Source organism: Amphibalanus amphitrite, unplaced genomic scaffold, assembly GCF_019059575.1.
Source record: "Amphibalanus amphitrite isolate SeventyFive unplaced genomic scaffold, NRLGWU_Aamphi_draft 001814F_arrow, whole genome shotgun sequence".
Classification (NCBI taxonomy): Eukaryota; Metazoa; Arthropoda; class Thecostraca; order Balanomorpha; family Balanidae; genus Amphibalanus; species Amphibalanus amphitrite.
Window position 1 is genome coordinate 8,567 of NW_024883307.1, and position 68,934 is coordinate 77,500.

Below are 68,934 nucleotides of genomic sequence, written 5' to 3' on the forward strand. Positions count from 1 at the left end.
GCACGCCTGTAGTGACACCCTAAATGTCTTGCCTGACACTTTGTCCGGTGAATTCGTTATCAAGAAATTCAACATCAGGATGGCGCAGCACTTTTAGTGGCTCTTTAAGACTCTAGGGACGAAATATTCGTTTAGCAGATCGTGACATGTTTCTCTATGTTCGGCGCACACTGCATGTAGTTTCTCAAATTTAGTGTTTCTGCGACCTGTGTTTACCTTCTCTCCTTTCTCTCTGCTTCCATCTATCTCTGTCACTGCCACTGTCACTGTCTCTGCCTCTGTCTCAGTCCCTGTCTCTTCCTATCTCTCTGTCTCTGTCTATCCCTCTGCCTCTCTTCCTTCCCTCCATCCCTCTCTCCCTCTCCCTCTCCCTCTCCCTCTCCCTCTCCCTCCCCCCGCACTCTCTGACCGTCACACTGCCCGACCACTACCATCACGATCCGTCACGGACACTGTCACGATAACGTCACGAACACAGGTCAGCGTCACGAACCGCATAACTGCCGCCCGGCCAGTCACGAACCGTGACACAGTCACAGTGGGCACTGGTGACACCAGTGACCAGTGAATAGTGAATAGTGACACTAGTGACCAGTGAATAGTGAATAGTGACACGAGTGACCAGTGAATAGCGAATAGTGACGCTAGTGACCAGTGAATAGTGAATAATGAATAGTGACACTAGTGACCAGTGACCAGTGAATAGTGAATAGTGACACTAGTGACCAGTGTATAGTGAATAGTTATTAGTAACACTAGTGACGCAGTCATAGTTAACACTAATGACGCTGGTTTTGAGCTACAGGCAAGAGGTTCAGTCACCTCTCTCTCTCTCTCTCTCTCTCTCTCTCTCTCTCTCTCTCTCTCTCTCTCTCTCTCTCTTTCACTCTCTCTTTCTTTCGTTCTTTCTCCTCTCTTTCTCTAGGTCTTCATCTCTACCTCATTCATTTTATTTTATTTTTTTCTTTCTCTTTTTTCTCTCTTACCTTATCACTCCCTCCTCCTTCCTTCTCTCCCTCTCCCTCTCTCTCTCTCTCTCTCTCTCTCTCTCTCTCTCTCTCTCTCTCTCTCTCTCTTCCTAGCTCTGATCTGATTCATTACAGAGTTCAAGAAGGAAACCGTAACTAAGCGATGACACATCAGTTCTTCCTTACCACGTGACAACAACCTCATCCCGAGACATAACGCATCACGCGAAATGCCACGGCCTTCATCCGTGACGTCACGTTATCGCACATTACGTCACGTGACCGTACGAAACGCACTCATCGTGAGAAACGGAAGTTTCTCTGCAATTGATAGAAGTAATGGCCTAGACAGGATACAATCGCTGCCGGTTATGTTACTTGTCTTTTATTACGTTTTTCATCTGGCTCCGGATTTGGCTCTGCTGTATGTATGAAATAGAACACATAAGCGAAATGTAAATATTTGTAACCTGCTGACCGAAAATTATCAACTCTCTTAATATTATCCTCGGAATTTGACGTTGCCGTCAATTGGAAACCCTAGTATTACTCCTGCGTCCTGCGTTAGTTATACACCAGTTCTTATATTGTTGCATTGGCAATATCTGCGTTTGTTTTACGTTTACTCATTTTCTTTTTCGCCACTTCTTCATCTCTTTCCTCTTCCCCTCTTTCCATCGCCGGTTACCATTCGTCCCTTGTGATTCTAACCGCAACCTCTCCCGTCGGGCAAAGGCCGGCCCCGATTCCGGCCACTCTAATGGCTCCAGTTGCGTCACAAATTAGGCCCGCGACCGATCACGGCCACCCGCAATCAGCTGGCATCCGCTTATGAAACAAGGGCTGCCAAACCCGACCATAGCTCGGGGAATGCCCGCTGGATGAATACGAATGCTGCGCGGCCGCGACAAACGATTGATTGCGAGTGCAGTTATGTAAGTGTTCAGTCAGCTGTGTTTAGTTACAGATGCCAGCGGTGGAATGAGACGAGTAGTTTTATGAGTAGAATGTCGAGTTTTTGTTGTGCTTGATGATAAATGCTGTAGTTGCTTGCGGCGCGATGAAGTTGACTTTCAATGGATGTCTGCAACTGGCTACTTCTTTGACCTGCACTGCATCTCATACGAAGTGTTGGGTGGTTCATCTTGCTGCGTGGATTAACAGCGCATGGGATGCAAAAAAGCCTTGGTGTTTGTACTTACTTATATGCTTATGAGCTCTTTGAGATTGAGCCCTTCTGCTGGATTTTTGCTTCTCTTATTCTCCTGGAAGTTGGTCTAGTCGACCTAGTTGTTAACTAAGTTAGAGTTTACTTGGCATCCCAGTCATAGCGGACATTAATTCAATCATAGCAACACTTCATTCATGCATAATAATCTTTATGTTTTTCGAAGATCGCATAAGTAAAACTTCCGTCCATCGCCACAAGAGATTCACATTTCACCCAAACCTTCGGTCATGTGGACGTGAGTTCTGCATCTCTAGCTAACCTCCCCTCCCCTCCCCAAAAGTCGCTCCACTCCAGTTCCCCCGAGGCGTCTCCAATCAGTGAGGCCACGATTGTAATCAGACTCACCGCAGCAGCGGGACGCTTTCTAACCTTTCCGCGTGATGCCTCCCGAGCCACCGATTGACAGCGAGATTCTTTGGAAAGGAGGCCAAAGGGCAGGCGGTGTTGCGGTTAGGGTGTTATTTTTTTTAGTGTATCACCTTTTAATTAACCCGCGCCCGGCTGGGGGTCCTGGATTTCCACGCCCTGCTGGGGGGGGGTGTTTGAACACCCCCCCTTCTAACTCGGCTCCTGGGCCACGTAGCGATACGCGGAAGGCGGCGTTCGAAAGAGCGTCAAAAATAATGAGGAAATCACTTCGGTCAATTTTTTGGTCAGGTCAAAGGTCAGGTCACCAGAGGTCATTGAAGGCAAATTTTCGCCGATTTCCAGGTCGAATGTCGAAAATTTTCAAGAAGCCAACGCAAAACTCGGGAACCAATAGAGCTACAGCGCCGCGGAAAAGCGCATTCGATAGCCCTATTAACGCCCTTTCTGAGTAATTTTCTCAGATTTGACCTAACGTCAACGGTTTTGCCTGCAGGGGGCAAAAACTGCAAAAATAGCCGATTTTTTCGGAACCAGTTTTTCTGCAATAACTTTTGACCCAAGCATTGTACGAGCTTACTTTTACCGGCATCGTGTTCCTCTCGTCAAGACGCATCGAACGAACTATAATTTGACCTTGAAAGGTCAACTTGAAAATTTGACCTCAGGTCAAGGTCATGACCTGACCGGAAAGGGTCATGTTGCATATCAGTCGATCCGTATCGTCGAGCTGAACACATCTAAGGCGTTTTCATCGCTCTAGCATGCCTCTATCAAAAGTTATTTGCGAAAAACTGTTAGATACCATTCGTGACCTAAGATGACCTCAGGGCATAAACAGGGGTCACAGACACCATTTTCATGTTCAGTGTGTCTAAACCACTTGTAATTCAGTGTTTGGGAGTGTTTATAATGTCTTTCGTCCAAAACAGGCGCATTTCAATTTTCTCCCATTGACTTATAATGGTGAGGTCGCAAAATTGACCTGACCTTAGGTCATCGATATCAAAATTCTGAGATATACATTTTGTACATGCTAATGCTCTTAGCAATCGCTGAAAGTTTCAAAGCGATCGGTCACTCGGTGTAGCTATGACAGACATTGAAACTTTTTATGAGGTGAGGTCACTTCGAGTGACCTGGTGACCTGACCTTGAATGACCTTGGTCTGAAATTTTCACAACATGTGTAGAATTGATGTATGATAAGGTGTACCAAAAACGGCGGCGCTCCGCGCCGCCGTTTTTGAGATATTCGCGAAAAACCACAGGGGGGGGTGTTCAAACACCCCCCCCCAGCAGGGCGCGGGTTAAGATCGAAGGGAAGGCACTGAGCTGCAACTATCAACACATATACCCTGTATATGTACACTACCCACGGAACAATTGAAGGTAAGAGGTAAGACACATTCGTTTGGCTCCTGTGGGTGAAGGTACATAGGTTAAATTTCGCGTATAACGTGCCTCCTCATGGAAAACGTGCCGCGAAAGAAAGGCAATGTTGTCCACCTCTAGCGCTAAAGCTCTTGAGACTTTATAATGAGACTGCGTGACGGAGTATGTCGAAATCAATACCATTTCTGCGCACCTGTTTTGCTGTCATTCGCGTCACACAGTTAACACAATGTGAACTGAAAGCAGTCTTTTCTGTGAGAGTTCTCATCATAGGACGATTGTCACCGATCGCAATCATTTATAACTCACGAGGTTATTTTATAAGTGCAGCTCGTTTAGTTCCCATAGTAAATGCTGATTGTTTTTGTCGCAACCATTTTCATTGCATCACTACAGAGACGACTATGTCTCCAATGGTTCCCATACATCGCAGGCCATTATTTACGAGTTAACAGCCAAAACCAACAGAATTGCTTGCACGTTTGTCATGGGAAAGTGCGGTCCAGGAGGCTCCTGTGTTTGGTATGGGTCCGTTTTTCTATGACAATAGATAAATATAAATATGCAAAAATGATCAATAACATGGCAGAAATATAAAAATTTTATTGTTAAATAGGCCACATATGAGAATGAGCTTTCGCTTTACTTTCGATGATGCTGTAAAGCGAAAGCTCATTCTCATATTTGGCCTATTTTACAATAAAAGTTTTATATTTCTGCCATGTTATTGATCATTTTTGCATATTTATATCTATTCATCATGGCAAAAAGCACCATCTCACATATTCACAATAGATAAATGTGTGTATCGCTTTTGTGTCTGCTTGGTTTTTGTTTCTTATATATTTCGAGAAGGGACATTCCAATCTCACCGGTTGGTATCTGCTGTGCACCGGTCAGCTTTTCTCTCGAGATTCCAATCGTATTGCTGATTAGCCTCCAAATATAGAAACTATACCGAAATGGGCAGAAGACACGCATCAACCAAACTGAATGTCTCAGGATACTAAACACTAGCTCGACACCACCAGCTTAATCAGAATCCTAGGTTTGAAGGCCAAAAATGTTCGCCCGAGGGTACCTGCGTAGACCAGACTCCCAGGTTTGAGCACCACAAATGACCGCCTAAGGGCACGATCCTTCCCCTAGGTTTGGGAGCCACCGAACTAATCGCCCGAGGGCACCTATGTCGTCCGGGATACCTCGCGTGGTCCCATGATGGTCGCCCTAGTCCACAATAGCAGCTGGTGTTCCAACCACAGCTGGTGGTCGGTACACCATGACGGCTGGCCCATTTAGGTAACCACCTCGCCGCGATACACCGGCTGACGGCCCTCGTTTGACTAACCATACGGTGGGCACAGTGAAATTACACGCCACAGGGAAATGGATTGTTTTGCCGTGTGCTGGACGTGAATACGGTGTTGGAATTGTGAGGGAAAACCCGCGGATGTTGTGTTTTTGGCGCTGCTGTGTTGTTGGTAGTTGGTGATGATGGAAAAATGTATAAAATCGTGTGTTTATTGCAAGGCAAAATAAATACCTGTAAATCAGTATGATCACGGCTTATTGTTTGGTACCACAAAAAATAGCGTTTGTTTATATTTAACGCATTAAACTTTTCGTGAAAACTGTTGATGATGCAATACATTGCGCAGCATTGCTCATGCAATTTGAAAATGTATCTTGATTCATGAAACAAACTCGCGCTATGATGAAGTTTCATCACCAGTACTTGATACACGTGTGACGTGATAAACGTGCATAGCTTGCACATTCATAGTGTGATAAGATAAGAGGTTGAATACTTTAAAACCTGTTTAGTAAAAAGGTAAATACATAAAGAATCATTGGAGAGGATATTTAAAACTGGACTGTAATCAAACCCATGTGTTGATGTGCATCGATGTCATATTGCAAGCCGCGTCAATTATCAGTAAGTGTTGCACGGTCTCAGCGGTTGTGTAATGCAGTGTTCGCCACGGGCCGCAAAATTCCAGTCCAGCCCAGCCCAGGGCCATGGGTTCACGGTCCGGCCCAGCCCGAGCCCATTCATGGTAAAAGCGTCAAAGCCCAGCCCGGCCCAGCCCGTCAAAAAATGGATTAACCCACGAGCCGCTGGGGGGGGGGCATAAAGTTGCCCCCCCCCCCTTTACGTTTTGTGAAATATCTCCGAAACCTGATGAGCTACGAACGTGAAACTTGGCATAGCTTCAAATGAATACATAGGCAATGTTTGAGGAAAGTTTGGTGGTTGCAGCTCCTAAGATGACGTCACAGTGACGTCATAAAGTTTTGTCGTTTTCCGATATGGATCGTTTCTGATGACGCTGAGCATAAAACTCAACTGTACAGGGTGTCCCAGAATTACCCGGACATTTGTTTTCTGGCTAAAAGTGCGACTGCGCTCGCTTCTAATGATATACAAGCATCATACTTTTATAAGATATCCCCTAGCTATCGATATTGAGACTGTGTGCTTTTGGTGTCCGGTAACGACTCGAATCAATTATTATCCAGAGTCAAGTAAGAGTAGTCCTTTTCCGTTTTCAGCTTAAGCCACTAATAGGCAACCATGGTGAATCAACTGCCGTTCTCAACTTTGTAAACGGAGTTTCGGCATGGTTTTTGCTGGAGAGCTTCAGCAGCTCATCTGCAAGCAGTTAGGATTGAGCAAAGCGCAATTATATCAGCTAACGAAGCCAGAGAGAGCAAGAGATAAACCTGATTGACAAGCTTGGGCTCGGCCAAAAAGGGCCATGCACCAGTTGTCAAACAAGTGGTTGCTTGTCATAGACAACAAACGTCACCGATCTAGCTTAACCCGCGCCCGGCTGGGGGTCCTGGATTTCCACGCCCTGCTGGGGGGGGGGGTGTTTGAACACCCCCCCTTGTAACTCGGCTCCTGGGCCACGTAGCGATACGCGGAAGGCGGCGTTCGAAAGAGCGTCAAAAATAATGACGAAATCACTTCGGTCAATTTTTTGGTCAGGTCAAAGGTCAGCTCACCAGAGGTCATTGAAGGCAAAATTTCGCCGATTTCCAGGTCGAATGTCGAAAATTTCCAAGAAGCCAACGCATAACTCGGGAACCAATAGAGCTACAGCGCCGCGGAAAAGCGCATTCGATAGCCCTATTAACGATCTTTCTGAGTAATTCCCTCAGATTTGACTTACCGTCAACGGTTTTGCCTGCAGGGGGCAAAAACTGCAAAAATAGCCGATTTTTTCGGAAACAGTTTTTCTGCAATAACTTTTGACCCAAGCCTTGTACGAGCTTACTTTTACCAGCATCGTGTTCCTCTCGTCAAGACGCATCGAATGAACTATAACTTGACCTTGAAAGGTCAACTTGAAAATTTGACCTCAGGTCAAGGTCATGACCTGACCGGAAAGGGTCTTGTTGCATATCAGTCGATCCGTATCGTCGAGCTGAACACATCTAAGGCGTTTTCATCGCTCTAGCATGCCTCTATCAAAAGTTATTTGCGAAAAACTGTTAGATACCATTCGTGACCTAAGATGACCTCAGGGCATAAATAAGGGTCACGGACACCATTTTCATGTTCAGTGTGTCTAAACCACTTGTAATTCGGTGTTTGGGAGTGTTTATAATGTCTTTCGTCCAAAAGAGGCGCATTTCAATTTTCTCCCATTGACGTATAATGGGGAGGTCGCAAAATTGACCTGACCTTAGGTCATCGATATCAAAATTCTGAGATATCCATTTTGTACATGCTATTGCTCTTAGCAATCGCTGAAAGTTTCAAAGCGATCGGTCACTCAATGTAGCTATGACAGACATTGAAACTTTTTAGGAGGTGAGGTCACTTCAAGTGACCTGGTGACCTGACCTTGAATGACCTTGGTCTGAAATTTTCACAACATGTGTAGAATTGATGTATGATAAGGTGTACCAAAAACGGCGGCGCTCCGCTCCGCCGTTTTTGAGATATTCGTGAAAAACCACAAGGGGGGTGTTCAAACACCCCCCAGCAGGGCGCGGGTTAAAACTAGCTAAACAATAGATCAGGATTATCTACAAAACATGAGTCTACTTTGCACCACTATCTTCGACAAAATTTTGGAATTTGGGGTCCTTCGCCAGAAAAATATGCGAAAACTACGGGAAAAGCAGCGCAAATCACTATAATTCATCCCAAAAACATAACATATACAACAAAACAGTATATTGAGGCACACTTTGTGGTCTAACGAAGGTATTATGTCATTTGAACCGCTCGAAAAAGGCTTGTGTGAACGTCAGATGGCTACAACGCCCCAACAGCAGAGACGGCCAGGCACCCGTCGAAAATCAAATTGTGAGACATTTTGAGCCACCGTGCACTCATTGGGCTTGATATGATGGCTCAAAGACAACCGTTAGCACAGGGTACTACTGCGGTAATATTCTACCAGTGCAAAAACTGGATGCCGTGAACCAAATGGTCATGAACGGGTTTGTTTTGGAAACCAAATCTGTTGGAAGCCAAAAGTTGCGCAATGTTCAGACATGGAGCTTCTCAACTCCAGATGTAAAAAACGCAGCAAAAGTGGCGTAGGCAGAAATTTTTGTTTTGGGGGATACCTTATGGCCTGGGAACACTTTGATGTCAAGTTTATCTTATATGATCGCATTATCCTCCGGCAAGAGGTCAAAGAAAACAGGCTTACACCCAGTTTCGGGAGACTCGTAAAACAACTGAGACCAGCAATGGCTGGCATTCTCCATCATTGTCGGCTGATCTTGTAGCAAGCGTATCTATTGCATGTGCTATGTCACAGCCACCCTAGTTTTCTATATAGGACGGTATAAAGAAAAAAGCGCAATCATGTTTGCCTTATTTTATACGCTAATTAACAATGTCTGGGTAATTATGGGACACCCTGTAAATGAACTAGACAGCACCTGCTGTCATCCTAAAACATCTAACTACACTTCCATCTAGTTTCTGACCAATTATCGGCCCTTTATATTCGGTCCCATATATCTGATGTATCGTGAAGAATATGAGAGTCGCAAATCTATAATTTCACTTATGACGTCACTGTGACGTCATTTCAAATGGGATCAACACCAAATTTGAACACAACCTCGGCTAGGTATTCAGGAAGATGTGTGCGAAGTTTCGCTTCTCTATCTCTTCGCGTTGCGACGATATCGTCGCAGAAGTAAAGGGGGGGCAACTATATGCCCCCCCCCCAGCGGCCGGCGGGTGGCGCGGAGGCCCAGCGGCCGCCGGGTTAAAAATGATTGACACCACACAGGCATCCAAGGGTAGCAAAGAAACAATATTTTGCGAGCAGCATGCACAATGCACATTGCATGCGTGATTTATTATCTCGTTTTTTAGTCTTGCACAGTAATAAGCTATGTAGGAATAGCTTTTGTCTCAGTTGCAAACCCCTGACTCCACTTTACAGTTCTTGGCCCAGCCCATCCACAGCCCATCGATCCTTCATATTTGAGGGCCCAGCCCAGCCCGTAGCCCAGCCCAGCCCATGACCCATCGGGCTGGCCCGGCCCATGGCGAACAAAGGTGTGAAGCTTCGCCCTTACTCATGTATGCAGCACTTTTGTGGCCTTTTTGTCACGAAGCGATGTAATATATCTTTAACCCGCGCGGGGCTGGGGTCTCCAGCCGAACGCGCGGGGCTGGGGGGGGGGGTAAATTTTACCCCCCTATTATCTCCCGAACTAATGGTCCGATTTGGAAAATCCAAACGCCAATCGAAAGATCTCATCACGAACAACTAAAAACATGTACTTAATTTTAAGTTTGAGGTCAAGGTCAAGGTCAGGTCAAGGGTACAAATTGCAAGTTCCTACAGTATCGGCCTTGCACCGTAGTTGCCGAAGAATGGAGTCATGGACTGAGACTGATCGCCCAAAACGTGTTCTTAGGCTACCAAGACAATATTCGTTGCATACAATATCATTCAGAGGTCAAGGTCAAGGTCAGGTCAGGTCAGGTCAGGTCAGGTCACCAAAAACAAAATATAGAAAAGGGCATGTGCGACACATGTTTTATGGGTCATTTTACTCATAGAATTCAATAGGCACACTCAATAAGTGATATGGACCACCTCTGGATGAATTTCAGGTCGAGGTCAGGTCAAGGTCAGGTCAAGTGAGGTCAAATTTTGAAGTTGGTTGTTAAGGCCTAAAAAGGTGTCTATCTGATGCAGTTTTTCACGGCGAATCGAATGGTGCTACTTTTGTTTCCGTACGAGGTCTAGAACTTCCAAAAAAGTCATTTTTCAAAATTTTTGTTTGTCGTGACGTCATACAATTTTGAATAACTCCCACATTTTTGAACCGATTCTTCTAAAACTTGGTATGTAGGTGCACATAGACCACTTCTCTGACATATATTCCGATTTTTTTGATACACTCAAAATTTTGGATTCTATATCTATTTTCCCAAAAAAGTCAGTTTTTAAAAAAAAAAAATTGTGCCAAAATCCAAAATTTTCAAAAAACCGAGATAGCCATTTGATAGACAAAGTAAAATTACGTATATCCTTTTTTTACGTCTTGATTCCTTTAAAAATGAAGATGTTAGCGGCGTTTGAACTTTTGCCGTTTTTTAGGCGAAAATGGCGAACATGACGTCACTAAAACGTCAATTTCTCAAAAATGTTCCGACGGATTTCGCTTAAATTTACAGGGAACGTGTCAAATTGATGTAAGAAAAGGTACTGAAAGTTTGGCGGCGCTGCGCGCCGCCGTTTTTGAGATATTGCAAAAATTCGCGAGGGGGGGGGGGTAAAACTTACCCCCTCAGCCCCGCGCGGGTTAACCCTCGCATGTGTGCGGCGTTTGCCAGCTTCTAATGTGTAGGGGGGGGGGGTCGGTTGGACCCCCCTTGCCGTTTATCCCCTGATCGAGATAGAGCTTCGCGGAAAGAACGAGCGTGTTCCCCGTGACGAGAGGAAGCCGATGATACCCAATTTTAAGGTCCTAGGTCATTGGTTGACCTTCCAGGTCAGGTCAATGACCCAAAGTCGGGAAAATCGGGACCTGTTAGAAAGTCGTAAAGTGTGGCTGCTAAGGGGTTTTTCGGGGTGCTGATCACGAATATCGTATTAGTTTTGATCACAGATGATTTCTTTAAGCATTTAGACCTGGTCGGGTCAGGTCAGGTCAGGTCAACCAGTAGGCGTCGTGACGGGTATTCGTAGTACCTGTCATCCGCCTCTGACAGCTTCGTAACATGTTACGAAGGCACCAAAATTACTTCGTAAATGTTCAAATGGTTGCTAAATTCGAATTCAGCTTCAAAAACTAGCCTAGAGACATGAAAAACTTGAAAAAGTGAACCGAGGTCACCAAAGGTCAGTGACCTGACCTGACCTTCAGGTGACCTTGACACCCACCCTAATGCATGGGAGCAGCATCAAATCACATGTTTGAACGTTTGAAACCACGAAAAGCTTGCAAACGCGCGGCTAATGCGAGCCGACATACGCGGAATCGCGATTCCGGCCAAACATGGTCTCGGAAAAGAGGTCACAGGTCAAAGGTCATTTGGGTCAGGGTCATGAAATTTTCAGGGTAAGTGTAACATTGATGAATGCGAGGGTACTGAAAGTTTCGTTGCGATTGGCCGCTTTTTACTTGAGTTATTCGCGAAAAAACCATGGGGAGGTCCATCCGACCGGACCCCCCTACACATGCGAGGGTTAAATAAACTGCCGCTGTTCCCAGGCTTTGGTGTACCGTACCTTTTATTCTCGAAACATCACACATCTTAGCCAGTTTAAGGATTTTCTGGTTTATTTGCAATTTTCCAGCTGACAACTTGGTGTCGAGAAAGTGTCCCACGATTTTATCGATCGCTGTTTGGTGTTTCAGATATCACAGTGTGAAGTTATCTCACCAGACGGGTTTTCGCAACTTCGCCCGCTTATAAGGAACTGAGACCCACGATGGGAGCACTTGTGTAACAAAGCGAAACAAAGTCACGCGAGCACGCGTTTTATGTTGTGGGATTTTTTTATTCGTTTCTGTTGCTTAAGACAACATGGTTTATAACTATCTTAGCCTCAATCTAGTGACATGTATACCAATGGCAACGTGTTACTGTTGCCAGCGATTTCAAGGAATGCGATAAAATTTTGCTGCAGTTGTGTTTGCATGGCTCACTCATTTAGGTATTGAACCACGAAATGTAATGAGAAGAAGTGGTCCAGATGTACCCCCTTTGTCTCCAAGTTCCTCGTTTGGGTGTTGCTGCTTTCATCACATCCTATTTTTATTCATAACAAACGTCCCTTGTAGGAGGCCCTGTGATGTATTCATGGCTACTCCTAACGTAACTTCCAACCATTTTTTAACACTGGGATGAGCCTTGTCCCTGCGCCCCTCTAAAAAAAAAAAAAACAGAATAGCTCCGGCGTCAAGCTGTGTGTTATCCAAATACCCAACTGCGTGCCGCAGGTAACTAGGATGTAACCGTCCCATCCATTATGTCATAAATAACTTGATAGACTTGACCCCGTGCCAGCTCGCTGGTTGGATTAATTGGTTTTGAGCTAATTGCAAACATAGCTGATCAATGTCAACGTGGGAACAAATATCTATTTCTAAGTGAGATGATAATGGATGTGCTGACAGCATGACCATGGTGGCAATGAATTAATTGTCACAAAGACCTTCAGGAGAAGGTCTTTGTGAAGGTCAGAGGCCTCAGGAGAAGGTCTCTGAATTGGTTGTTGCTTGTATAATTTGTCTTAGTGATAGCCAGAAAATATAAGCATGCATGCTGAGTCCTAGAATCAATTATTTTGTCCGATGAATCCATTGCGGCCGTTGAAACATGTGTGGAATTTGAAACAATTGTCAGAAGCTGAGGTTAATTAATTACTGGCATATGCAATTACATATGCTAGATATTTGTGGCGATGAATGAAAGTTTTTTCTCTTAGCGATGAACCTTTGTCGTTGTAAATGCACCATGACAACACATTTTCTCTTTGGGTTGTTGACATTTCCTATATCACCACCTTTCCACCAATCCTCACCACCATTCCATCATTTCTCACCTGCGCTCTCTCGAAGACCCGGCGACCTCGGGTGACAGCCGACACATGCCGCCATCAGCAGAAGCAGCCCCGTCAACAGTACCGGGGACAATCTCCGGCTCCCTGACATTATACCATCTCCCAGTGACGTAATGGTGAGTCCGTGACGTCACTGGTCTACATCAGCCGGGCCATTGGTAGAGGAAGATCTTGACTCCGCTAAGCACTGTGCATTATCTGAAACGAAAAGGCTTCGTTAGTTATTTGCTCAGTGGCAGCGGTAATTAGGGTCGAATAGAGGCATCACACAATTTTCTTTTTATATTTTTCATCCCACTTCTCTCATGCACTCAGAAAATATTAGAACGATGCATTGTTTTTTTTTTCTTCCAAATAATACAGCACACTGAAATTATATTTGCTGTTTATTTTGGTCACATTTAGAAATGTACTAGGGTGACCCGCGTGCTCCGCAACGCGAAAAGGGATATTTTCGATCGGCGGGTGTTCGGTTGTTCTTGTGTCGGTTGGGTTATCTATCCATTTCGGTCGATTGCTTTTTGACGGCTAAACGTTTTGGTTTGTGGAAAAAGTATCCACCGCATCGAGGTGCCCGTGTCTGATAAGCATGCTTTCCACTTCAGAATCTGTCAAATGTGCTTTATAATTTAGGCGCGTAGTTTTATGACAAATTAAAGGCGTAGATAATTTTCACTAAAAATCGTTTTGCAGAGGTTTGAAACATTTATATTTTTAAGAATACTGTTGCTTGTCATGCAAACGTGATGATTGGATCTTGGAGAGAATTGAATGCTCTTTCCAATGATAGCATTTTCAATTGTCAAACGTATCAGGTTAAGCAGCAAAATCCGTGTAATTATTTAGTGGCATATTTTGGACAAATACCATTTAATTCAGCGATTTTTTCCACATTGTTTTTGATCAATTAGCTGTTCACAATTTTTCCATGAGAGGCGGTACATTTCTCTTGCCAATTGACGTTGTTTCAACTCTCTCAGTCTGATGGTCACGGGAAAATAAAATAAAATCCAAAATCCGTTTAAAATGGCACTTTTTGAAATGAAATTGCCCTCACACTTGCACGTGGCGCGTGCCACCCCTGCACCGCACACTATTCGATTGCCCGTTCGATTCTCTACACGATGCTGTTTTCCCCGTGCCGATCGGGCGCACGGCTACCGAGATATTGCACGGGGAACGGACCCGTGTCGGGCAAATTTAGCCATTTTCCCCGTTTTTGCCAGCCGATTTATACATGTAAGGTCTATGACGCGAATTTGCACTTTTTGGGCACGCGCCACGCGCTCGCTATCGATCCGATCGAGCCGAGACCGCTCAAAGGCACGTTGTCCATCCTTGTTCTATAACTTGCGCAAATTTCAGCGCGGTAGGTGCAACGGTGTGATCTGTAGCCCGCGCTACGTAGCACCATGTCGCGACCTCGGTTACAGACAGAAACTACGTCACCTCAAATAGTAATATAGACTAGGGTGACCCGCGTGCTCCGCAACGCGAAAGTGGTATTTTCGATCGGTGGGTGTTTGGTTGTTCTTGTGTCGGTTGGGTTATCTATCCATTTCGGTCGATTGCTTTTTGACGGCTAAACGTTTTGGTTTGTGGAAAAAATATCCACCGCATCGAGGTGCCCGTGTCTGATAAGCATGCTTTCCACTTCAGAATCTGTCAAATGTGCTTTATAATTTAGGCGCGTAGTTTTATGACAAATTAAAGGCGTAGATAATTTTCACTAAAAATCGTTTTGCAGAGGTTTGAAACATTTATATTTTTAAGAATACTGTTGCTTGTCATGCAAACGTGATGATTGGATCTTGGAGAGAATTGAATGCTCTTTCCAATGATAGCATTTTCAATTGTCAAACATATCAGGTTAAGCAGCAAAATCCGTGTTATTATTTAGTGGCACATTTTGGACAAATACCATTTAATTCAGCGATTTTTTTCCACATTGTTTATGATCACTTAGCTTTTCACAATTTTTCCATGAGAGACGGTACATTTTTATTGCTAATAGGCGCTGTTTCAACTCATTCCGTCTGACGATCACCTGAAATTAATATAAATTCCAAAATCCGTCCAAAACGTCCATTTTTCAAAAGAAAGTGTCCTCCCCGGTGCACGTGGCGCGTGCCAACCCATGCACCGCACACCATTCGATAGCCCGTTCGATTCTCTACACGATGCTGTTTTCCCCGTACCGGTCGGGCCCACGGTTACCGAGATATTGCACCGGGACCGGACGCGAGTTACCTAAGTGTGGAACTACCCAGCGCCGAGCCGGCCGGATGACGTCACACCACGGCCAGTGCCGGCGCGGCGGCAGACTCAAGATTACTTTACTACTCAGGTTGGTTCACTAGGGAAATAAAGGCGCCGTAGCTACGTCACGGATTTGGTAGCAATCTGGTAGCAATTTTTGCAGACATGAATGGCGCACATGTTGTTTGATCGTCGCCAATACTATTTTACTGCACTATTTTGTTATTTCACTGCAATGTATTGTACATTACATTTGAAAATTAAAATAAAGAAATACTCGTAACCCAGCAAGTCAGTTATTCTTTGAGGCAGCACTCTGTCAGCATTGAGCCTTCAGAATGTGTTATTTGATAGACTTTCCCACATTTTCTACTCTTGTGGAAAACTTTCTTAGTCATCAAAAATGTATGCACATATGAATAATTAGAACTTCATTTTCAAAGTTTTATAGAAATAAGATTTCACATTACATTATCATAAGGCTACCTGTCCATTTCGTCCAATCAATTAAATATTCATCCAGCAGAAGGCAGGTACCTCTGAGAAGGTACTGATATCTCTTATCTACACCAATATTTCAGGAAAATGACAGAGACTGAGAAGCTATTAAAACTTCAGCGTATGAAAGGGATGTTATGGCTTATGCACATTGAAAAACATCAGATAATGCTTTTGAACCATCTCATTCACCAGCACACATCAATCCGGCTCCTGGCTTCTGTCAAGGAAACATTCCAAAACAATGCATTATTTTATTTCACTGACCACCTTGCAAAAGACAAACAGCAAACACATCACCAACAAAAACAAAAATAGTCAACAGGTAGGTACCAGCTGATCTAGCCATGCTGTGTCATGTGCCTTTGAAAAACTTGAGCAGTCAGGGTTGAATAACACCCCAAACTTAGCCATTCATGCATGAACAAGTGCAAATTCTGGTCGAGCATTTTAATAAAAATGAAACTAACAGCATTGTAGGTTACAATTATACAAAAGACAATTACAAAAAAAACAGCAGAGCTTACTCTACAAGGCATAACCATTAATTTTATAACTGACATCCAAATTCGCATGTCCGAAGTTTAACCCACCTACCAGCCACCTGCACATTTCTGCGCACATGTGCTGCGCAGTGTGCACACTGCACAGTCACTACCTACACATTACACAATTATGAGAATTAAAATAGTTTTAAACAATCAAGCAAGTCAGGACTGGTATGCAGATTCACAAGTTCTCTCAACATCTTCAATTACCAACAATCAAGAGCACCTTGTGATCTACGTAACTCCGCAGATCCATCTTCTGTTTTCCATTTTCAGTTTTCAATTGAAATATAAGTTCCATCTGGGAGACACATGTTGCATCATTATGTTTAAACAATTATTATGCTTGAACTTTTGATTTTTCATGTGAACTTCACTTCAAAAGTTGATTCAATTTTTAAAGTTGATATAATTTGTATAATGCTACGATCACGGCGCACCAAATCACAGATAACTTGAAAATAACCAAGCAAAAGCCACATTCTTCAGCAAACTATGAGAGCTATCTGATCCATGCTGCGTTGAAATAATTGAAAATCGCCAAAATCAGTCAAAATGTGACAATTAAATTAATATAAACTTCACAAAACTCTGATTTGTGAGGCAATGCGCAACAGAAATGCGAGGGAATATGGTAGTAATCTGGTAGCAATTATGAAGGATTTCCCCTGTCGCTGATGAAAAAACACGTGAAACAAATTTTTCAACGCAGAGGAAATCCTTCATTATGAGTTGCAGGGACCATTTGATTGGCCCATTTTAGATAAATATAGGCCGAATGTTTCGATTTCAACCCCATTTAACGTAATGAGACGAATCCATTGGCTTAGTGGTACGTCTTTTGAACACATGTAGGCCTTAGATTTCTCCCTAGCCCGCCTGAAACACACCATGCTTTGCATGCATTTCTATGGGTGAAGGAAAATTCATGCGCCGTGATGACGTCACGGTAAAGGAATTCTTAAGCTCGTGAACGGGGGCTGGGCAGACTGGCCGAGATTGGCATGGTCTTAACTTGGCGAAGAGGCATCGGACGCCAAACTTCTGCTGCAGCTATTAATCACATTTCATGCGTTTCTTCCATGTGTATGAGCTATCAAGTCCTTCGAATACCTCATGTGTAGGTGAGCGTACCTGCATTTAGCAGTGTGTGCTATGATATGTGGATGGGCACATCCGACAGTCGACACACTGCGCAATGGATTCCGATATTGCTTGGCTGATTCTGGCTTTGTGTCTTCGAACGAACCATTGAAAGGGAGGACGTCATTTTTAAAGGTTGTTAGGTGCACTCAAACGTTTTAAGATAAGCAACTGCTGATTGAATTTCTGGCGAGGGTTGGTGGAACGCTCTGTTTACAAATGAGTATCTACCTACCTCGTACCTACCTGCAGTGGCAAATAACTGGGTCGCGGTCAGTTAGGCATGATTCACGAAGTCCCTTATCTTTTATTAGACTTATTAAGCCCAATGTGCAACATTTGCGTCTTTTCGCGTTGTATCGGGTAGCAAATGAGAAAATCTGCTTCTTCTCCACAGCCCTCAATTCAAGAAACCGTCCTTTTCCTTATCGCATCATTCCAGAACATAATTTTCAAACATGGGTATCTTCCCCACAAAAAACTGAAGCAGTTTCCTTCGGCTCCAATGCGCCGCTCGCCCAGGGAGACGGAAGTGTTATATTCTCGGCGGTCCAGTCTGCATTCTGCAGCACACTCAAACTTGGCGGACCCCCAGCGCACGACTGAACGATTCGTATTGTTGTGAGTGACTGTGACAATTCACTGGTGGTTTCGGAATAATTAACAGGCGGCGCAGCCCAGTGCCTCTTACAATGAATTACAGTGGCGAATGCACTATTGCAGAGAAGAAATGGATTGAGCAGATGCCCAACCTCGCTGTATTATCAACTAAACATTAGGTACGCTTTACATTTTAATCAGGCAATCGTGTAAACAAACGACTTGCGAGTTGCGACCCTTCCGCCTTACATAACTCGGCAGAATGCCCCTGAGTCAGCTAAACTACACTGCATCTCTTCAAACCAAGTATTTTACAATTTACCACTCAGCTATGTAACAGGCTTATAATTCACTGCTCAAGTCTCAATCCCTTTTTCCCTATCATCTTTTTGGCACCGTCAATCGCCATCTGCGCTGCCCACTGTCCAGCAAATAGTCCGGCCGTCTCCAGTTCTCTGGCAGGGGCTTCCAAACTCAAGCGAACTCGCCGAAGTTTCGCCATTCAATGCGCAGGATCTGTACAATTGAGTTTGAGAGCCTCTGGGTTGGCTCGGCGCGCCTGCGCCGCGCCGTTGGTCCGGCCAAGTACGCGAGTGACGTCATGCTATAAGCGTCATCCCCCGACCAAAGTCACCAATCAGAGCCCTAGAATCGACTTGTAGTTCCACACTTAGGTAACTCGCGGACCGGACCCGTGTCGGGCAAATTTGGCTGTTTTCGCCCGTTTTTGCCAGCTCCGATTAATACATGTAAAGTCTATGACGCGAATTTGCACTTTTTGGGCACGCGCCACGCGCTCGCTATCGATCCGATCGAGCTGAGACCCATCAAAGGCACGTTGTCCATCCTTGTTCTATGAGTTGCGCAAACTTCAGCGCGGTAGGTGCAACGGTGTGACCTGTAACCCGCGCTACGTAGCACCATGTCGCGACCTCGGTTACAGACAGAAACTACGTCACCTCAAATAGTAATATAGATTCGGCTCTTCTGAGTTCGTCGCACTTGAATCCCAACATTTCTTTCGGAGACACCTGATAACTGTTTCCTGGCCCACCCTGTTTGGGAGATGAGCCCTAATTAGTGCCCGCACACTCAGATCATCATCCACGTACAGTCATACAGACAGTGAAAGGGCCCTCGGGTGATGTGTGGGTTTAGAGTTTCAGTGCTCCCAGCTGTTTCGGAATAAATTAGCATTGGAAATTGGTAATTAGGAGACCGCGAAACCGTATAGATGATATGATGTACGCAAACAATTACGAAGAGATGTTACAACAAACATGAGTTGAGAAATCAAACGATTGTTTTTTTTTTTTTGGCGAAGTAGCTATCAACAATAAATAAACATAAAGACATTTATTATACAAATGAAAATTGATCGTTATCTCCTTATCAGATTTATATTCACATGCAAGAGCCTGTATGGAGTCAATATTGGTTAATACCCTCATCATCTTTTGATGTTTTGATCTGAATGTATAGATATAGTACCTATACCTGTCCGATGTCTTTATTGGCCGCAAACTGATATCGCTCACACTGTCATCAATCCTTCCGAACACATCTCTTCACCTCACACCATCCTCGCCTGCTCAGACATCTATCCGATCTCCTCGCTCCGTTCCCCAGCCTGCATTACACCATCCCCGTATGTACGAGGCGGTGATTATAGACGAGCAGTCGTGTTCAGTGAGCGTAGCGCACGGAGGTGATGGACGGATTCTGGCACGAGATTGGTGGAAATGTGATAGCAGTCGTGATTCGTGACTGGGATGTTGAGTGAGTGAGAGGGACAGAGAGACAGAGAGAGAGAGAGAGAGAGAGAGAGAGAGAGAGAGAGAGAGAGAGAGAGAGAGAGGGATCAACAGTTGCATGGGATGCGGGCAGTTGAGAGGGTGGTTGGGGAGATGGGTTGGGCGAGTTACTCAGAGATTGAGAGATTGTGAGAGATTGTGAGAGTCAGTGAGAGAATGGGATAGGTGAGCAGTTCCATGAATGATTGGCCGGCCCGTGGAGCGGTTGGGGAAGTTGAGTCTGAGGCTTGCCAACTTTGAACTGATGGTTGCAGACTTGATGTTGCGTCAAAGGTTGAAGAGAGGCCGGCAGTTGAGTGCGATAGCAATTATGCCTTTGAGTTTGAGCAGCTAGATCAATGGCCCAACGTTCAGCTTTTTGGGAGCTGGCAACTGTGAGAAAATTTGGTAGTCAAGTTATATGTGAACAGTGAACAGCTGTGTCAGTACAAGTTGAACGAGTTCAGAAGATGGAATAGGAGAGCAGTGGGCTCAGTTGGAGCTGTGGGTAACTGGGTATGAACGTGGTAGCAGCAGCCTGACTGACTTTTGCCGTTGATGTGCATTGGTAACAAATTTTAAACGCTTATGCAAACTGAACAGCATATGACTTGCGACTGCCAGCTTGATTAGCACGATTATTTGCAGCTCGTATTTGATCGCGATACTCTTTTGCGACGTTCTTGCATATAACAACTGCTTCTAGCATCACTTTGTCTCAATCGTCAGTCAACAGCCACCTTCAATCTTATACATTTGAGCACTGTATGTATATGTTTAATTTACATTGTTATGACTACCTCCGTCTCAAATATCGCACCCAAATTTCACACGAGACGCATCTCTTACACCAGAACTACCCATTCAGACGAACACATCTTCAGTCCCATCTCCAGTCGAGGCCCGGGGCAGTAGGTAGGTACTCTCCCTCTCTCTCCACCCCACGACCCCGGCGTCGAGGTCACGCAAGGTCACGCCCCCCCCCGCCCCCGCCCGCAGTGGGAGGGGAGGGGGGGGGGGGGTGAAAGTGAGAGGGGCGATCGGCGTCGACTGAAGAGCAGCTCAGCTATGAGTGGTGTGGGGAGGGAGAGTGAAAACTGACAGAGTGGACTGGTGAGGGAGATAGAGGGAGAGAGAGAGAGAGAGAGAGAGAGAGAGAGAGAGAGAGAGTGAGAGGGAGTGAGAGGGAGAGAGAGGGGGGAGGGAGGGAGGGAGAGATGGAGAGGGAGAGAATGGGAGATGGAGAGGGAGAGAATGGGAGAGGGAGGGATGCTTGACCTAAGATCAGACGGTGTGGGTGGTCAGTATGTGGTCATCATAGTCTGGTTCGCTAAAGCTTGGCTTGGCTTATCCCAGCTTAGCTCATCAAAAATATCGGTGCTCTTTTCATCAAACCACGTGCTTATCATATTACATATACATTACATATTACATTACATATACATTTTCTCATTGACCTATAATAAGTACTATAACCCGCGCCCTGCTGGGGGGGGGGTGTTTGAACACCCCCCCCTGTGGTTTTTCGCGAATATCTCAAAAACGGCGGCGCGGAGCGCCGCCGTTTTTGGTACACCTTATCATACATCAATTCTACACATGTTGTGAAAATTTCAGACCAAGGTCATTCAAGGTCAGGTCACCAGGTCACTCGAAGTGACCTCACCTCATAAAAAGTTTCAATGTCTGTCATAGCTACACCGAGTGACCGATCGCTTTGAAACTTTCAGCGATTGCTAAGAGCATTAGCATGTACAAAATGTATATCTCAGAATTTTGATATCGATGACCTAAGGTCAGGTCAATTTTGCGACCTCACCATTATAAGTCAATGGGAGAAAATTGAAATGCGCCTGTTTTGGACGAAAGACATTATAAACACTCCCAAACACTGAATTACAAGTGGTTTAGACACACTGAACATGAAAATGGTGTCTGTGACCCCTGTTTATGCCCTGAGGTCATCTTAGGTCACGAATGGTATCTAACAGTTTTTCGCAAATAACTTTTGATAGAGGCATGCTAGAGCGATGAAAACGCCTTAGATGTGTTCAGCTCGACGATACGGATCGACTGATATGCAACATGACCCTTTCCGGTCAGGTCATGACCTTGACCTGAGGTCAAATTTTCAAGTTGACCTTTCAAGGTCAAATTATAGTTCGTTCGATGCGTCTTGACGAGAGGAACACGATGCCGGTAAAAGTAAGCTCGTACAATGCTTTGGTCAAAAGTTATTGCAGAAAAACTGTTTCCGAAAAAATCGGCTATTTTTGCAGTTTTTGCCCCCTGCAGGCAAAACCGTTGACGTTAGGTCAAATCTGAGAAAATTACTCAGAAAGGGCGTTAATAGGGCTATCGAATGCGCTTTTCCGCGGCGCTGTAGCTCTATTGGTTCCCGAGTTATGCGTTGGCTTCTTGGAAATTTTCGACATTCGACCTGGAAATCGGCGAAAATTTACCTTCAATGACCTCTGGTGACCTGACCTTTGACCTGACCAAAAAATTGACCGAAGTGATTTCCTCATTATTTTTGACGCTCTTTCGAACGCCGCCTTCCGCGTATCGCTACGTGGCCCAGGAGCCGAGTTAGAAGGGGGGGTGTTCAAACACCCCCCCCAGCAGGGCGTGGAAATCCAGGACCCCCAGCCGGGCGCGGGATAATACATAATAAGTATAATAATATAATAAGTACTTATTATAGGTCAATGCATTTTCTTCTTCAGTTTGCAGTGAAAATGAGGTCATAGAACTGTTTGTCAAGTCAATGTATGAAAACGGTGGTAAATTGTCTGGTTTTCGTTCATTGCTCTCACAGAGATCTTATATACGTATATAAGATCTCTAGGTGTATATAAGATCTCTATGTATATGCATATAAGATCTCTATGATTGCTCTATCAATTGAAGCTCAGTCGGTAGACGTTGGATTCCCAGTGCTGGGAAGCCTGGTCCCATTCGACACATGATACTTCTGACGGAGATGGTTTGCGGTTAGTGGGAGCAGTTGCAGCCAGTTGAAGCCAGCGAAGCAAAGCGGAGCGTGTGCCACTATGTGGACATGTGCGACTTTATATGTGGGCTCTGGGTTCCAAATTATCGAGCAGTGTATGAAAGGTCTGAATACCAAGCTCTCTTTTTTTTGCGCAAGTTCTTGATGTTTTAATCCATCCTTTCTTAGCGTTTGGCCAAATTTATATTGAAATAGATTTCCGAGAACAGCTTAATCAGCTTTGAAATATGCTAACACCTAGCCTAACAAAAAAACAAAAACAAAATCAATTATGACTGGCAAAATACTCCACTCCACTTATGAGGAATAAAACTAACTGTTCTTTGAATCGTACTTGCTCTGGTTTCTTTCATTCCTTTTGCATGACTGAAAACATGCACTGCTATGTATAAAAAACTATGCAAGCAGAATTGTTTTCTTCTAAACATTCACCACTAAACTCATTCCTCACGCCAAATCTGGCCGCTCTGATTGGCCCAAAGCAGCACCCGGGTTGGCAGCTCACTTTCTCTCCCATTCCGTACCTCCAATTAGTGGAAAGTCCGTACGCTCGCCGCGTCCTCAGTACCCATCAAGACCGATCCAACTGATGACGTCACGCCCATGTGGGCTTATTATCAGTGGCGGCTCGAGGCGAGGAAACTAAGGGGGCGACAGGGAAGAGTTTTGGTCAGCAAAGTTGATGTTTTGTTCCGCTGTGCGCTCTTATTCTAAACACTCCCTATTTTATAAAGCGTATGTATTTGTTATTATTTCCATTGGATTTTTCCTGGACCCGCCATTGCGCTGGTGAGTGGTCTCCATGTCAGGCGTACGACTGAAGGTTGGGAAATCTTTACCCTCGCGGCATATTCAGCCGCCGCGTTCCACCGAGTTTTGTGAGCTGAAGCAGGGAAATGAAGACGTGGGCGGTCAGGGCGTTGGGGAGGTGGGGGAGAAGGGAGGGAGGAGAGTAGAGGGAGTGAGGAGATGTCGGCACTTGTAGTCGCGCGAGCTATTTAGAAAAGGAAATATCGGACCGAGATAAAGACAATGGAAAACATGATTTTTGACGATTTAGGTTACATTACATACACATAGACATTTCGAAGAAATCAATAAGAAATGAAAAGCTCAATAGAGATTCGCTCTATAACGAAAAAAGTTACACATTTGTAGATTTCTGGAGTTTTTATAGCATTCTTCTCCCGAATCACGTGCATCCGCCAGTCTACAATACCTGCAGCAGCTCTAGCTGCAGGGTTGGATGAGGAGGGTGCAACGACCTCACTGACGGACATCACAGAAGTCATTCGTTAATCCGGAGAGAGAGCCGACAAACCGGACTCGATAATCGGACAGGCTGCAAGACGTAACTGGAGCATCACCGACCTGAAATAGCGGTGCACTCTGCTCGGTGCACGGATTCACGGTGCACAAAATATGTATGCAGGATTGTTTGCACACTTAACAGACACAGATGAAAGGGGAGGAAGGGAGGGACGGAGGGAGGAAGAGAGAGAGAGAGAGAGAGAGAGAGAGAGAGAGAGAGAGAAGAGAGAGAGAGAAGAGAGAGAGAGAGATTTATATAGCAATTGTATAGCTTACCTGCCAGCTTTGTTAGCTGTCAATGCATCTGCTGACGAACCAATTACTAGTTATCTCATGTTTAATGGTTTCAACCATGTATTGGCAGTATATAAGTGAAATAAACAAAATTAAACTCATAGACTGCCCATGCGGTTCACAGGGTGTTACAATACGGAGACCATGGATTACAATTTACAAAGTTACGGATTTTATGATCTCTACGGAGACATTGCGCTAATAGAATCACGGGAAGGAAGGTGGCTGTTGTCGCCGATGCACTTACAATCCGGGGAGTGTATGTAGGAACGTTGTAATACCATGTAATCGGGTTTGGTGCTGCATCGGAATGGTGCGGTGGATTACCCGCTTCGGTTGTGCACTTATCGAGACATGTTTTCGAGGAACAGGAAATCAATGGAAATTAATTCAATTGCCGGAACTTTTGGGAGCTGAGTTCTGCATTAAGGCCTGGCTACACTATGCGTTTTCTTCATGCGTTTTTTGCGTGTTTGCGTGTTTTGCGTGATATCGTTCTAGAAAAAAGAACGATATTACGTTTTTGTGATGTTTTTCACCTTAAATTTTAGGTACATAAGAGTTATATTAGCTTTTGTATATAACCAAAGTAAAAATTATATTGTTTTATAACTTTTTTTCTAGAACGATATTACGCAAAACACGCAAACCTGCAAAAACGCACGCAGAAAACGCATAGTGTAGCCAGGCCTTAACTCTGTTGAATACGGGGAAGCCTGTTTGTGGAATGCTTTGATACAAGCTACAGATGACCACGAAATTATTTTTGTTTTGATTGTCGTGTGAGTTGAATAAAAATTCTATAGCGAACAAACGCTCATTTTTACACCAAAGTAGGTGCTTAGAAATAAAAACGTAACTCACATTGAGTCGCGCGTCTTTTTCCTGAGCTTGCGTGGTAATCTAGCTAAGTTTTTTTTTTTTCCAAGTCAGGCACTAGGCTCATCCCGATCAAACAACACCCGTACTCGACGCAGTCTGAACAGTAACACTGATCAGCTTCAACATGCTAGCACACCAAAGACAGTTCCCAGTGTCGTTGTGTAAGTGTGACTACTGAAGCAGTCAATATTGAATTATTCATACGCTCACTGAGAGAAGATAACTATAGACTCAGTGACAGACGACATTTGCAAGAGAGGGTGATATGCGAAAAGCTAACGACTGATGAGAACTGTAGCGTGTTGAGCGGATGGCACTGTGACATTATGTAGGAATGACTTGTGTATTGGGTGTTGCACGAATAAGTGTCGTGGTTGCGCCGTTGACGAATCACGAGACTAACAGAGAAGCAAGCGAGTCATTGGTATTTAGGCAATCCTCACGTATGACGTAGGTAATGGCTTCGCTAAATGGATTAGCTTACAGCAAGAAAGTCCTTTGAGCTGAAAGTTATTTTGCAGTTTTCTTAGATTTCGAATAGAAAAGGAAATTAAACTATCGGTCAGTCAGCATGCTTCTGGGAGCCTCCAGAAGAAATATAAAGATAGTTATGTCGAAGCCTCGTAACGTTACACATCTGCCTCAAAACGTAACAAAGCCATCATAATTATGACCAAGCAGAATTAGCTGTAAATCTGGGCACATAGAAACCAACGCCAATTTGTTTGACGTTTCACTTCCTACCTTTACCACCTCGTCACTCATGTTTTCCCATCAGATATTCAAATCACGCGCTGGAGCTCGCATCTCACGCGTCAGAGTGCAAATCACGTGCCTCTCACCACGGAGAATTCCAGTGTCGCTTGGTCATCCTCCCAGCGAAGGAAAAAACATGCTATTACCACACACCGGTAGTGACTCCTGCCACTAAATGCAGCAGCATGAGGGCTGTTGAGACTCACAAAGCGGGTGACCAGATGTCAGCCGATGAACCCGGGACTTCTTCGCATTCAGATCGGAATATTACTGTGGTGACGCCATATGTGCACTATAGTGCATGTGGTGAAACGGAGAAACTCCGGGGATGTGCAGTGTGGTCTGCTTGTGTTGCCTGTTTACATCAACATAAAATGATTCGAGTCACCACGCGGTGGTTGTTTTCAAAGGCAACAGTTACAGCTGTTGTAGGCGAGCAATGGTATCTTTGAGCATCATCATAAGTAAAAAAGTATGTATAAATAACCTTATGCTCATTCTGAAACGAAAAATAGAGCATGTATGGTGTGAGTATGTATGGTTCAACTCACCGATCACAGGATCATTTGAATGAACGGTATCGCTTCAGTTTTGCTTGCATCACTTTTTGTAATATTAGCCGTTTTCACGATGGGCTATCCGGCGAATGCACCCGATTTGACCAAACCTGCACCTAATTTCTTTTACAGCAAATATCTTCATATTACGAATTTATTTCAGTGTTTTAATCGATGATGCTTTCTGATAATATGACAAAGCAGGCATATAAGCAATTAGTGCAACCCTAGCTGATAGCTGCTAAGAGACACACTGAACCTGATTTGACCAAATCTGCACCTGATCTGCACCAGATGTGCATCAAATGTGTACCAGATGGCTGTCGTGAAAACGGCTACACCTATCCAAGTTTTCAAGGCATAAAAACAGGTTTGCAAGGAATTTATCATGCGAGTAGCTAATCTCGGTGGCTTTTGCGCTAAACCTATGTTTCAGTCCAGTCTTCAGGTACGCACATTGCACGAATCAACACAACGAATCCGTCAAAACACAAAACACACCTACTCGCATGCACAAGTTTCATAAACAGAAGCTCAAACATTCCCATAAAAACATACGCAGGCACGTGCCACGCGCACAAGGGCAAAACACATCAGTCATCTGCGGGGCCTCGCCCTACTGCCGGCCAAGGTCACAGAGACCCCCTACCCCTCCCCTGGGGGTGTTTGTCCCAGACGAGGGTCAAAGGTCAGCATTCTGACCCTCCGAGGAAGCACCTGTGGCAGCGGCGGTGGCGGCGGCGGTGGCCCCGCCCCAAATATGGGTCAACGAGACGGGGAGAAGGCACGTGCTTCTTGCAGCAGAGAGCCTTGACGTGGGAATGAATAGCCTTCAAGAGAGACTGTAAAAAGTAATGAGCGCTCTGACTTGGGAGAAATAATAGAAAGAAAAAAAATCGGTGAAGTTGTATGGCCCGATCTGAGCATTTCGACAAACAAAATACTTTGATGAGATTTACTTACGCACACATTATTTTTCTGCATTTCGTTGCTTTTGCCAGTAGATAAAAACATCAAGCAAGCACAATGAGGCTTCCAGTTGCATTGCACGCCGAATATGTTCAAATCAGGTTTGGCTGACTTGTAACAAAAATGATTAGACCGATCACTGTCCAATTTACTTCAATGCTCCAATGCTTTCTTAGCCTCTACAAGACGTTTTACTCCTGTGAACTCGGTAAAAATGCTAGCTATTCTCTTTACTTTCTCTTCTTCCATTGTCCGTCAGGGTTTGGAATTATGTATGCAGTTTGTGTTGACACTTGACACCTGGTTTCGTCTGAGTTTTCCAATACTCGAGGACTGAACTCAACAAACTAAGCCTGTCATTTATGCGGCTGTCACTTATCAGCTGCCAGTTGTTGACAGTCATCCGTCAGCTATTCAAGGAGAAAGAGAAACCCGGGCTGCCAAACGACAACCGGGCCCTGCTTCAAGGCACGCCGCTGCAGAGCGCTGAGCTGCGCTTCAGTATTGGTGCGACGCTTGAGGAAAATTTGCCTCGACGGTTCAGCGTTGCGAGCGTCGGGGTTTGTTGACGTTTCCATGGGAACATAATACACCGCTACGTGTAGCGCACTATAGCTATGTGCCATGAAACAGGGCCCGATGTCGGTGTCAAACAAACTGGTGTATTGGACAAGAAGTCAAAGGGATGGGAGGACAAACCGACAGACGGAATCCTAAGCGACCAACAGACGGTGAAACGTAACTATGGGGCTACAGAACAACAGAAAGTAACGAAAGAACATTACAGTGGAGCGACGGAGCATCAGACGGATAAATCCACAGACAGTGTACCAGCCACTGATGGATAGATACGGACCGAACGACTACATGACTTGCAGACCGACAGGCCGACAGGCTGACGGGCCACCAGATCGAATGTCTTGCAAACGGATAGACCCGAAATTTATTGCTGCATGTTTTCGTTAGTGTGACTGTATGACGCCAGTAAATGCACTTTTTCAGAGCGATTCGAATACTGGGGAAAAAGAGCTTCATTTACTTATGAGCTTGGTCTCAGGACTGGTAAAATGAAAAACGGATAAAATTGCATTATGACAAACGACAGGCAGACAGACATACAGACAGACAGACAGACAGGCAGAAAGTTCAATTCTTACCTCATCATGAGCATCCAACTGGTTCTCCACGCTAGTTCATAACTCCTTTCCTCGGCCTTTCACTGAAGTCCACCTAACTCTCGGTCACTCTATCGTCACTCTGGAACTCAACTCGCACTGCTTTGGACACTCAGTAAATACGAGGACTCGGGCACTATATGATAAAACACCAGTCAGTGACGTTTCCACCGCCTTCACAGGCTCCTGGCCAGTCAGGACTGTTGTTGAAGGTACTTGTGTGGCTCCAACACCTCTCAACACTTGAGAGACGTGATTATTATTCCACAGTACAATTCGAATTGTGTGGAGAAGACAGCACTTTTCAATGCACTAGCAAAATTGCAATGTCACAGCGACTGCCAGGCCAATGCTTCCGTATGGTTCAACGCTGCATAGTCTGCTAGCACTTGAAGGCTTATAGACTGCAACCCACACCACACGCTAGCACCACGACGGGAGACTTCAACACAATATCAGGCGCTAGCACAGGCCGCACGGAGACTTCAACGCCCGGCTGCGCGCTGTCCGGGGACTGCAGCGCAGCACACTACAGTAGCACGGGCTCCGCTGAGGTCGGCGGCCGGGCCGGGCGGGGCGAAAGCGATCGGTCCAAGCGAAAGTGGCGGAGCTGGGCGGGCGCTCGACCGGTACAGCCTCTGACAAAGTCAGGGATGCATGGACCGTGTACGGTCGCTGACAGTGAAACTGGCACAACGCGTGCCGCTAGTGTGTTGAGTGTATGGTGTCCGTATGCATAGGCGGCAGAACGGGGAGGGCACCGGGGCACCGTGCTCCCCCTTTAATTTTGGCATTTTAACATTAGCCCTATGGGCGTTGCATGGAAAGAATGGGACCAAAAGTTGGCAGTGCCCCCCTTCCCCTTAATTGAAGGTGTTCCGCCGCTACTGTCCGTGTGTGTATTTTTACAATTGATTAAGATATAAAATGTTGATATTATTCAGTGTGCCTTTAGTCGCGTCACTTATTAAATATGAATAATTCATAGTCATCATTTATACCTATGAAAAAAATTCAAGGAACTGAGTTTGACCGCTGTATAAAGAATTGCCCCCATCAACCGTCAGAGATAGCTGTCATCGCTGACGAGTTTGCCACAAAATAAACAGTTCAAGCAAATCTCACATATCTCACAATTTGAAATCCTCGAAAATTATACCTGAGCACTGTGCTTGTTCTTTCAAACTGTTCTTATGCTACTGTGGCAAGTCCAGAAGCTGCAAGTAGCAGCTCAAGCTGAAAAAGAAAAAGATCTGACGACGGATGGGTACTGGTAGAGGCGGCTCTATACGTAGTCTGTAGCATTTCTCCCTCATGCGCCACAATAGGTACTACAACACTAGCGCCACACTGATGCCTACTCTGGTTCCGTATCTAAGCTCACTGAAGTAGATGTCGCCCCAACAGGACTGCAGAGTAGGAGTTGGCGTGGCGGTCGGAGTCGGCCGGAGTCGACAATCCTCACAGGAGTCGAAGTCGGGTTGGAGTCGATTTTGGAACTGCCAGAGTCGGAGTCGCAGTCAGAGTCACCGAAACATATCGACTCCGCAGTCCTGCCGCCCCAGGAGATAGGATACCTCCCGGATTGTGTGCGTCTACCACGTTCACAAGACTTGCATGACATTGAAGCATACATTTAAAGGGACCCTCCCACCTTAACATTAGTTTTGAGTTGAGATAGCCAAGTTTGCGGCCAGGCTCAGAAACCACCATTTATCCTGGTCGCAACCCCCGCAGCTTTATGGTGTTCAAGAAATTTCTTCCCTTTACTTGCAGGGTGGGACCAGCGTGGTCCCTATCTCTTAACCATTACGGGAATCTGATGACGTCATCAGGCTTTCGAACGTCCGTTAAATGTTTGACTAAAACGTTTTGTAGCACGCGGTGGTATATGCTGCTTTGCGCGCAACAAATGCCGCACTTTCAAATAAAGTCGCTAGGAACAGCGGAGATCCCAAAATGTAAACAAAAGTAAAAGTCTAATATCTTGAAAACCGGTGAATATTTTTCGATGAAATTTGGTAGATATTCGTTTTTGCTCTTTCTGAACCGAGCGACATCACTTTCATGCCAATTCATTAACTTTTTTTGAAGGTGGGAGCCGGGAGGGTCCCTTTAAGCTTTTTTTCCACATACCGTTCCACTAGAGCAAGTCGTAATTTTTACGATGCTTCGATGGCCGCCTCTTCTTACTCAGTGTGGGCCCTGGCCGGCCGCCATTGCTATTTCAGTCGAGAACTGAACGCTGCCCATTGTTTCTCGCTAAGTAGTTGGCCCAGGAGCTGAGTTAGATATCAGGCTCGCTGAAATCCCGAACGGTGTGCCGCCACGGCGGTACAGCCGAGACTGGGACAGGCCAGTGAGCTGTGTTTATGTATACATATGTTATTGCACACTACAGTGCACACCACAAGGTATAGGTCTGCTCCAAAGAAGCTATACTCATTTTCGCATGTCGGGCGATGGTGAAGAGGACGAGTGTTCTTTTGTGTTCACTGGACATGTCCTGTGTTTGAATTGCCCGGCCCGGAACAAAGACTGTAAAATTATTCAGGAACGAAGATACTCCTGCAGCATTGATGTGAGGGATTGTGACTGTCAGTGCTCAGTTGCTTGCTCAGTTGTATCTCTGCTGTTATGCGGCGACTCGAGGGACACCCAGCGCCACCACGGCAACCTAACTTCGCCGCCTAGCGGCCGAGGTTTGCAACAGCATGATTGACTCGACGGACGGTATATCTGTTTGCCTCTGTCTTTATAAACAGTGCTGCTGGCCTAGTGCAATTACCAAGTCCAAAAGAATAGCGTTATCTTGCAATCTTGTCAATAAACTAGGAACAAACACACACTTCCGTAACCGTTTTATTTATTCGCCGTCCTAGCAATACTCTTCATGCAGTGCAGTTCATTAGACCGTCGTATTCTACGTCAGTGCTTCACAACCCTATAGTCTAACGTTACCGAATTTGACAAACACAGCAGTGAGGCAGCCAGTAGATGTCGGTGTACATCTGAGAACCACTGGGGTCGAGGCCGACCAATTTCTTCTGCACGTACTGTTGTTGACAGGAGGCCTCCATTCCGGCGGGTATTGTGCACAGACCTGAGCAGCGGGATGACCTGGGGAGGGACACGGGCGGGTCGGTGGAGTTGATACCTTTGATACCAAACGTTGCAGAGAACTATTTGTGAAATTAAGGATGAAATAATAAATTACAAAAAGTTCATGTTTTTCGATCTTAATGTAAGTTTAGAATTAATAAATTTCACAGTTTATTCCAATGTTCATACATTCATAACTATGGTGCTATTTTACATTCACATATATCTTCCGCCGCGCACAATCTGAGAGCAGAGTTAGCCCCCTCCTTTTGATGCTTTATTTTACACACAAGCAGCGTTTGGTGCACACCGGCTGGGTGTAAATCTAACTCCTCGTATGAGTGCTATTTTATGCTCACAAACAGCGTTCGTCTCTATCCGGGTGTTATTTTATATTCACATGTACCGTTCTGTGCTCACCAGGCTGGGTGTATATCTAACTCCCATTAGGCGTCAGTGTAATTTTACACTTACAGGCAGCGTTCGGTGCGCACAAGCTGGGTGTATATCTAACTCCCATTATAAGTATTATTTTACACTCACAGGCAGCGTTCGGTGCGCACCAGCTGACTGTACACCTGACTGTCGTCGTCCTCATCGTCCACGTTGATTACGTATCTCCATTCGCCGCGGCTGTTGAGGCCTGCCTTCGGCATGACGAATTGCCCTGGAGAAACAAGGATTCTTATGTCAGTCGCAGTGCTACAACAATTCCGTACAGTACAACAAAACAATGCTATTACCGTCAGCTGACAGTTACGATACTAGCAATTTTGTTAGCTACACCATCTCATATGACGTCCAGTGGCGGCGGAACACCTTCAATTAAGGGGGGGGGGCAATGCCGACTTTTGGTCCCATTCTCTCCATGCAACGCCCATAGGGCTAATGAATGATCAGATCAAAGGGGGGGGCACGGTGCCCCGGTGCCTTCCCCGTTCCGCCACCTATGATGACGTCATTAGTACCAACCAATGGTGGGACATAGTCAGGAATCTCTCGTGACATCATTGGTTCATACCTACCAATGGTGGGGCATAGTTGAGGGTCTCCCGTGACGTCATCGCTACCTATCAATTGTGTGACGCAGCTAGTAGTCTCTCCGTCTCGTGACGTCATTAGTACCTACCAATGGTGGGACATAGCTGGGAGCCTCCCGTGACGTCATCTGCCTGCCTCCTCGGTCGACGTTGAGAGGTGAAGCTGTAGCTGGAACATAGACAAAAATAACTATTTTCTTACAACACCGTGCACTGGTGGAACAAAAGCATCGTAGCAGAGATGCCAGAAAATGCGGGCGTTTAACGAGCCCACCATCATAATAATTAAAAGCACAACATCCTGAGGTAATTTGCAAGCTGGTGTCACAAATGCATCGCAGAGACGCCTCTAAAGAAATCGTCGAAAACGTCTTAGATGAAGAAATTTTAGATTAAACTTAAAGGTCTCATGGCTTAGCTTGTATCATAAAGGTGCTGTTTCCTCGCAGTTTAGTTGACTTGCTACGTGAAAATTTTGGCATGAAATGACATTTTTATGGACAAATGAATAAGGAATATTGAGTCAAAAATAATGTAACTGCCTCATTATGCTTTATAAATGCTCTTATAAAAACTTATAGCAATGCTCTTCACATAGATATTTATCAGGCGAAAGACGATTCTGTTTGCAGAGTTTACACTGCTTTTTAAACCAGTGACGTCAAACATCTGAACTCACCCCGGCTCGTCGTCATCCTCGTTACGCCTCGCAGCAAACAGCTGAGCAATAGACTGGTTCGACCCAAACCGTCTGCTTTTGGCGGGCTCGCTGTCATCCTGATCGCTGATTGGTCGACGCCGGCCGGCGGCGTCCCGTGATTGGCTGAAGCTGCGGCGGCCGTACTTTCGGCGACCACGCCTCCGGGAGGGCGTCTGACTGAACAGAAAGAATTCAGAAGGACAGCTGGTAAGAATCATGGCATGCTTTGTGGTGTAAATGGATTTTTACTGCTACCTGTGCCAAGCTTTTGACCATGTGAATGTCAAGGCTTGGACTAAGCAATATTGCTATTACAAAGGGTTGACATTTATTTTGTAATGACACCTCTAGGCTCTAGGCATATAACTATATTTATTTTTCAGGAAAAGCAATTATATGTGATAAGAATCTATTCGTGTCTCTCTGAACACATCCCATGCTCTTTTCGGGAATTCGGCGTTTTTTAATGAATGTACTTATCCGTCGTCGTTAAAGGGTAAGATTAACAGCGTAAGGATTAGATGTTTCTTCTTAAACACCATGCTTCTCTCTCTCTCTCTCTCTCTCTCTCTCTCTCTCTCTCTCTCTCTCTCTCTCTCTCTCTCTCTCTCTCTCAACTCTCTCTCTCTCTCTCTCTCTCTCTCTCTCTCTCTCTCTCTCTCTCTCTCTCTCTCTCTCTCTCTCTCTTCTGTAACTCACGAAGGAGTGCTGGTCAATGTTTCAGACTTTTCACTAACGAAGACGGATGACAAGTCGTACTTCCACTGGGTCAAAAGGCGACGAATGACGTCACTGGAATGCAACACAGGGAAATGACGTCAATGGTGCGTATGAAACATACCAGGGCTTTTGGTCGCGGATGCGTCAGTGAATGGCTGGCTGAGATAAAAAAAAACAATTAAGCTGTTTGGAATGCTTGATGAATTCATAGTGAATTTATATAATGGTTTAGGCAAGTACATCACCAAAATACAGTATAGAACATTCAAAATACTATTTTATTATCCTTAAGTATGGTCGCCTACGTTGACTTTTGGTGATTGATGAAATGTTTTCACTGTAAACTAGGAAATAACTTATGTTGGGTAACTGATGAACGGGAAAGCACACCGGTGATCCATGAACACCTGACATTAGATTTAAGAGTACTATCTCACTCGAGATACGCATTTATAACACCTGTGACAAACGCAATGCGGTTATTTCACCTCCACTACACACAGTAACACAATAAAATGCAATACAATACACAGAACCATTTCTGACAAAATAACGGGCATCCCACCTTCATACACACGGTAATCTCACCTCGGGAGCGCACGTTAATCTCACCTCGAGTAAGTACACGGGTTTATCACCCCCCCCCCCCTGGAACACACGTTAATCTCACCTCGAGTAAGTACACGGGTTTCTCACCCCGGTACACACAAGTTTCTCACCTCGGGTAGACGGGCACCTCACCTGGGGTAGACGGGCACCTCTGCACAGTAGGTTAGTCCCCCGCGGGCACAGCGGGGACTCTTCCCGGGCGGTGCCGGCTGGTACAGAAATGTACCGTTATGGGGTACGGTACCGAACGGACCAGAGTGACTCTCTGGTACGTACTCCTCCTGGAACAGGTACACGGAGGTGTACACGGAGGTACACGGAGGTGCATATTAGAGATGTCAATCGGATACCAACTTTTTGGTATACCGATACCAAACCGACACCAACTTGGTATCTGGTATTTCAATCCTAATGTGTTTGGTATTTTGTTGATACTAAGCCCTCACTAATGTATAAGAGGCTAATAAATCGGTAAAAAATTGGTATTTCCCTCAGTTTCCCAAGTTGGTTTGGTTTCGGTATTTTCCCGTGGTTTTGGTTGGTATTTGGCTTGGTATCGGTATTCCGATTTTCCGTAATTGACATCACTATAGTCCATTTTTCTTAAGTTTGCCCCTCACTGTAAACGTCTCTTTGAACACAGCACGAGAATTGCTAGCTGAATTACTGAGAAAACTGGTAAGCGCACATTGTATTGTAGATATGAATAATATTTTCAAAAATAAGTTTTAAACACCGACGATTTAACGTTATGTTAAGCGCCGTGCTATTTATTTATTAGTTCAGACATAATTCCTGAGAAGTCGTCTATCTCTGTGGGGCTGTAGGTATTGGCAAATACGAGCTACGAGTCTGTGAAATAGTAAATAAATTTGATGAAATTGATCGTCTGTGAAATCTGGTCAAATCATTGTGCGTCATCCAGTTTTCTCAGTAATTCAGCTAGCAAGTCTCGTGCTATGTTCAAAGAGACGTTACCGAAACTTACCGAAACAAAGAAACTTAACCCGCGCCCTGCTGGGGGGGTGTTTGAACACCCCCTTGTGGTTTTTCGTGAATATCTCAAAAACGGCGGCGCGGAGCGCCGCCGTTTTTGGTACACCTTATCACACATTAATTCTACACATGTTGTAAAAATGTCAGACCAAGGTCATTCAAGGTCAGGTCACCAGGTCACTTGAAGTGACCTCACCTCATAAAACGTTTCAATGTCTGTCATAGCTACACCGAGTGACCGATTGCTTTGAAACTTTCAGCGATTGCTAAGAGCAATAGATAGCATGTACAAAATGTATATCTCAGAATTTTATTATCGATGACCTAAGGTCAGGTCAATTTTGCGACCTCCCCATTATAAGTCAATGGGAGAAAATTGAAATGCGCCTCTTTTGGACGAAAGACATTATAAACACTCCCAAACACTGAATTACAATTGGTTTAGACACACTGAACATGAAAATGGTGTCTGTGACCCCTGTTTATGCTCTGAGGTCATCTTAGGTCACGAATGGTATCTAACGGTTTTTCGCAAATAACTTTTGATAGAGGCATGCTAGAGCGATGAAAACGCCTTAGATGTGTTCAGATCCACGATACGGATCGACTGATATGCAACATAACCCTTTCCGGTCAGGTCATGACCTTGACCTGAGGTCAAATTTTCAAGTTGACCTTTCAAGGTCAAGCTATAGTTAATTCGATGTGTCTTGACAAGAGGAACACGATGCCGGTAAAAAAAAGCTCGTACAAGGCTTGGGTCAAAAGTTATTGCAGAAAAACTGTTTCCGAAAAAATCGGTTATTTTTGCAGTTTTTGCCCCCTGCAGGCAAAACCGCTGACGTTAGGTCAAATCTGAGAGAATTATTCAAAAAGGGCGTTAATAGGGCTATCGAATGCGCTTTTCTGCGGCGCTGTAGCTCTATTGGTTCCCAAGTTATGCGTTGGCTTCTTGGAAATTGTCGACATTCGACCTGGAAATCGGCGAAATTTTGCCTTCAATGACCTCTGATGACCTGACCTTTGACCTGACCAAAAAATTGACCGAAGTGATTTCCTCATTATTTTTGACGCATTTTCGAACGCCGCCTTCCGCGTATCGCTATGTGGCCCAGGAGCCGAGTTAGAAGGGGGGGGGTGTTCAAACACCCCTCCCCCCCAGCAGGGCATGGAAATCCAGGACCCCCAGCCGGGCGCGGGTTAATCAATATGTTCACAAAGCAATTACGTAATCAGCTGTTACTAACAAGTTCAACTAACACCTTATTGATGTCGGTACATTTGTGAAATAACTGGTGTCGGTGATGTCATGGTTGATGCGATTTAGCGCTGGCATCTTTCGAATATATTCTTTGAGTTTTCAATTCCATGCTGTTTTTTGTTCAGTGACGTAATAAACAAACTTTGCATCAACACTTTTCTGCTCGGTTGATTTTCTTATCTTATTACTTTTAAATTTCATTATAATTATATTCTTAATTTTGTTGTGTGAAATAAGCGATCTTCACTAATTAGGGCAATGCTAGATCATGTTGAACGAGTTCAGGAAAAGTGATTTCAAGTTCCGCGGCCAAAGAAAGAGAGGTTTACACGTGTTATCTTGTTTGAGGCGCAGTGCTGACCGGAATATCGTGTCTAACCACGCGCTACAAGGAAGTTGAATGAAAGTAAACTATGTTGTTACATGAGATTTAACGCTAGAGCCGATGTATGCGACTACATTCCGAGCGAAACAACTGTTAAAAGAGTGCATACCTAGCTACCCCTAGACAAAAAGTGTTTTTATCAAATATCGTAACTGGGTTGTGACTTTACTAGGCAAGAGTACACGGAAATGGGGAAAAATCGCAAAAAAAACAGCAAAAAAATAGCACAGGAAACGACGAAATATTAAATCAAACTAAAATACAACATGCCGCGTACTGTAACTACAGTGCATAACCTTTCTTCGATCCATTTAATACGCATATGCATAAATCATTTGAAGAGCTTCATGAGTGACCGAATGATATTAAATCCACATATAGATTATTATAACGGCATTATTATATCAAATGCATTGTCATGCTTATATGCTTTACAGTATGCGTTTGAACAGATGTGAGATAACAACAAAAGACGTGATTTTGAAAGAAAATTGATGAGTAGTAGACACATAGATAGTGGAATATTTTTGTTCAATTACTAAACTACATAGTAATGCAGCACACCTTTTGTCTGACACGTGAGAAGCTCACATCTTACCAGTTTGATGAAGTCTGCCAACGTGTTGGCGAGGGTGGCCTTCCAAATTAAGCTGCAAATCAGCAGCCACAGGCAGGATGTCCGCCTTCGCAACAGCGCAGCACAGCTTAGCTGAAAAAGAGGACAAATAAGAAATAATTTGTGGACCTTATGAAAATGTAATTTAGTGATCCAAAATAAGATGAATAATTTTCATAACACAAGTCGATGTGTAACAAAATACGTAAAATTCACCTCTCGCACAGTTTTCATTATCGTTGAGTCATCAAGATAGTGCGATCTTATCAGTCAAGTGTGTGATGTCGCGTTACCAATGTGGTTAACTTCATTCAGGTCACCTAGATTGGGTCACGTATGAGCATCGTCCATATGCAAGCTCTCTCTCTCACTCTCTCTGTCTCACTCTCTCTGTCTCTCTCTCTCTCTCTCTCTCTCTCTCTCTCTCTCTGTCTCTCTCTCTCTCTCTCATTCTCTCTCTCTCTCTCTCTCTCTCTCTCTCTCTCTCTCTCTCTCTCTCTCTCTCTCTCTCTCTCTCTCTCTCTCTCAATTTAGATAGAATATACCTACTGCCGAAATGACAAAGCGAAACCAATGACAAGCACGATTAGAGCGCATTAAGCAGGCCCCTATCCCTATTGTTCGATCGGGCCATTCCAGATTATCATAATAATTTGATGAATCCCAGGGGATAAAGGGCACATGACCATGATGCAGGGCACATGACACTCACACGACCACAGCTAAAGTCAACTAATGGAAAAATATACCTCAAGAGACCACATACCTAGTACTGTCCGTTTAAATTAAAGAGACACCGAAGTGCATTGAAAGAAACAAACTGCCTACTGTCCCTGTCGCCTAAAGAAACGTCCAACAGTGTCCCTGGCTCGACAGACCTTGACTTTAGCCACTCGTGACTCGACCGAGCTGCTGTGTTATCACCACCGGTAGTCCCTGCAGTCTGCAAGTGCAGTCCCAGTCCGTCCCCACTCCCCTCCCCGTCCGTCTCCACACCCCTCCCCACCACCACTCGTACACGACCCGTTCCGCTCGTGCGCACACAGCCAGGGGTACCGCGGGGGGTCAGGGGTGGAAGCGGTCAGGTCAGGGTGGTCCACCGCTATAGTGATTCGCACACAATACCGGAAATTAGCATTCGTGATCACGAGTTGTTCATGTGATCGAGATGTGATTGCGGGGTGTTAGGGAGTCGTGCGGAGCGCTCCGGAGGTTAGGGATTTACAGCCTGTGCAAGCAGAACGGACAGAGATTAATGGTTTAGTGACGTAAGGAGGGGTAGGGGAAAAGGTTTACAAATGCGTAGAAGAAAAGTGAGCATGTGTGCGTGCTGCATGTTTTTACTAGTGAAGACACGTTCCATGCCTAAACGTCTGTTTTTTTTTGTTGTTGTTGATTTTATTGTTCTTGTTGTTCTTGTTGTTGTTTTGGTGTTGCATTTAAAGGAAAGTGGAGCAGAGCAAACATGAAATGTTGGAACCAATAATGGTATATTGGCTTAGTGGAGACAACGATAAAAATACCATGTTGGATACGCAACTGCAGCGAACGGGATAAGCTGGTGTGACTGAGAAATTGGAAGGAACCTGGCGTAAGAACGAAGCAGAAGGGGAAAATTGACGGTACGAAATAGCACGACCATGAATTTGAAAGTAACGAGTAACTTTTCTTTTCAAAAAATCGCACCCGTTAGTTTGAAATTATCATATATTATCTTAGTTGAATCAATTTTATTGGTAATAAATGTGTACTGGGTTATTCTATGGATGCAGTTGCTAAAATGAAATCAAACACTCATTCGAGCTCATTGCAGTGTTCGATGACTTGCAAACTGCAGACAGGTGCAGACAGAGAGCATGATTTTTCACGGCTACCGGCTCTGGTAAGTGGCTTTGTGCACCAAATGATGAAGGTCATCCGTTCAGCGATTGCAGGTGCGATACGGGATGAAATCTGATCAGTCGGAGAGTACAAACAGAATCGATAGATGTGGTAACAGATAATCGCGGCGGTGCTAGGAATGGTGCCAACTGGGCAACTGTGAGTAGGAACGTTTGTGAACTATAATTGGATTTGATGACTAATACGATGAGCTGGTGTGTCATGACCTTTCTCTATTTTCTACCCCGCTGCAAAGCTGCCACGTCACACTTCTACGCGGAGCCCCGAGAAGGTTAGCAAAGTTAGGATCCATGACTGAGTATGTCTATGAGTAGGTAGGTACTTGCAAGAGTGGCCCGAATGCATCTGTATATATTGTATATTGCGTGGTTGCGGAGAAGCTGGTGTACATATGTGTCCATGATCGACAAACCATAAACCGGTCTCCGTTATTTGCATGTTTTTTTTTATTTCAAGCGATTCCAATGGTCACCGTCTAACCTATCACCATACATTTTATACATGCTACAGATAATTCCAGCCTATAGCCAGAGACCTGTCTCATCATTCGGGTCTGCTGCCATGCTCCAGAACATTGCGTGAAGACACTGAGTTTCAACAAAATATAGGCATCATTTAAATACCGAGCATGCATCTTGTGACTACTGTGAAAACATCAGATGTTCGGTTACATATGTCGGCTGGAAAATGATCTCCAAGAACTATTACATAAACACGATCAGTTAAATTGGCAAACATTAATACGAGTGTTTCTTTCCCTTGATTAATACCATTAACACAAAATAACCAAACAAATTTATGATGATTTACAAACTGTGATTGACGTAATGGCGTCCTCATTTTTATTCGCGTTTTCATTACATAGATAAAAAAGATATCGTCCTTGGACTTTGGTATAAGATGTAAATCGAGAATAACGATACCAAAATATCAACAATAAATTCAACGATTCTTATGCCACGATTATCATCCTTCCATGGGACTCCACGGCGCGACCAAGGTACACCTACTGTATGACAAATTGTGGCTTGTAGATGACAAAAGTGTGATGGTATGGGTGGTATGCTAAGAGAATTAGGCAGCTTTTTTTAGCTTAATTCGTGGAGCTTGGTAAGAAGTGAGTGGCAAGGGTGAGGATAGAAGAGAGAGAGAGAGAGAGAGAGAGAGAGAGAGAGAGAGAGAGAGAGAGAGAGAGAGAGAGAGAGAGAGAGAGAGAGAGAGAGGCTCATAATTCACATCAAATAATTTACCGTTTTTGCAAATGCATCGCTTATACCGGCGCTCATTCGTACCCAATAAAATCTCGGAATTTCCTGACTATTCCCCGCCAGTAAATTCACCACACCATTAACGTCCCGGGCCGTCCCACAAATGCCCAGTCACTGAGCATAAGTGTCCACCGAGTCATCGTTTTTCGCTCTTGAGCTTCTTCCCAAACGCCACTGAGGTGGGGATCCATGACATCTGAATTTATAAAGGTCAGCTGAGAGACTCCGTTATATCTGTTCCTAGTGTCCGTCCTTGTCTCGTAAGATTCAATTAACGACAATTAACGAATTAATAACATGTGAAGAAAAAAATGATCAATCTAAACCCCTTGCTCCTGACGTATGGCTTTTAGGTGGTTGGGATTTGCTTTGAAATGGCCTTAGATGACTCATGCCAGGGTACATAAATTATTGTTCCCATGAGCTATGATGGAAAATAATGTTTTTATTTATCTTATTTCGAATAACGATTTCGATTTAGGCGTTTAAATAAATTCATGATTTGAAAATATTTTCCATAAAAGTTATTTGGTGCAGATTTGGTCAAACTAGGTGCAGTTGCCACTTGCCAGATTGCCCGTCGTAACGGCTAATATACACGAATGATAAAAAGTGAGTCGTCAGGAGATCATCGGAAGACAAAAACAAAAATCAAGTCCATTACACCGAATACTGCGATTGTAAAGCATTCTAGCACCATATATTTCCAGTAAAATGTAACTGTACTTAGCCTCTATATAACTTCCGTGCGATGCGGTGCCAGACAGCTCGCTAGGTGTCCTTGACGCACTAGTTTTGTAGTCCGGCAGTTCCGGCACTTAAATGGTGCGTGTGCGACCCCCCCCCCCTCAGACAGAGGGGGGGGGGGGGGTTCAGACGTCACTACCGAGCACGAGCTCCAGGGGAGGGGGAGGGGAGGGGGTCACGATATACAGTCTGGACACTCCAATGCTGCAAGGGAGGGCCAAGGAGGGTTTAAACAGGTGCGATGGATTTATCGGAGATAGATCGTGGATTTATTGGAGATAGATTGATTGATTGATTGATTGATTCATATTTTATTTATAGAAGCATTTTCACAGTCATACATTTACACGGATTGGTGCAGAAGCGACAAGCGCTTATCTCTAAGCACCTCTCCCAGTTCCCTACAAGGTAGGAGGCACGACCACCGCCCCCGACCGCCCAGCCAGCAGACCAGAAGCAGAGCCGCCCGTCGCCAGTCCGCCTATATTATGCTTAGAGAAATTACTTCCAAAAGCGTGCTTTTTATATGAACCTACCAGTGCCAATGATATAATTTTGAATGGCCCTGACCAGTTCCCCGCCGCCGCCGCCGCCAATACCTTGACCCTCTAGGAGAATTTCGAGTTGTCTTCTAAAAGAAAAAGCGTCAAAGTCGTGGAATACAGTGGAGACAGAGTTAAAAAGAAGCGTCCGTTCGTCAGCGTAAAGAGGGCAGTGCAGCATAAAGTGACGTGAGTCCTCCCAAGGATGACCGCACTGACAGGCCGCATCTTGGGTGTCCTTAGATAAAACTGTGAAGAGGTGTGCTTTTAGGGTGGACATGTGCAAACGAAGTCTAGTGTGGAGAGTGTTGCCTAGCTTGGATCCTGAGGAGAAGAAAGGGTTGGGCTGGGGACAGAAGTGCTGTCTTACTTCATTGGAAAACTTAGAGCGTGATCGGATCTGACGAATATGTTCGGGGAGGGAATTCCAGGATCTGGTAGTTTCAGGGATGAAGGATCGCTGGAAACAGGATAGGCGGTTTTTCGGGAGCGTGAGCAGTGATGAGGTGCGGAGGTTACGTTGAGTCGAGTCCTGGCGCGTCGGCGTGATTAGGTCTGTTACATAGGCAGGAGTTGATGGCGGTGGATGGCGGAGTTGATGGAAAAATGTCAGTCTGTGAGTCAGTCGTCTTGTCGTCAGTGTTTCCCACCCCAGGTCCTTATGCAACTTGTCAGTTGGAGATCTGTAAAGGGCACCAGTCACTAGTCTCGCCGCTCTGTACTGTAGTTTTTGGAGTCTGAAGATGTCTGAAGTCGTCAGGTGTCCGTCGTACACTATGTCGCAGTAGTCGAAAAGTGGTCGAATGTAAGTAAAATAAATGTCATTTAATACTTGTCTTGGCAAGTATTTAGCGACAGGATAGATAGGGCTAAGTGCTCTATTTACTTTAGTTACAACTTTGTTCACATGTTCGTGGAAGCGTAAGTCAGTCGAGAACGTCAGTCCTAGATGTGTGTGGCTAGATGAAGTTGGAATCCGTTCACCTCCAAAAGTCAGCTGTAGTGTCTGTGTGTCTTGTCTTGTGGTGAATGTCTGCTGCTGTGTCTTTTGTGGGCTAAAATGAATTCCCCATTTATCGCCGAACTGTTTGATGACATCGAGGTCGCGCTGGAGAGACTGCTGGTGTTCGAGTGAATTTCGCGGGTGAGAGGAATAAAGAGAGGTGTCGTCAGCAAAGAATAAAATTTGGTTTTCAGTTAAATTAGATAGATCATTAAGGTAAATAAGGGCTAAAAGGGGTCCGAGGACCGACCCCTGGGGGCAGCCAGCCTTAATCTTCTGCCAGTCAGAGAATGTGTTTCCTATTCGCACTCTTTGTGTTCGATCAGTAAGATAAGATTTTAACCACTCCAAAATGGCTCCAGAAATGCCACACTGCGCTCTGCACTTGTATAAAAGACCCTCATGCCAGATTCTGTCAAAATATTTTGAAATGTCAAGGTACACGGCAGTAAAATCTTCGTTGTTGTCCAGTGATAAAAACAATTTGTGTGAGAGATAAATCAACTGCATTTGGGTACTATGGCCTGGCCGGTAGCCACTTTGCTTATCGGAAAGGATGTCATTTTCCGATAGATGTTTGTATATCTCCTTAAAAACTAGTTTTTCAAGAATTTTGGAAGTGCATGATAAAAGACTAATTGGGCGATAGTTGGTGGGTTCTGAGTTTGAACCTTTATTTTTGAAAATGGCAGAAACGTTGGCCTGTTTCCAGATTGTAGGGAAGTACCCTGAGCTGAGGGATTTATTAAAAAGTTTCGTCAGAGGTTCATAGATAAGTACAGCACAGAGCTTTAAAAGTTTACTTGGAATTTTATCAGGCCCTGTAGATTTGTTTGCATCCAAGGAATTTAAAGCTCTTAAAACATCTGGAGCTGACACCTGAATATGATTGAGGATTGGGATACCAGTGAGGTTGGGTGAGATCTGTGGGGTAGTTAGGTTTAATGTGTCAAGATGAGTTTGTTGTGCAAAATAAAAATTAAGTGTGTTTGCCTTTTCCAAATCATTTGTTGTTAGTGTTCCCTCTGTTCCCATAAGGGGTGGAATGGTTTGTTGTTTGCTGGTCCCAGTCATATTTTTCAAAATTTGGTGATATTAACCCGCGCCCAGATGGGGTCTGCCGAGCAACGCGGTCTGATGGGGGGGGGGGGCATTTTGGCCCCCCCCTCAGATCTCGAGAACCACGCAACATAGCGACAAGCGGTAAACGGTGTTGGATAGCCCCAACAGGGAACTACCTTGTGACCCAATTTCATTGACCTCGGTCAAACCGATGACGTCACAGGTCAGGTCAAAGGTCGAATTTTCACCGTTTACAGGCATTTCAAGAAATGCGTTGTAAAATCGTGTAAAATGCATTTCATTGAAAATCATCGATGGGGAAATGTTCTTCAAACACATATTTTGCTATTTGAGGTCACTGATACCAGGTCAGGTCACAGAGGTCAGGTCACTGGGGGGTCACAATATGAAAGTGTCGTGTGATACATGTTTTATGGTCCATTTTACATGACAAATGCGATTATGTGGGTCAGACAGACTTTAGGGCCAGCTTAGGTCATGTTTTGGTCAAGGTCAGGTCAAGGTCAGGTCAAGGTCAGGTCAAATTAGGTCAAATTTCAAAGTTGATATTTTTGCATAAAATGGGTATCGATTCGATGCAGCTCGTCACGGGGAGTTCAATGGTGGTCTCCGTTTTGCGCTACGAGGTCTAGAATTGCTAAAAATTGAGTTCAAAAATTTGACGTCATCAATTTTTAACAGTTTTTTCGCTATAACTTGGCCAAAAAAAGAGATATCGATCTAAAATTTGGTATGTATATCGAAGAGCGCAGGGACTATCACATATATTCCGGTTTTTTCGAAATTCGAAAAATTTTTGGAAATTTTTTGAGTTTTTCTAAAAAAATCAATTTTTTTGATTTTTGGGGGTCAAAATCCAAAAATTTCAAAAATCTGAGATAGCAGTTTTGTAGCACCGTTTTTTCTCTACACAACCACATAAAGAACTTTAAAATTGCTTGTGAACTGTAGAATTGGTGAGCGTTTCAAGATGTCATGTTTTTTGCTCATTTTTACTCGAACATGACCTCAGTTTGACCTCAATAACTCCTGACCTGAGGTGACCTGTGACTTGAAATTTTGTGTGAAGGTGTCAAATTGATGTCCGGTAAGGTACCCAAAATTTGGCGGCGCTGCGCGCCGCCGTTTTCTCGCTATTTAAGAAAAACCACAGGGGGGGGCCAAAATGGCCCCCCCCCCCCCATCAGGGCGCGGGTTAATGTATGAGTTGATGTATGAGTATGAGTATGAGTAATGAGTGATGTAATGTATGATGTATGAGTTGTGGGATACTGATTGAGATCTAGAGATATTGATTAAATAAATGATAAAAAATATAGACGCTAATGCTTGGTAAACCCAGCCCAGACTTCCTTATTTTTGTAATGAGCTCTTTGTTCATAAAACGTTTCGTTGAATTGAAATGATGAATTTTTTACGTCGGATAAATGATCGATATCGGCTCCATAAGAGATGAGTAGATTAGAGATGTCAATCGGATACCAACTTTTTGGTATACCGATACCAAACCAATACCAACTTGGTATTTGGTATTTCAATCGTAATGGGTTTGGTATTTTGTTGGTATCATGAACCCTCACTAATGTATAAGAGGCTAAGAAATCGGTAAAAAGTTGGCATTTTCCTCATTTTCCCAAGTTGGTTTGGTTTCGGTATTTCTCCACGGTTTTGGTTGGTATTTGGTTTGGTATCGGTATTCCGATTTTCCGTAATTGACACCACTAGAGTAGATACAAGTTACTAATTGATGTGGTTGCTCATGCTCGTGATAACGCCATGTAAATGTTGGCTTCACATGCGATGACTCATGTAAATCTCATTGCGTGATTATATGTGATGTCAATTAGCTGCACACATAATAAGGGAACCTGAGCCCTCGCCCGGTGGGGGAGTGGTCGAACGCCCCCCCCCCTCCTCGGTTTTCGCGAATAACTCGCGTAAAAAGCGGCCGATCGCGACGAAACTTTCAGTATCCGGAAAAAGTAATAATAGAATTATAATAGTGCCGATCAACCAATACTTATGTTCATTGCTTTGTTCTATTTGTTCACCCCTATGTACTCGTTCAATTCGTTCGTTCGTCCGCATTCATGCTCGATGAATCAGTTCGTCATTAGGAGGACCACAAAACGATATTGTTCATCTATTGCTACGGACGAGTCGATGTTATGCCGAGGTGAAACATAATGTTATGATGTGAATGAATGAGGTATGAATGAAAGAAGTTATGATCGAGATTCGAGACGAAGCGATGCGAAAACGAATGAATGAATGAATGAGTATACTCGAATGAATCAATCGATGCAGTACAAATAATCGAGTCGATATACACGATAAACGATACTGTGTTCAGAATTAAGGTTCGAATCAAGGTTGGCATTAAACGAGAGTGTTCCCCTCCTCGGTTGGGAGGGGAACACTCTCGCAAATTTATCACTGCTTTTGTAAGCTCGAGAAACTGTACTCGCGCTCTGATAATGGTAATACCGCTGCGGGCGGTGACATCTATGATGCATACAAGTCTATTCTAGAGTAGTAAGCAAGGGATCAAAATGGGTAAAATACGGCGATCACAGAGGTGCACAAAAAGCCCAGCCTGTCTCCTACACGGTCTCCGATGGCTCTGGTTTGTCTCACCGATCATCTTTAGGTATATCCAAGCTTATCTATGCTTTCAAGTAAAGCTGGTTATATTACATTAGAGTTATTCATATTTACAGGACGTAAACGCTATTTCTGAAGTGTGTTTCTTTCTGAAGCTATCCGCAGATATATCGTCATTTTTTAAGAAGCCGACAGACATGCGGTTATGCACTGCTTTGGGCAAAGTGCGAGGCAGGGCTTGGTACACCTCCACCTGAAATGCATACTGGTGGTGTATAAATAGACTAGAGTGAGGCGGTCTAGTTGTTGACTGTGTCTGGAAACACTGGAAAGTCAAGAACTACCCTAATGAAACCATAGGGACGCCCAATTAATTCCTCTCATCCAATGAGGGTTCAGTTCCACATGGACCAGACGGGCGTCCATCTGCCGTCCCATAGCGTCTCCCGTTTAGTGGGGCAGTTACTACTTGGCGGGCTGAAGGTGAAGTGACCTAACGCTGCAGTGTGCGGTGCACATCAGTGTTTCTGTTTAGGAATCTGAAACTTTAAGGAGTGTGTAACAAGTTTTTTTCCTGGATCAACATTACTTCATTTAGGTAAGAAAACATTTGAGGACGATTTTGCAATATTTGCTAATGGAACGAAGCCCATTAAATTGCGATGGAATACCTATCATATTGAGAAGGACCACAAACTTTCAGAAAACGTTTTGACTGTAGGCTTTAAGAAGCATCCTTTTATAATCCATCGCTGACTACATATATAGTGCAATGTATACACATTTCACGTGCATCGCTAATCTCTTCTTTAATACAGATCCTGGTATAATTTTTTTATTTAGCAAACCTCAGCTGTCATGTAAAATTTTCACGACGCATTCATACATTACAGTTTAGAGGCAGATAAATCCGATATTGCTGTTTTCTGCGCGGATCTGTGAGGTCGGTCCCTGCCATGGATGGTGTGAGACCATCCATGCTGCCGATCGTTCGACGCGCTAGTTTTATTAGGGGTTATATGACCGAAGGACATCGACGGCCGACGGAAATGCCTCGCCTGGCGGGGACACCAATGTGGAACACGCTGCCGGTTTTTCCGAAGTAAAACTGGAGATTTGCTAGACAAAGTTAGACTGAGTGAAATTAAAGGTAGTGTGCCACCTTTGAAAGATTTCCCATTTTATTTTTCCTAGGATAAGAAGCTTCTGTTTTTACCTAATATCGCAAAAAAAATCAAAAATGGGCCTGGAATAGTGCCTTTTTCGCCTAAAAGTTTATCGGTTTTTAGATATGTATAACAACTGTAGTGGACTCACCTGCAAACAGGCGTCGGCAACAATCGCGAATGCGGCGCACATGTGACAATAAGCAAAGGTCATTATAGTGTTACGACCATATGACGTACGGGAATGAGTTATCAGCTGTCTAATCGTAGACAACACAATGTCGAGCCTTAAACTGTAAGCCTATATTGGTATTGTTTCTTTTATTTGGCTGTCGAACATTATTTATGGTTTGAAATATGATTTTATGTAAAATAATTGATATGAAAAAGCCGTCTCATAAGTTATGACCCCATTTCACCACACGCAAGTGGCAGAAATGACAATGATCAGCTGACGCATTTTTCTTGGCCGAAGTCAGAGCGCGCAGCCCGACGCACCACCACCGCACCACAAAGTATGAGCAGAAGCCGCGCCCAAAGCCAGGGCCCCGGTAACGTGAGGTAGCCGAGTCGGGGCAGCGTGCGCTGACCCAAGCCGGGGCCGCAGCTTTGGGCGCGGTCTACCGCATCCCCGCGGGCAGCCCCGGGCTATCACATGACACCGGGAGGACGCGCGGCTCCGGCTTGGGTCAGCGCACGCTGCCCTGACTCGGCTACCTCACGTTACCGGGGCCCTGGCTTTGGGCGCGGTCTACCGCACCACCTAACAGGCGTGTTCGAAACCGCAGGAGCTGATGATGAACGGGTTTATCGAAACTTGATTGGATGAGCATATCGGTAATAGCGATTTCAGTGTGTGCATTTATTGTTCATAGTGGTGTGAAATGTGGTTGGGGTACGACCGACAACCCGTCGGGGCGAATTTCGCACTGGGGTACTCAAAATTTGAAGAATTTAAGACGTTTCCATGAGTTTTGAAGGTATGGATAAGTTCTAAAAATCCGGTTCTCCTTATCTGGGCCATTAACTCCATACGGTCCAGGAAAGCTGGCACACTACCTTTAATGTACTTAGCCATATGAAAGCAAATGTTTGACAGAAAGTAAGCGGCCATTTTGTCGCTGCTGGAGACAACTGCCGGAAAGCTAACAGCATTCCCGCAACATCCAATTTCTCATCGATACGTATCAAATGAAGCAGGGCAGATGGCCATATTATTTTTCTTAGGATGTCGGAATATAGCAACATGTTAAAATACCAAAAAAGGTGCATTGTCCTTGTTCATAACACAGCCTTTGTTCTGGGTCTGTGCCTTTGGATGGATCTCATGTAGTGCTTAAAATCTTAAGAAAAATGCACTAAGTATCCATTTGAATTATTACTTATGCCAACATGAATTGTAGAATTTGTTGTCAAGTCTAGATGTGTTTCCTCCACTCTCAATGACTGATAAAAATGTTTTGCTGAGTAATGTTTTGTAATCTATTAATTTCTATGCCAGTGGTGGCTCAAATATCCTGTTATAGCTATGCAATGTCTAATCTTATATTGTTTAAATAAAGTTAGGCAAATTCAACTGGAATTATGACTGTGATATTTGAAATATGTCATCTGATTGACCTTCATCATGCCTACATATAGCCTGGGCATTGGGCAAGGATTATGTCAAAAATGGCAAGGCAAGAGGAAAATAGAACAACTCAGATTGTATTGCCACTCCTTTAGTCAGAGAATGAGGACAAGTTATAAGCAAAAAGCACCTACATGTCTTATCTTGAAATCAATGTCAAAGCCTACCTGACAACTTAGTATGGTCTCCCTCATTTTAAAATAATGCAATGCATTAGGTACTGGTACATTGCTCTGTGTGAAATATATGGAGAACTTCACAAACCCCATTACAAATCAGTTTTATAAGCTTGTGCTTCAAATTGCTGCTTCCCACACTAACTGAAAGGCCTTTGAGCAAACTCATTAGCAAACTCCATGTCATCATATCTTGATATTGAGTAAACATGTTGACTACTTAACTGACCATTTACATTTTTCTATATTCATATCATTCACAATTCTACACAGACCTGTAGACAATTCATGACACATTTTCCACCCACAAAATTATTATATACACAACTGAACACAAAGCATATGCTGAAAATAATCACATATCTCTGTTGCCTTTTTGCTATATACCTGTCTATAAAACATGAATAATTTGATGTTGTGAGCCTTGTGCCCAGATGAATGTTTGTGGTATTGGTGTTACAACAAGGAAATTGAAAATTTGTCATGCAGCCTAGAGAAGTTATACCTAGGTAATGTTCAAAATGAAGTGAGATGCCTTCAATTACTAAAACTCCAGTACATTGAAGAGCCAATATTCTTTTGAAGGAAATTATCACCTATTTACATTAAAGCTAGATAGGTAGTTACCTGCATGCTAGCATCTCTCAATGTTGTCCTTTATCATCAAAATGAATGGAAACTTTAAAAAAAGTTGAAGTAATCAGATAGGATAGGTAAAGCAATTTCACAATTCAGTTAATAATCCTTCACACCTTTGTAGTTGTTTCTGAAAGCCACTTCAATTGCTTGCCACACTATTTTTTCCAATATAACTGCAGATAAATGAATCAATTGGCTTATCTAATATCTACAGGAATATGTGACATAAGGACACACGATTTTTAGCATGGGTACCCAGTTTTCAGTTCTTAGCATGGATACCCAGTTTCAGTTCTCACCAAGCCAATTAGGTTGGGTACCTACCTACTTACCAGCACCTCCACATAATCGCTCCCCAAAATGCCCCCTGCCACGAACCTCTTATGAAGAGTTTAGAAGTGCAGGCTGCAGATTTCCGGCCCATGCAGAGTTTTCATTTCTTTGGCAATTCCTTAACTCCACTTGGAGCTCACAACCTTATATTACCACACTATCACAAAATATAATGTGAAGTCCTTTTGCTTTGCTTACACTCCTTACACTGCACAAGACACACATCCACAGCACAGTACAAGCAACTGAAGGAGCTGTTCACTGTTACAATTATCTTTCAAATTCAACTGACACCGATAGCTGGTTACCACGCAACGCGCTAGCAAATGGCGTCAGCTTGTCCCACGAATGGCGGTTGCTATGGAAACCAGCTGACGAAACTTAACAGAACCCATTTTCGAACAGGAGTTTTGTTTTAACTGATAGGCGCCCAAAGAATTTGTGCGCCGTTTTTCGAAACATGCCCACCACTTTCGCAGTTTTTCTTCCTACATTTTACCTACACGGTGTCTCATGAGACACAATGTTAATCCAATGGGAACTGTCTCGTGGGTGTCTCATGGAGGAGATTTGTAGGAACTGTTTTTGAAGACACGTTAAGAAATTAAGAAATGGAATGACCAAATCCCGTTGACAGCTGATTGTACCGACCAATTGCTACCAGTTAGCTGTTTTTATAGTCATTTTTGTACAGAAAACACAAACTGAAATCTGTCTCGCGGCTGCCCTCTTCGGCTCTTTCCTGTCTCCTACATTGTAGGCAAGTAGGAAGGTTTGTGCACCTCTGGGCGATCACATGCAGCGCAATTCGTCGTTCTCGTCAGGCCGCGTCGGCCACGTCGTATGACACCGGGCCGTGTCGCACTGGCGAAGTCCCGTCCAAGACTGTCGGCATGTCGGGCCCCCGTCCGTCTCAGCCCCCAAGGTACGCAACACGTGGGCATGAGAACCAGGACAGGGGCCACATGACACGCACATGTGCGCTGGCGCGGGGGACCGACCGCGCCGAGCGCCGGCCGTCTTTGCCCGCTAACACTCTTACTTCAATAAAATAAACTGTTCTGAACTGAAGTGAACTGATAAAAAAGGGCAATGTGTATATAGTAAAAACATAAGCGTGGATGCACTGGCACTAGAAGCTTCAAAAAGTAAAACTATACACAAATAACTAATTGTGGTTGCCGCATTATGCTAGCAGTTTTTGCGCCATATCCTAGGCTGTGGTAATAAGCATTGATACCCTTTCAATGCCTAGATGTTGTTTAGTTGCTAATTTAGGAAAAAATAAAAATGCAGCTGTGAGTCAGATGCAGCTGCTGTTTTTCTGCCGTGCAACACGTCCTTGACACAGTTGGCCGCAACGCTGCTTGGATAAGCAGGTAATTATGTTGGTTTGTCATTGGTTGATGTGCCGGTGCAAATCAAAGAACACAGATAAGAAGTTGCATCATATCAGATATCTATGGGTTGACATTTTCTAGTCTAAGTACTAAATCCTGATCAGTTACAAATAATCTTCAGAGTGCAGCATATGGGTAAACCTGCTGTAATCGGGACTCGGTGTTGCACTTGCATGCTGCAATGCCGGGAGAAGACGAATACAATATAATAATCAAGGCCTATTATAGAAAAAAAGTGACAGAGGTGTTGCGATCATTCCGTTAGACTTAACATCATACACAGACAAAATGGTTAATGGTCACTTCTTTGAAACAATTTACGACAAAATATGCATGCAGACTCATCACGCTGAACCGACTGAGATATTTTCAGTAATGAAATACATAGAACAGTATTGGCTCGATTGGGTGTATCAGGGTGCACGAGCAACGAGGCTGCATCGCGCGAAATAGACCAGTGGCTCAACATTGTGCGCTAATATTGGAATGTTGCAGACACACTGCATTGACATTTATGACCTTCAGGTGTCGGACGAACCCACCAGTAGCAATTAATTTCGGCGACAGTCCCAAATTCGGCGGATTTTTACGCCTACAATACAGGGCAGCCGATCTCTATCTTATATTACTTTTTCCTACCGTTTCCTGCCGAGTGTCACGACATGACTTTTCTTCTTTAGTGGCACCCCGCGTGACTGGCTACTGTCCTTAGCGAGTTAGTGCGCCGTTATACGCCGTCAGGAGCCATAATCAGCTCAGTCTGTCGAACAAAATCAGCGGGAACGCCTCCGCAATCGCCCGGTGGCCTTCTAGATGATGACGTCACCAATCAGTGACGTCATTTGTTACGAGCTGGTGCTGCAGCTGTCAGAAATGCACAGTAAACTCACCTGGATCATCCCTGGTGATGTGAAGTTGGCAGACGTCCAAAAATCTTCCAGGCACTCGTCGTTACACTTGTAATTATTCAATGAACCGCAGTAGAATGAATAAAAACAAAATAGCCGTTCTTAATTTTGCATAATCACGAAATCAAATTTGGATAATTTTGGTATTTAAATTTATAAACAAATACCACGCGACAAGAGTTCAGTGCAGTGAAATTACCACTGCAACTAACTTTACTCTGTGCAGTCCAGCAGGCACCCGACAGAGCCTCCCGGGCTAAGGTGGTCCGTCTCCCCGTATGGGAGGCCAACACGGGGGCTGTTCACGGTCGTACAGCCAGGGCACGACTGAGCTGGTGCGGGCCATTGCAGGCAGGTTGACCATGATGAGTCACAGCGTGGGAGGGGGGAGGGGTGCTGGGGGGGGGGCAGGGGAGGGGAGGGAGACACAGACAGAGAAGCAGGCTGACAGGGAGACAGACAAATCCGGAGACAGCCAGACAAACAGACAAACAGACAGACAGACAGACAGACAGACAAATCCGGACACAGACATACAGGGAGACATACAGACAGACAGACAGACAGACAGACAGACAGACAGACAGACAGACAGACAGACAGACAGACAGACAGACAGACAGACAGACAGACAGACAGACAGACAGACAGACAGACAGACAGACAGACAGACAGACAGACATACAGACAGACAGACAGACAGACAGACAGACAGACAGACAGACAGACAGACAGACATACAGACAGACATACAGACAGACAGACAGACAGACAGACAGACAGACAGACAGACAGACAGACAGACAGACAGACAGACAGACAGACAGACAAATCCGGACACAGACAGACAGACAGACAGACAGACAGACAGACAGACTGACAAGACAAATCCGGACACAGACAGACGGATTTACAGACAGACATACAAACAGACAGGCAGTCAGATACTCATACATACAGACAGACAGACAGACAGACAGACAGACAGACAGACAGACAGACACAGACTGATTCGGACGGGCATCTCCCTGTTTGTCTGGATCGCGCGGACCACAAAACCGTGGCGGAGGTCCTAATCATAGTGGCATACTGCATGACCTAAGTCCTGCCCCGCGCCCGGGTGGGGGCCTCAGCCAACTTTGCCATGGTGAGGGGCGGGGGTGAGGGAGGCGGCGTATTTTGCCACACCCGGCCATCTCCGCAGCTAATAAAGCTAGGAAGACGTGGAAAGAGGACTAGCTAGCTCGCTATAACATATGTCAGGTCATTCTTCGAAACAGGTCACCGCTGAGGTCTCTGGCTTCAGGCAAAATTATGTGGAAAAATGCCGATTTTTTTCACAAATCGGCGCATATCTTGTGAAATAAAAGAGTTTAGAGAGTCACGGAAAAGTGCATTCGACAGCTCTTTCAATGTCCTTTCACGTAAATGTCCTCAGACTTGGCAGGAGGTCAACAGTTTAGCCACGGAGGGCAAAAACCGCCATGAAAGACGTTTTTTAACACATTACTAACTATTATAGTGATGTCAATTACGGAAAATCGGAATACCGATACCAAACCAAATACCAACCAAAACCACGGGAAAATACCGAAACCAAACCAACTTGGGAAACTGAGGGAAATACAACTTTTTACCGATTTATTAGCCTCTTATAATACATTAGTGAGGGCTTATGATACCAACAAAATACCAAACACATTACGATTGAAATACCAAATACCAAGTTGGTATCGGTTTGGTATCGGTATACCAAAAAGTTGGTATCCGATTGGCATCCTAATTCCTATCATTTTTAAAACATAAATTTGAGACCTATTGTTGCATGGCATTTATTTTGCCACCATTGTGCTGCTCTCATCGAGACGCATCACATGGTTTCAAAAAAAAAAAAAAAAATAGAATAGGTGGTTATTAACCTGAAAATCGCAACCTCAAAATTTGACCTCAGGCCAAGGTTCAAGACCTATAAAGCTAAGGTGTTATAGGTTATATCCTCTTATTGTTATGTTGTGCTTGTTAACCCGCGAGTTGCTGGGGGGGGGCGTTAAACGCCCCCACTTTTTTCGCCGGGCCATAGCATAAAAACGGCGCGCCGCAGGCGCGCCAAATTTTGGGTACCTGTAGGGAATTGATTGAAGTTTATTGTAACAAAGTTTCAAAAAATCGGTCGGAAAATTTTTGAGATATCGAGGTTTTAGTGACGTCATGATTTCTGAGTTTTCGACCAAAAACGGCATATGTTCAAAAAATCATATAAAATCACAGAATAGACATACAGACATGCCGTAAACGCCATTAGACTGCCAATACCATGGTCAATCAAATGGCTATCTTCGATTATTGATTATCATTCTGCATTTTCCATAATCTTGAACTGAATCTTGGCAATTTTTCGTGACTTCTTCACGACCATGATACATGAATTTCTTAAATTGAACTTTTTGAGCCAAACACGTACACATATGATAAAATGAATGTCACCATCGTGTTCTACGCCCCAAATTACCTATAAAACATGTGTCACAGGCTGCGAATATCAGTTTTGATTTTCGGGGATATGTGCCTACCCGGTTGACCTGACCTTGACCCTGACCTATGCTTGACTGACCCCTACATGGAGCTGACACTCTTGTAGGCCTTATAAGATGGATTGTGCACCGTTTTGACAGAGTTTATGGCGAGAGGCGCCCATTGCGAAGTCCTGAAGTCCATGCTACTGAAAGCCCGATTTCAGGTGTTTGACCTGACCTTGACCCGACCTGTGACCTCAAAATTCAACTTTAAAGTACTCATCTGAAGCGTCTCGTCGCGCTCTTTCGTTTGCCGCCTCGTGCGTTTCGCTGCGCCTATTGGTTCTCGAGTTATCGGCTGGGGGCGTTTAACGCCCCCCCCCCCCCCAGCAAACGGTGGGTGGCGAAATACCCCAGCAACTGCCGGGTTAAGCACAGCATAACAATAGGAGGGTTATGTTGTGTATCAATGTATCCGTACTGCCGACAGATTTAATCACTCTGACGCGTCTCCACCAAAATTTATTGTCGAACAACTGGGTGATCTTTTATGACCTAACATAACCTTTTTATTGACCGCTTGCCATCAGGTGCACTCTGTTCATTGCATATGGGACATGGGCGGGTCGAATGGTCATATGCAGTTCGGTGTATACCGTGTGGTCTTGACATGTTTATTCAGAGGCAGGATGCATTTGTACTTTCTCCATTGCACTCGTGAGGTCACATGCCTCACCTGACCACAGGTCATTGTGAAAAATCCCAGATATGCAAATTGTTGGTGTTGTTACCTTCATGCAATTCATCGAGCTGTATAGTTCTTCAAGATGAGTTGTTATAATGTCAGGAACACAATTTTGTAAGAGGATTGGTTACTTAAGTTGACGAGAGGCCAGTTTTACCAACAGAAAAATCGCCTTCTGCCGGTATTTTATTTCTTCGAGTCTCCCACAACTGAAACACCAACCACATCAAAAAGAGCTGATGGTGTGAAAGCATATCTGTCATGCTAGCTTGTACTATTTTCCACATCAGCAGCCGCATGTCTTTTACGTGCCTCGCGAAATTTAGAGGCACCATTATGCAAAAATAAACTAAGCCGGCTTTTCTGTTAGTAAAACGGGCCTCTGGTAACCTAATCTTGGGTATCCTGGGTTGAAAAATGTTGAACATGATGCTAAACAGATTTATGGTATGTTATACAAAGATTCGCAGTCCGGCGCATCCCAGTTTTCTTTACACACGCAAGTAACAGTAGAGAATGTGGCCAGTTCCCTTTGCTTTTTGTGTTGGGTCGGTATGTACTTTCGGTCTGACCGAGACCATTTCAGGGCAGGAAGGATGATAGGAATTAGGGGGAGACATTGCTCTGGGCGGGCCTAGTGAGTCATTGGGGCTGAACCCATCCACGAGTACAAAGTAGTACGAGCTTGCTCCTTTCATTCATTCATTCATTCATTCATTCATTCATTCATTCATTCATTCATTCATTCATTCATTCATTCATTCAGTTTATTCAACGACATCCTCAACTCAACTCAACCGAGGTTTTTCAGACGTCACGTCACAGTTGAACAAATTGTAGAAGAAGCTTCCCGCTTGGGATGGGGGACAGCCCGTCCAGTCCGGAGCAGGGGGCTGAGGCGAGGAGAAGAAGGATTTGTCTGTCGAGACTCTCCTGCTGAGGATGGAAATGACGGAACGGTGGCCAGGCCCAGCACCAATCCGGGCAAATAATAGCCGTTTTCACGACGGAAATTTGGTGCACATTTGCTGCAAATTAGGTGCAGATTAGGTGCGGATTTGGTCAAATTAGGTTTAGTGTGTTTCTTAAAAGTTATCAGTTTGGGCTGCACAGGCATGCTTGTAAACCTTATCGTTCAAATTATCAGACATTTTTTTGATAAAAACACTGAAATAAATTCAAGATATGAGGATATTTGTTGTAAAATAGATTTGGTGCAGATGTGGTCAAATTAGGTGCATTCGCCAGGTGGCCGTCGTGAAAACGGCCAATATGAAACTGAGCTATATCCCACCACCACGGCCCGGCGAAGGAGTGGTGGTGAACCGCAGTTTCGTGTCTTACCGAGCGGTGTCGCCACAGTCGCTGTTGGTTCGCTGTGAGGGCGCTAGTAACCATTCGCTCTCGCAGCATCCACGGACCAACGGGTCTCGTTTTGTATGCCTAGATTTGGTAGGGCCCGAGCCCTACCAATAATTTCATAATTGTTACATTACATTATTTAGTTTTTTAGTTACATTACATTAGCCCTATGGTGCCGCATGGAAAGAACGGATTCGGTATTTTGAAATTAACCATTAGAGCCCTACAAATGAATGTCAGAAATTTAACCCCGTGCCCGTGCACGAACCCGACTAACAAAAAGTTCAATACTCAATATATGACTCCACCCTATTCAATATCGATGGTCCGCTAACCATTGCACAAATCTAGCACATGGGCTTATTGCATCTTCAGCCTGCAACCTCTGGAACCTGCATTCTGCAACACCTTCAGACCTTTAGTCTCGGTGCAAATATAAGAACATTTTTCCAACTTTGACGGTGTTTTATGTGTCCTTATACCTTTTTTTTTTTGCTTAGCATAAGAAATTAAGCACAGGGCTGTATTTTGATCAAATCATTGCTATCTCCTTAAATATATGCTGTTGACCATAAGCTAACTTATCAAGAATATAAAAGGGATCAAGTCCATACTTCCGATCATTATGCATGGTGATATGACAGATTAACTCGCATAAAATGAGTTAAATGCTTGGTACTTGTGACGACTATTGTAAGTGCTGGTTATAACTGGTCCAGAAGCCGAGTCGAAGGGAGGCCGCATGAAAACATTCCCTGTCGCTTTGACCAGACCAAAGCTACGGCGAGGGTTACCATTGATAGCAATGATTCAATGATCGTTTAATAAGGCCGTATTCAGTAATGTGTTTATCCTTGGTCATTAGATGCGGAAATACCGCTGGCTCCAGGTGCTCCACTCTCCTACAAAAGCACTGCTTCTATAACCAGTCAGTGGCCACAACCTCATGAAGAAAGTGACTCCGGTTTTCCTGCCCACACTGTTATAGTAATAACATGAACAAGTATAACAAATATCTCCACTTGATAATCTTTGAACCGATAAGCTTTCCGAAATATTCTGCAAACAATAGCTTGCAAGTTGCAACGCAACAATGGTGATCAGTTTTCTAAGAATTACATTTTGAGGTCACGGGTCAGGTCCAATTCAAATCAAATACCGTAAACGGGGGTGACTTTGCCTTGCTGGGTGACTTTGCCATGCTTCTCAAAAAATGTTTTAGGGTGATCTCAAGTGATATTTTACGAAGAATGTAATAATATTTTATGCGCAAATGACAGATAATTGTTGGGCCTTCCAATATAACCAACACTGAGAGATAAGGTACCACTAAATACCTAACTGGGCTCCATTTTTTTGGAGTCATTGAAATGGTCGAATTTGAAGAGGTCCGAACTTTTTATTATCTAACCATGTTCTAGACCAAGTGCGATGCTGAAACTTGGTATGGTTGATGATGACAAGGCTGTTAAGTTAGCATATCCAACAAAACTGGCCTTTGTCACTTCATTTAGCTAAAATTTTTGGTGGCGATTCTTCCAAGTGAATTGCAGGCCACATGGGGTGACTTTGCCACCATGTTATCAATGCAAAAATGAAATACCTATCCGATGCAATTCAAAATAAGTTTTAAATCTAGCATCATTTTGATTTTCAAACTGGTTTTTAAAAAGTAAAAGTTTAAATGTTGAAAATTAACACAGGAATGCACAGTGGAAGTATAGAAAGGCAAAAATAACCAAAAAAAAAAATGGATGAAGCTGGGCCCAACTTTTCAGCACAGCCATGATCATCTACAACTCCTAAGTTTGCCAGTAAGACTGGCTGAAGAAATCTGCATCATTTTATAGATCAAAACGCTGATAATAAAGGTGTCGGTAAGTTCCCGCAAGAACGTCCTCTTTCTGCCGCTAAAAAAAGCGGCAAGGTCTAGAGTACCGATACAATAATATGTTTGCTTATTTATCTATTCTGAACCATTTTTCAGTTTCTATTTACCATTAAATCTCAATTATTTTCAACAGATATAATGCATTATAAAAAGTAAGGTATCTCTCCTTTTTTGTGCATCGTTTAAAAGCAAAAAACATCGAATTGCTTTATATTTTCCTATTAAACAGTTAAGGATGGTTGCCTTTCCCCATACAATGGAACAAAAATGCTTGAAAAGTATTTGTTAGCGTTAAAAAAAAAAACATTATTTGGCATAGTGGCAAAGTCACCCCTTTTTCAGTTTAACTTTGCCACGACTCATTTTCCTTAAAAGAATATATTTTTAGTCAAGATATAAATACGATAATAGCAAAACCCAAAGAGCTAATCTTCATCCGTGTTTTGAACATAGAGTCATCCCAATAAGTTAACAAGTTTAAAGAATACAAGCGTCTAAAGTTGAAAACATGGCAAAGTCACCCCCGTTTACGGTACCAACTTTTTGAAAACATAGATAAGGTGCCCATCAATCCTTGTGTCCTTGCGGGTACGCGCATGACTTCACAAATTGCCATGTCACGCGCACACCTACTAAACCGTACATACATCGCGTACCTACGTTCCGTTACGCACTCGATCTTTGTATGATATGATAAATTGGCTGTTTTTGTTCGTAGTAGTTGATGTGGGCCCTGTCGTCCATTCTATCGTCCGGTGTCTTCTGATTGACCGATCGGGCGCTGTGCCTGTTACGGTTTATTGGATCCAGTTCCCGCTGGAGATTCTGCGAGGTTATCGATCAAAGGCTGTTTCCAGGCCGGCAGGCTGTCAGACAAAAAGGGAGAAAAAATCCACACGCAAGCTCAGCTAGTCAGTTCCTTCATTTTATCTGGTTGACAGAGACAAAACAATAAGCATACTCAGAAGAGAGTAAGCAAAGGGAAAGTGATCAGAAAAAGGAGAAGGGCAGGTAGCAAACATAGCATATAATAAAGTAGGGCCCATCAGGCACTGCAAGGAAATGCATGGCTTAGAAATATGTGTGTGAAAAATATGTGGAGCTGTGTTTGTTCCCATGCATCGGCTAAAACAGTCTGCTAGTATCAACACCACGCGCGAGCACACTGTTCAAAACGATCTCAGTTTCACGATTTTTGTTTCAGCTAATCGATTTATTTTTAAGATGGCTACGTTTTTTGGCTAAAATGACTAACGTCTTATGACGACAAACAAAGCGCAATATTGCAGACCCATTTCGCGTCCACTAGATCTAGAATTAAATGTAAATCGCAGTTGTAAATCACGGCTTAATTGTCTTTCCACGCACGCCGATATGACACAACGGCCATCAGAATGTCGTTCGATTTAATTGCACACCCCAGTTCTGGCTAGTTGGGGAGTGGGGACTCAGTGTTTTGTGCTCATATCTAAAGCCATCAAACCTACCGAGATCACGGGAATCGTTTGGCAATCATAGGAGCTGCCGGAAATGTGTGGCGACACGTGCAACACGTGCTAAAGTGAGTCCGGTGACCCTTCGGCGATCCGTTGGTCTTGGAGAATGTGGGAGACGTTTGGCAAGTTCATTGGCCAACAAATAATTCCCAGCCCTTGTCGAATAGAAGCCAGGTGTTTCTAGGCCTGATTGATGGTGTAAAATTTCGACATTTCCTTCCATCTTCACTGACCTATAGATGACTCCAGTGAACCTTACTAACTCCATTGACCGGAAGACAACTGTGGCAACCGTCAGAAAAGTGAGAGCACTGTTGACATTTACAATGTAAATACATTGTGGGCGCTACCTCCCTTACCGGAGATTGGGTGCATAGCAAGTAGTATCGGATATTGCATCTTTCTGGTGACGCTGTGTGTATGGTCCAACGACGATGACAACGCCGCGCTGGGCTAAAACCCGTGAGTACAATTACATTTGGGATTTTCACGTCACTGCAGTCACCTAAAGAGATTCCTTTGATTTTTTTTGTTGCAATCTCACAAACTATTTGTCGCAAAAAAATGTACCATAAAATTCATAAGATTCAGCAACTTTTATGAATTCAGCAAATCGTATCGCAGTTCCGTTAGTCCCGTTTCGCATTCCGCTCTCGACGATGCATTTGTTAGAAAAAAACACTATTTACATTTCTACATAAAACAACGCAAAGAGTTATTTGAATCGGCTGACCACAATGACTCACCTTACTCCAATCACTCAGCCGCTTCATTGCAATCATTATTCTCACATTGATGACTCTTACTACACCAAAAAACTTCATATATGCATCTACTCCGATGACATCTCTCAGAATGTTTCGAACTTCCACCACCACCACTCCGGGGCTCCAATGACTCATTTGACTATAAAACGTCCATGTGTGCTCCTTCTCCAATGACTCCACTCAGACTCTCATTACTCCCACCACCACTCTGAGTATCCAGTGACTCATTTGACTCTAATAACCCTCTCCCCACTCCCCAACGACCATTCAACTGTGGAGAAAGTGAATCCGTCCCTGCAATCCGACCCCTACCCGGATGGAGCGAGCACTGCTAACTTTCCACACCACGCGGCTAAACAAAAAAGTCCGCGCCGGGCGAACCCGTGAAAATCAGCGACCGGACGGCAAGATTTTAGCTGCAGGCTGGAGGAGAAGTAATGAGTGGGGATGCGTAAGTGGAGTGTCGTTAGGAAATTGCGAGAGAGACAGGGATAGCTTTACGGGGCTGGGGACTGTGAAAAGGATGTCTCTCTCTGTCGTTTGTTGCTATTGTTAGCGCGCAGAGCAGGAAATAATGTATGGAATTGCTTGTGTAATTGTAGATGAGGTCATCTCGGTGGCGTAAGAATAAGAGCCTATTGTTGGTGCGTGCTTTATGCCCTGAGCTTTCATGGTTAAAAGTTGGGTATGATTGGATTCGATCACGCAATTAGTGTGTACTAGAATTATGTCGTTTGAATGGTTGCAGTACGCCGCAAGGTGTTTTTGGTATACAACTTTGTAGTGCTCGTTGAGTTTTACCAGTGATATATTAGTTGATATATTAGCTGATCTATTAGAACTCGACCAGTGTGATCCCGGTGGGATGGGAGCTCTCCTTTGGAGCAGCCCACCCTGCCACTCACACAATTACCCCGGGGAAGAGGTACAGTCCACTGCAAATGTGCGGTTTTACCAATCTCAACAGATGGCTTTGACTGACGATTTTTAGATGTGGAGTGATCGAAAATAAGACGTCAATAGATGAAGTTGCAGCTGCAAGGGTGACGATACATGTAAGCTATATTCAAAGTTTCATTGTAGTCTGGCTAATCGTTCCTAAGCTTCAGAAGCAGCACATACTACATACCCATGGCTGAAACCGCACATTACTTCTGGCCTGGACAGTGGACTGTACTACAGTAACCATCTTACCCTCACGACGCTGGTCACCGGACATCCTCCCCCCCCCCCCGGAGGTCACCACTTTCGCCCTCGGAAGGTCACCAACAGTCACCCTCCCCTCCCCCCATACGCAGCTAACGGTCGGTCCCTGCGTTTCACTCGGCCTTGCCTGGGGCTGTGCGTGCGTTCCACTTCAGAGGTGGACGTGGGTCACCCGGATATGTCCCAACCGGTGAACAGGAGGTGGGCAGCGTGCTGTAATCCTGGCCTTCATAGGCTGGTCGCTCAGGTTATTACTGGTGTTACTTGAATATCATGTTGTGTACTGTTACTAAGTGGTGCCTTTTTGATGGTAGCACTCATAACATTTTGATGCCAGCAATCATCTTATTTCAAAGCATATTTGGTCGATTAGTAGATTTGTCGGTTATATGAATGCCTTCTAATGTCGTCTGATCGTTTAGAAAATCACACTATAGTCTGACAAACCTATGAAAGAACGGATTTAACCCTCGCCGGCCGAGGGGGGGGGGGGCGGGTGCCGCCCCCCCCCATAGGGTTTTTTCGCAATAGCTCCGAACACGCTGGCGATAGAGAGCTGAAACTTGGCATACCTGACCTTTGATCCAAGCCGCATCTTTTGACACCAACCGCATTTTTGGGTCAGGTCAGTTCACTGACCTATGACGTCATAAGTGAACCTCTGCACGGTCTTCAGATGTCGCAACTTCGCAACGCCCTCACTGCCAGAGGAGATGTCACAGGGAAATGAAACTTGCAGGATCTAGTATCCATTATGAGTCTCACAACTTGTATATCTCGGATTTTTCCTAAAGGTCATATGAGGTCAGGTCATTTTCATGACCTCACCAATATAAGTCAATGGGGAAAAATGAAAACTGCTATTCTGGCGCCGGGAACGATCTCCAACTATCTCAAGCACACAGAATCGTGATTTGATGCACTCCTTTCAAGGTTAGATGCGTCACTTTTGCAATTTTGACCTTGCGTGACGTCATTTATGACGTCATCAAGGTCATATTCGTTTTTCGTCAATAACTCTTGATCAAATTGAGCTAGCGAGTCGGGAAAGCCACCAATGGACTCAGGAAGACCTGCCGAATCGAATGATATGCGACATGATCTCTTTCGACCAACTTCGTGACCTGGGGGTGCTGACCTGACCTTGACCTGAGGTCAACACCCCAAGTTGACCTGACCCGAACAAAAAGTATATCATTCGACGCGCCTGAGCGAGACGAACACGATGCTGCCAAAATCGCGCCTCTGCGGCCATTTTACGCGAAGTTATTCACCAAAACTGAACCGTACCTTGGGGCACTTGACCTGACCTCAGAGGTCACCGGTTGACCTAGGACCTTAAAATCGGGTACCAATCTCTGCGTCTTGTAACGGCGCACACGCTCGTTTTTTCCGCGACGCGCTAGCTCCACCAGGGGCGAAACGGCGAGGGGGGGGGTCGTACCCGCCCCCCCCCCCCCTCGGCCGGCGCGTATGTAGAAAACCAATAGGTCCGGCGAGGGTTAAAGCGCAACCGCCGTTGGTTAGCGTGTTTTTATATTGCGTAAAATAAATTCGAAAACATTTCTCTCACGGCTTTTGACGCAATACATTTACAGTCATCAAAACACGTGCAAAGTGATTCAGGCGCTCCAACTCCGTTCTTTCTTAGGTTCGCCAGACTAAAGTTTGGCTCTGGTTTCCCATCAATTATACCTATCTGTACTGGTTTCCAGATACACCACCTTATCCGGTCTGCCAAAGACATGCTGGCAAATACGCAATACGAAATCCAAGGAACCTCGATCATAATCATTGTTGCTCTCCGAACTAGTCCACTGGCGGATCCAGGGGGGGGGGGCCACCGGGGCCATGGCCCCCCCCAAAAGCCTGAAAGGGGGGGCCAACATATCTTTTGGCCCCCCCCAAAACGCTTGGAGAAAAATTAATGTGAGAAGGTTGCGTAGTAGATACCTACTAGAATCAGCAGCGTGATTCAATAGCGTAGAGAAAGTCAGGGGCGCGGGAACTACTTTCAGACTGGGGGAGCACACCATAATAGAGATCAACCTAGGGTCCCCCAAATCTAGTTTTCTCACCGGTTTTAGGCCACTTATTTTTCATCCCTTGGCTTTTTCAACAAAAAAAAGAAACAGTTGCAAAAAAGGACGGTATTCCGTTTGAAAGTTGTGGGGGCACCGCCCCCACTGGCGGATTCAAGGGGGCCACCGGGGCCATGGGCCCAAAAAGCCTGAAAGAGGGGGCCAACATATCTTTTGGCCCCCCCAAACGCTCGAAGAAAAATTAATGTGAGAAGGTTGTGTAGTAGATACTTACTAGAATCAGCAGCGTGATTCAATAGCGTAGAGAAACCCAGGGGCGCGGGAACTACTTTTAGACGGGGGGGGGGGAGGTCACACCATGATAGAGATCAACCTAGGATCCCCCAAATATAGTTTTCTCGCCGGTTTTAGGCCACTTATTTTTCATCCCTTGGCTTTTTCAACAAAAAAAGAAAACATTTGCAAAAAGGAGCGGTATTCTGTCTGGAAGTTGTGGGGGCACCGCCCGCACGGCCCCAGAGTTGGGGGGGGGGGGGCAAGCTGCCACCACTGCCCCCACCCCCCGGTTCCCGCGCCTATGGAGAAACTACCGGGTTTACTAGCTTCCTTCATAAAGTGTCGTCATGTCTTATCGTCACCCGAGAAGGTCTTATTGCATAAATATCGATTGAGCTGTCAAGTTAACAAACTTGCTGTGGCAGCCTGACCTGACATGACCCGGCAACTTTTCATTCACGGAATATGCGCAATAATTTTTTTAGGAAAACTCACTGAGTTTTCGTTGAAAATAAAACTTGTTTTGTTTCGTAATTGTACAAGAAGCATATGAGGGACCTTTTTGTCCCTTCCTGCGAAACGGTAAAAGACTTATTTCGGTCACAGCTCAGGCCAATCTCTAAGGGTCAGTCGGGTCACTTATTTCTTAAAAGGGTCCTTACGCATCCAAGGACCAATTCCGGCTTTTGAGTGCGCCACATCAGCATTTGATGCTACGACAGATGTCGAAATCTGAATATATGTTACAGGCCGTATGAAAATTCGGTCCGTTTGCAAACGGCCTGGCCCAGTCAGGCCATATGAAACTACCTGAAAACACCGGCCGTTTGCAAACTATGACCTGAAATATCAGACCGTTTGAAAACGACCTAGTTAGTTTCGGCCTAGCGGATCCAGGGGGGCCACGGGGTCATGCCCCCAAGCCTGAAAGGGGAACAACATATATTTTTTGTCCCCAAAAACACTTAACCCGCGCACCGACGGGGGGGGGGGGGGGGGCGGATATCCGCCCCCCCCTGAGGTTTTTCGCAGACAGCGGGAAAACCGCGGCGCGTAGCGCCGCGAAATTTGGTATGACTATTCTCACATCAATTTTACACATGGTGTGCAAGTTTGAACCTCCTAACTTTCAAGGTCAGGTCACCAGGTCACTTTGAATGACCCAACCTCAAGTCACTTTTTTGCAACTTTGTCACCGTGCCAGAGCTACAGTAGATGTCGGAGGCCTTTGAAAGTCGCAGGATGTTATTAGGTCATTAGTAGCTACAATTTGTATATCTCGGAATTTTGATGTCGGTGACCTAAGGTCAGGTCAATTTCGCGACCTCCCCATTATAAGTCAATGGGGGAAAAATCAACTCCCTGTTTTTACCACTAAAACGGGTCGGAATGGCCCCATATACCATACATGACTTCACATACGATCAACCTTCACTACCTTGAGGTCTGTTTTGCTGTTGGGCAGCTGTAAGGTCATGTGACGTCATCAAAGGTCACCAAAGGTTTTTTGCCAATAACTCCTTACAGGAACAAGATACAGCCGCGCGGATGGTCTCATTGTGTTCAGCTCGTCAAGACGCATCGAATGATATACATGATGACCTCGAGGTCACGTGACCTGAGGTCAACCTTTGACCTTGACCTTTCGAGGTCAACATATATATCATTCGATGCGGATTGACGAGAGGATCACGATGATGCCCTTAGTTTGTTCCTATCTTGACTACTTCGAAAGTTATTCGAGAAAAAACCCTCTCCATATCTAGCGCCGCCATTTTGACTTTTTCGACCCCTGTGACGTCATTTTTGACCTGACTTGAAAATGACCTTAGTAAAAATTGTAGACCTTGTCCGTGCGTATCCGATGCCGTTTACCGCTTGTCGCTATCTTGCTTCGTTCTCGAGATCTCAGGGGGGGGGCGGTCATCCGCCCCCCCCCCCGTCGGTACTAAGTTGGCGCAGACCCCCGTCGGTGCGCGGGTTAAGAAAAATGAATGTGAGAAGGGCGTAGTAGGTAAAGAGAAAATACCGTATCATTAAAAATCTGTGAGCTTGATAAAAGTGTTGGTCTTGTCTTCACCCAAGAAGTTCTTATTGCACACTTTAACCATGGATGAAAGAACCTTCATCCCCTGGTTCTCCTTCATCCATGCTTTAACTCTCGATCGACGTGTGAAGTTATCGTGTAAGGTATCATGAAGCCGATCGCGACGAAACTTTAGTACCCTCATGGTGACAAAGTCTGAAAATTTCATGACCCTGACCCAAGTGAACTTTGACTTGTGGCCTATTTCTCGAGACTGTTTGGCCATGTTGGAGGCCATGTTTGGCCGGAATAGCGATTCGGCGTATGTCGGCTCACATTATCCGCGCTTTTATAGTCTTTTCGTGGTTTAAAACGCTCAAACATGTGATATGATGTTGCTCCCACGCATTAGGGCGGATGCCAATGTCACCTTACGGTCAAGTCAGGTCATTGACCTTTGATGACCTCGGTGCACTTTTCCGAGTTTAACATGTTTCTAGGATAGTTTCGTTTAGCTGATTTTGAATTTAGCATTTTGCAACCATTTGAACATTTACGAAGTAGTTTTGATGCCTTCGTATCATGTTACGTAGCTGCCAGTGGTAGTGGACACCTGCTATACGGACGCCCATAAGTGCTCCTACTGGTTGATCTGACCTGACCTGCCCCGACATGGTCTAAACGCATGAAGACATTATCTATGATCCAAACTAACATGAAATTTGTGATCAGCACAAAAAAAACGTATTACAGCCTTACTTTAGGAGGTTCTGACAGGTCCTGATTTTCCCGTCTTTTGGGTCTGTGACCTGACCTGGGCGGTGTTTCACGGCACGCTGCCAGCCGCTGCCAGCGCTGATGGCACTTTTGGTTTCAATGGAGACATCAACAAGCCTATACCCACAACACTACCGAAGGCTGACCTTAGCTCGCGGAATGCGCTGTCAGCGGCTGTCAG

The 68,934-nt window shown here is 44.6% G+C and overlaps 1 protein-coding gene across 1 annotated transcript; it reads right to left on the reverse strand.

Moving 5' to 3' along the window:
- Nucleotides 1–31,671: 31,671 nt before the first annotated feature.
- Nucleotides 31,672–54,024, reverse strand: LOC122375307 (protein spaetzle 5-like). Its single transcript, XM_043354617.1, has 8 exons — nucleotides 53,635–54,024; nucleotides 38,234–38,344; nucleotides 35,126–35,274; nucleotides 34,364–34,456; nucleotides 33,644–33,841; nucleotides 33,054–33,133; nucleotides 32,468–32,591; nucleotides 31,672–31,942 (listed from the first exon to the last, which is right to left on the reverse strand). Exons 1-8 carry the CDS (start codon nucleotides 53,641–53,643, stop codon nucleotides 31,780–31,782), a joined length of 927 nt encoding a protein of 308 aa, XP_043210552.1. The 5' UTR covers nucleotides 53,644–54,024; the 3' UTR covers nucleotides 31,672–31,779.
- Between the last annotated feature and the right edge of the window lie 14,910 nt (nucleotides 54,025–68,934).

Excerpts from the sequence above, each read along its gene's own strand:
- LOC122375307 (XM_043354617.1), bottom strand. Across the intron at positions 35,275-38,233 it reads TGGCAGACTTCATCAAACTG|GAGGAGTACGTACCAGAGAG; the intron begins GTAAGATGTGAG and ends TACCTGTTCCAG. Across the intron at positions 33,134-33,643 it reads GAGGATGACGACGAGCCGGG|CTACAGCTTCACCTCTCAAC; the intron begins GTGAGTTCAGAT and ends TCTATGTTCCAG.